At 40.5% G+C, this 67374-nt stretch overlaps 2 protein-coding genes and 1 long non-coding RNA gene across 9 annotated transcripts in view; 2 read left to right on the plus strand and 1 right to left on the minus strand.

Annotated features, from left to right (window-relative positions):
* The window catches only part of Trdmt1 (tRNA aspartic acid methyltransferase 1), a 39919-nt gene extending 26040 nt beyond the window's left edge, over positions 1 to 13879 (minus strand). The window contains exons 1-2 of one of the 7 annotated variants that reach the window (XR_003950434.1): positions 13651 to 13868; positions 2466 to 2575 (exon numbers count right to left, since the gene is read on the minus strand). Coding sequence is in view for 1 of the 7 variants with exons in the window: in NM_010067.4 (NP_034197.3) it covers positions 2466 to 2575; positions 13651 to 13714 (174 nt within the window). In the remaining 6 variants the exon portion in view is untranslated. Of the gene's footprint in view, positions 1 to 2465; positions 2576 to 4126; positions 4335 to 13650 lie in introns of those variants that run through there. The other 6 variants (XM_006497325.4, XM_006497324.4, NM_010067.4 and 3 more) reach the window with 6 other exon arrangements.
* A 14105-nt stretch (positions 13880 to 27984) lies between these two features.
* Gm9875 lies at positions 27985 to 40605 on the plus strand. Its single transcript, XR_865978.3, has 4 exons — positions 27985 to 28167; positions 28946 to 29143; positions 39163 to 39259; positions 39534 to 40605. It is a non-coding gene; the product is annotated as a predicted gene 9875 (long non-coding RNA).
* A 2787-nt stretch (positions 40606 to 43392) lies between these two features.
* Positions 43393 to 51908, plus strand: Vim (vimentin). The gene is made up of 9 exons (NM_011701.4): positions 43393 to 44076; positions 44623 to 44683; positions 47495 to 47590; positions 47671 to 47832; positions 48503 to 48628; positions 49100 to 49320; positions 49722 to 49765; positions 50695 to 50780; positions 51555 to 51908. The coding sequence occupies exons 1-9, from the start codon at positions 43514 to 43516 to the stop codon at positions 51594 to 51596; spliced, it is 1401 nt and encodes a 466-aa protein (NP_035831.2). The 5' UTR covers positions 43393 to 43513; the 3' UTR covers positions 51597 to 51908.
* Positions 51909 to 67374: the final 15466 nt, after the last annotated feature.

The following is a 67374-nucleotide window of genomic DNA, read 5'->3' on the forward strand; positions in this document are numbered from 1 at the left end:
TCTCTGGGAATCAGTCTGTGCACACAGCAGTCAAAATATCAAAAGATGGAGCGATAAGCAAGTGCCAGGGAAAGCACAATTGCTGAGAAGATGCAATTTCACACTTTTCACAAGGTCAGGATCACTTGGTACCAAGCAGAGGGACCTATGTACGTATGGTGATAATCCAACAGGGAATTTATAGTGTCTGAATTCAGTATGTATTAAAAACTCTAACTATCAGGCCGGGCGTGGTGGCGCACTCCTTTAATCCCAGCACTCGGGAGGCAGAGGCAGGAGGATTTCTGATTTCGAGGCCAGCCTGGTCTACAAAGTGAGTTCCAGGACAGCCAGGGATATACAGAGAAGCCCTGTCTCGAAAAACCAAACCAAAATCAAAACCAAACAAACAAAAAAAAACCTCTAACTATCAAAGAGACATATTGTTGATGTGAGAACTGACTTTTGTATACCACTGAGAAAAGAGCCCAGAAATACACCCATGAATACGCGATCTATTTCTTGTAACATTCCAAGGAAACTGAGTAGGAGAATACTGTCTTAGTGAATAATCAACTTTACGTTCCCTTGAGAGGAAAAGGGGTTGGAACTCATTCGGCAGACTCTACACAATCAGTAACTCTGAATGGATCGTAGATTCAAATGGAAAAGTAAACCTACAAATTTAGAAAAACAAAAAACAAAAAACAAAAACCAGAAAAATTTGGAGAATGAAAGGGTTTCATACAGTACACTGAAAAATGTTCTCATGTCGGGGAGAAAAATCCTGTAATTTCTACACCTTGATGGAAACAGCTAAAGAAATACAAAGACAAGCTATAGAATTAGAGAAAACACTTGTTATGCATATTTCTGAGCAAATAAGTTTAATCCAGAAACCATACATAATTCACATAGCTAAGCAATACAAACTGCACACACTTGGCCTGAGTGCCACTTCATGGCATGTAACTTATGGCTTCACGAGGACTCTATGCAAAAATTTCACAATAAGAAAGTGAAGGGCCAGATGTAGTGGCGCATGCCTTTAATCCTAGCACTCAGGAGGCAGAGGCAGGTGGATTTCTGAGTTCGAGGCCAGCCTGGTCTACAAAGTGAGTTCCAGGACAGGATATACAGAGAAACCCTGTCTCGAAAAACCAAAAAAAAAAAAAAAAAAAAAGAAAAAAAAATGAAGGCCAATTTTCACAAGAAACATTGGTCTTTGATGTGTTTCCCTTTCCTTCCCTACGGATAAACAGCTAGGAATGGAATCACTGGACCACATAACACTTATCTTCAAAGCTGTGAGATGACAAGTGTTTCTTCCAAAATGTTTCTATTTCACATGACCTCCATCAATGTCTCTGAGAAAATTCCCATACCAGCCAACACTTGCTTCTGCTAGTATTCCACAATAATAACGTGGGTCACTTGTCCTTAAGCTTCAAGTTCAATCCTCAGAAGGCACAGGGAGGAAATAAGACAACTACAAACTGTCCTCTGACCTACATACCACACCACACCACACTATACCACACACACCACACATACACCACTGTATGCACAGTTTGTCGCTGTCTCACACACACATACACACACACACACACACACACCACATTACAAGAAACAGGGTGTTTATTTCATATTCTTTTTACTTATTTATTTTTATTGAAAATAATTTTTCATACAGTTTATTGTGATCATGGTTTTCTTTTCCTCATCTCATTTCGATCCTCCCAACCTTTCTACCCAGCCAAATCTATCTATCTATCTATCTATCTATCTATCTATCTATCTATCTATCTTCTTTCTCTTTAGGAAACAAACCAGGACAATGATAAAAGTTTTTTTAAAAAATGGATAAAACAGAACAGAGGAAAAAAAAAAAGAATGGAAAGAAAAAGCACAAGAAATACAGATACAGCACACATACAAACCCCATAAAAACAAAAGCTGGGAACTATGATATGTGAGCAAAAGACAAGTAAGGTTTCAAAAGAAGCCCAACCAAAGCAATATAGGACAAAATGTCAAAACTGTGACCGAGTTCATTTTGTATTGGCCATCTTTGCCCATAATCTTTGAAACGGGCCACGGTAGGTGCAGGGAGTCAACTCTGGCAAGTTTGCTAATGAGCATTCGAGAAGAAACAGCCATTGAGCCTTCCTTGCTGTTGCCAGCTGCTGTAAGTACTACATAACTACTGAGTGTGACCCACTGACGCTTACATCACCACAGAACCAAGCATCTAAGGGCAGCATGCTCCCAACTTGTCAATCTTTTCTTTCAGACCTTGCTCTTTAAGTGAAAAAAGTAAAGAACTGATTGTGTCTTCTGATAGAATGTAAAAGGTCAATTCTTCTTCTACACTTTCATCTGCATTATTTATTTTCCAGGTAAGCCATAAGAACTGGTATTTAGGAATTGTTAGAAATATGCATTTTCAACGCTTTAAATATATTAAAATAATAACATATACTTACTTCAATTGTCTTTGACAGTAAGTGAGTATGAGGAAAATTATGCTTGTATACTTCATTAGCAACAGTATTCACATCAATAGCAGCCACCACATGTGCAGGGATATGACTTTCTGTAATGACAGAAAATATCTTCAGAGGTCTTCAGTATCAGCCCATCATCAAAAAAAGCCAAAACAGCAGAATCCAGCAGTGTGCTGACTCCTCCTCAGCTGCCCAGCTGGATCTCAGAGCATAAGGACGACTGAGGCACACAGCAAAGGTTTTCAGTACTACTTCTAGTTCGTCTCTCTGGCAGCATTCCGAGTACTAAGAATAAGACTTTGACTTTCTTTTTCTTTTCTTTCTTTCTTTCTGTCCCCATTAATTAGTTTATTCACTTCACATAGCTCCTCTCCCATCCCCTTCCCCTTTTCCTCTGATAAAGGGAACCCTCCCCCACAACCCCATACCAACCTACCCTGGCACCTCAAATCACTGCAGGACCAGGCACATGTTCCCCCACTGAGGCTCAATAAGTCAGCCCAGTTAGTGGAACAGGATCCACAGGCAGGAAACAGAGTCAGGGACAGCCCTCACCCCAGGTGTTGGGGAACCTGCATGAAGACCAAGCCGCACATCTGCTACATATATGCGGAGAGGCTTAGGTCCAGTCCATGTATGTTCTTTGGTTGATGGTTCAGTTTCTGGGGGTCCCTAAGGGTCCATGCTAGTTGATTCTGTTGGTCTTCCTATGGGGTCCCTGTCCCCTCCAAGTACCTCAGTCCTTCCCTTAACTCTTCCATAAGACTCCCAAGTTCTGTCTAATGTCTCACTGTGGGTCTCTCCATCTGTTTCAGTCAGCTGCTGGGTGGAGCCTCTCAAAACTTCAACTTTTTTAAGTTGTCTTAGGAGATTGCTTTCCTTTCTTATTAAGTTACATGCTTAGGCCAAAAACAGTTTTCCAAATTAAATAAAAACCAAGAACACATAAAACACTCTAAAAGCCCTACTATTCAGAAGTTCATAAGTAAATTACAATGTGTTCTCACCTTCCTATGTTAAAAAAAGCTGGTTCAAAATACCACGGAAAATGTTACTATGTTTATTTTGTAGTAACAGTTTAATGAGATACAATTTACACACAAAAGAATCAGCCTGTCCAGAGTTCAATGTTTAAATGAAGTAAATGCATTAGTGTCCAAATATAAAAGGTTCAAAGTCTACAAACTTACATTTCTGACAGAGTTGAAGAGGACAGAGAGAAGAGGCGCATGTGAAGGTTCGCCTTGCTGCTAAGGAAACACGTTTTCAAAGAATCTTAACGTATTTTTGGTTGTAATAAAAGTTAGAACTCTGCAAATATGGCTGTTGCTGTACCTCATGACTACCAACCTGTTACCTCAAAATGTACAAAATCAGTTATGCACAGACACTGTTCAAACTCTGGAAGAAACATAGGGAATTTTAAACATAAAAACATCTGAAACTTAAGAAAATCACTGGTTAACACAAGATTACACAGTAGATCCCAAACAGCTCTCACTATAGTAGGCAATTGTTGATTAACAACCAGCTTTCCTTGGTCTAGACATTTAAAGAGAAGGAAAATCAGGGTCTAAGGAGCTAAACTCACAAAGCAGGCACCTGCACAGACCATAGGACAAAGGCAGAGAAAGACTTACATGCTCAGAAAGCCGCTGCTACCGTACACTAAGTCCTAGGAAAGATACGTTCATGAAAAAAGAGGGACTTAAATGTCTCCAAGTGAATATTCCCTGTCTGATAGCCCCGAGTCACTCAGCTATCCCCACAGGCACTTCCTGTCTGTGGAAAAGAACTGTCCTCTGTGCATTTCACGTGGGACTAGACTACTTAATACCACGTGGCTGCCTCTGGCTGAATTGAAACTTAATAACTAGTTTCTTGATTTAGAATATTTGAGGTTATAAATTATATCTTTGTTTAAAAAGCATGAAAGACCTCAAAACCTAAAACACAAAGACCTTTAAGCCAAAAGGTATACAAAGATTAATTTTTAAAAATCACAAAACGTATTAATTGAAGCCACTAGTCACTCTGAGAACTCAGAATTTGGCTTTGATAAATATGTAAACTGCAGTCTTTCTGGTACAGCCTGCTTGCTGCTCTCCACAGAGACAGGCAGGGTGCCCGGGAGTGCTTACTGTGACTTTCATCTTTTTTCAGGTTGACTGAAAATCTAATCAAGTGCTAAATCTAGATCATAATCAATAATTAATTTTATGTTCTTGTATTATATGCCTGGAGGACACAAAACCTGACAAAACACAATGGCCAAATGAGGGTTTCATCTGGGGATTCAAACCCTGATGAACTGATTCTCAGGGAGCAATGGAGCTTTAGAATCAATAAGTAAGTGCACTGTCCTCATGGACTGATGCACAGATTTACACTGTTATAAAGTTAGAACCTACTGCATTACCAGAAGAAGTCATTTCCATTAGGTAAACGCACGCACACACACACACACACACACACACACACACACACACACACACACATATATATATATATATATATATAGAGAGAGAGAGAGAGAGAGAGAGAGAGAGAAAGGTGAAATTCAGTGTTAAGCTGACATTTCACAGTTTGCTATTTGGATGAGGATGCTCACCCAGTACCAAAACATTACTAACTTCAACTTGATTTTCAAACAATGTTTAGGTATAGCTATGCTTCTAAGAGGAAATCAAACTCATAGATAACAGTGGGAAAAGCTTTGAATGGCAGAGACAAGTTTTTAAAATGTGAAGCTGAACATGTCAAGGTAGACAGAATGCACTAGAATTTTGCCCATGTGACCTCCTTCACCTGAGACACAAGAGTAATTCTCGAAGCAGCAAGAACCGGGAAAGGAACCTAGCAGGATTTTGGAAGTAGTAGGAGGGACGTGCTTTTTGGCCTCTGATCCAGTGCTGGGTCTGGATTTTACCTGCAATTTTTTCAGTCCATATTCTGGACCTCATATTTATTACCAGGAAACACTTCTGTTGTTTTTAAGAGGAGACAGTGAGGTCAGAGAAACACAATGCACACAGTTGCAAAGGCTGTCTGGCGGGGTCTACATGGAAATGAGAACTCCATGCTACCATTTCTGAGGACTAACGTCTACAAGGCAAGTTTACCTTTGAGCAGCAGTCATTTCCTTGCTTTTCTGCCCGCTGCTTATGAAGACACTACAGGGAAGAACTCAGCTGGCAGCAGAAGTTACAATTTCATTCTCTACCCAGCCTAATAAATAAACTTTTTATGCATAGTTACTAAGTAGGAGAAATACCAATAATTTTTTACGTAAAATGGCAAATTCATTCAAGCAGTTCATGGTGAAATAAACAGCTCTTAAAAACTTTTGTCTTTCTTTTTTTATTAGATATTTTCTTCATTTACATTTCAAATGCTATCCCCTTTCCTAGTTTCCTCTCCAAAAGTCCCCTATACCCTCCCCCTGCCCTGCTCCCCAACCTACCCACTTCTTTATCATCTACTTTCTGAGCTGGCCCATATAAAGGCTGGGTAAATATTTGAATGACCTCATACTCACACCTGAGACATTTTACCAGGTAAGTATGTTAACAGTGACCTCTAGTTGTGAAACAGTAGATCAGTGAGTATATCAAAGGTCTATTCTTTCATTCAGAGTAACAGCCTAACTGGGAGTAAAAACACTAAATACAAGTGACCTGTAAAGATTTTTAATGTAAAATATTTGATAACTGGGACCACTGAGACAGGTAAAGGCATCTCTGCTAACTGAGCCTAACAATATACACTTGACCTCAGGGACCGCGCAGTGGGAAGAATTGACCCACCACTGGAACGAACATGAAGGATGTGGCACATGCACCCCCCAAATATGTACATACATACATATATATGTACATACATACATTCACACACATATGTGTATAAAATCACTTTTAAATGTTCCTATTCCTATTAGCAAGTATGCTTCCTGGCGTTTCTTAAAAGTTGTTTACATCTAGATATTGCTAAGAAATGATTTTGACACATAAAATGAAAACTTGCCTTCCACCCCTCAATGATCCATTTAGTGTCCTCTGAAAGTGTTGCAAGTTTAGCTAATAGTCAACCATGTTTACTTTGGGTCAAGACACTTGCCAGAGTACTGCTCCCAACACCCCACTTAGTACAGTAGGCTCTGCATGAGTATGCTGAGATCTGTGAACTGAGATCTAATTATTCCCTTGACACTTCATCTTAGAACTGAAACATTGTTTTCAACAAAATATAGAAAGACATAGCAGATGCAGAGAAGTGACACAAGAGAGAGATATGACAAGTTACTGAGTGAAAAGGAACTCATGAGGGAAGCATAAAAGGTAAAGTTGTCACATCAGGAAATACAGTTCAAAAAAGAACAGATGAATTTTGAAGGGGACTTCAGAAAGGAAATTGAGGCACAAGAACTGTTTTTCTAGGAAGAGTTGCCAGGAAGCAGCCACTACAGTGCCTTTCAATACAGCTGCCTTCAAGCAGCCTCCTGTCTGCTACAGCGCCCCCTACAGCGCCCCCTCTCCACACAGGGCTTCCTGTCTGCTCCTCAGTCTACACTCAAGCTTCCCTCAGATCAGCAGAGAAAGGCCATTTGAGAGTCACTTTTGCCAGGGCCACAGAGTGAGGCAGACATTACCCTTGGTCCTTAGACATAACCTGGAGGGTTAAGGAGTGTTGATTTCCCAGGGCAAGCACTGCCCTAAAAACTGTGTTTCTCAATAGAGGTGCTGAAATTAAGAACTAAGCTATAGCAGCTCCTCCGCGGATGGGGCTCCATGATGGCCAACAGCAGGGAGATTCCATATTTGCATGGTCTGACATGATACACTTAGCCTGTGGCCAGCACAACTGAGGAACTGAATTTCTAACTCCATCTTAATTTAAATCTAAATAGCTGCATGTGGCTGGTGGCATCTGTGCTGAGCTTATAGTCACCCGGCTCATCAATACAAGTCCCAGTCCCAGTCAGCACTGTACAGTGGGGAAACAGTGGAAGAGAACCTCATGTTGAAATCCTCACAAGCTACAGAGCATTGGGAAATGTACTCATCCTCGTGACTTCAACTTCCTCATTAATGAAATGGATATGTAAAATAGTTCCCATAAAGGGCTCCTATGAAAAATAAATGAAGTCAATAAAATATCTAGCAACAGGAGATACTCAGTAATTATTAAAATTTCCACTCACTACTTAGCATTTATCTGAAATACTGTAAGTTACAACAAAATGGTGATGGTGGTTTAACTTTTATCAATATTAAAGCTAGGAGATTAGACCAATGAGAAATTTCAGAAGTATTTTTTTAAAGTTTTAGAGTAGCAAAGGCAGGAAGCCTCAGAAGAGTAAGGAGAAGGCTTTAACCTCCATTAAAAACAGTAAGGAAACTGACTAAAATGTGACCTAAGAACAGACCAAGAAATGAAGGATTTTCCTGGCCTTGCTATCAGCCCACGGGGTGACAAGAGGGAACAGGGATGGGCGAGGCAATCCTGTCCCTCCCTCCCCAGTATGAATTGCGTGTCTGTCTAACTTGCAGAAAGGTAGTCCAAACAAAAAAACTTCTCAAGATACTTCCTGTCCCAGTACTTAATGAGTGTTTAGGTAAAGAGGGTGAATCTTCAGACCATCTTTCATGATCTGTCATCTTCGACCCAGACCTCAGTGTTAGTTTTTTGTTAGAAGCAGAAAACTACTGCAAGAGGAAGACTCCTTTACTTTGTTCTCTATTCGCTTTTTCTAACTGTATTGTTATCTACATGGTGGGGTGGGAGGGCTCAGGAGTGGTTTACTTGGTAACAGTGCGTGCTCTGAAGCCAGGAGGTCCTGAGTCCAAATCACTAGCTTTCACAGAAAAACCCAGGATGGCTGTGCATTCTCCCAATCCACAAGGAGTAAAACTGAGACCTACCCAAAAACAAAAACAAAAACAAAAACAAAAAAACAAAACAAAACAAAAAAAACAAAAAAACCACTAATTCCTGGTGACATGATGAATCAGTATTTTAAGTTCTACACAAAAATTTACAGGTAGCTTTAAATGAGTTTATATTTACAACTTTAATGCCAACCAGTCTGTGATGAGTTTTGTCATTTGCAGAAAACACTTCTACTAGTCAGTCAGGTGACTGCACACTAACACATCTTTGCTTCTATGAAGAAACGCATTTCAAACGTCAGCTTCAGAAGCAGACAATAGCAATGCAGCACCCTGAGTCATCAAGTGCTGCAAACAAAAAATATATCTAAATCAACATTCCGCAGGTGTCCTGAGGTAAGAAGGAAGGATTCCTCAACTCTGCATGCAGGAACACTTCTTACAGCGACTCTATTAACTACTCCTACACGCAGATCCTAAATACAGTAAACAGAGAGACGGCTGTTTGTAAATGGCATCCCCAGGATTTTTTATGAAACATGTAATATTTTCAGCTCTATGGTCTACAAATTTTCTGGTTATTAGGCCTAGTTATCTGGAAATGTGCACTAAAGAAAAATGTGGACAAGTGGGTAGATACACATGTAAACTACATGTGTGTATGGGAACAGATATATTTAAAAGACAATCCACATCTATTAGTACAAAGTAAAAACCATGCTGTTCTCTGACCAAGCTAATTACAAAAGATCTTGTTGAGTCATGCCCAACAGTTGCAAGTGTCTCTGTGTGGTTTACACAGACACCAGGGAAGACGGCATGTTGTCAAAGCTATCTTCATAATGAAATTTGGAGGAGATGCAAACTTTGCTTCTTTGCATTATTCAATTTCTTAAAGATAATAAGGGTGACCTGCTTCTTGGTTTGTCTGTCTGTCTGTCTGTCTGTCTGTTTTATTGGGTCTAATTGGTTTTGGAGACAGGGCACCACCATGAAGCCCACACTGCCTTACACTTCAGATCCTCCCAACTCAGATTCTAAGTTCTGGGATAACAGGCATGCCTCACCAGGACCCCAGAGAGTTACTACTTTTACAATCAGTACAAGTCAAACTTCAAATAACTTTTCTTGTATGTGAATAAAAGGATTCAATATTCTTTTTGTAATGAGACTGAGAAATAACAGGAAAATATCAAAGATGAATAACCAAGGATACTCCATAAACCACAACTGTTAGGCTGTGAGCACACATATGACTCAAAGAAAACAAAAACAAAATAAGAGTTAAAGTTCTTTACAGAAAGAAAAGCAATTAGCACATGCCCCAAAATGCAATGCTTACATGAAGAATTCAAGGGAAATGAACTATTTAAATAATGAATAAGTAATACAAACACATGATACAGCTGATTCTGTATGTGTCACTTGTAAATTTACTTTGTGGAAACAGAACTAGTTGGTAAATGTCCCACCATTATAAAATAGTTACAATGTTCTTTGCTGGTATTTCTCAATAATTAATAATTTTACAATGCTTGACATATTCAGGTAAAAGTCAGTGAAAACTATGAGAGGACAATTAACAGTATTCTAACTCTAGTTAATTATCAAAAACTATCACAAAAATTTAATTATAGGGGATGGAGAGATGGCTCAGTGGTTAAGACCACTTATTGCTCTTCCAGAAAAACCCCCAGTTCAGTTCCTAGCACCTATGTTGGGTGGCTCACAACTACCTGTAACTCCAGCTCCAGAGAATCTAACAGTCTTTTATGGTCTTGTCCAGTGCTTACACACAGACAAACATATACACATATATAGATACATATATAGTATGTGTTATATAATATATACATATATGATAATGTAATATATAATTACATAATGTGTATATATACATATACACATATGGCATAGATAATACATGGCATCATTCATAAAGATCTCCCAAACTAACATGAAAATCCTGTTTGAATGTGTCATTCTGAGTCCAGTTTGCTTAACAGTTCATTCTTTTTGGAAGCATATACCTTTCATTGATATTAACGTAGAATTTCAACCACTACACTATAAATGTTATAAAGTTAGCATAATTATTACCTGATTTTTAATCACTGAGAAAGATTAAAGTGAAACCAGTTAACTAGGAAAAAAAAAGAGGATATTACTTAATATAATTATACTTCCTTCATCTTTTTCTTAACTCTTACAATGCATGTCCATCTCACAGATAAGGCATGTACACTTAGAAATGCTAAATAACTTTCAAATTTTCACACAAGCATTATGAGTCAACCATCACTCATCTGACTTCAAAATAAAGGCAGGCTTTTATCTCTCAAAGAAACTGACAGCACTTGAAGGCCAGGCAGCTTCAAACATTTATCAATTTCTTCCAAAGGTTATTTTAAACAATATATAATAACTTTCTATAGCTTTACAATTTATAACAATAAGTGCATACATGTGTCCATGCACACAGAGACCACAACAGGATGCTGGGTGTCCTCCTCCATTACTCTCTGTGTTAATGCTTTGAGACAAGGTCCCCTAAAGAGGTAGACACCATTTCCATCTGAGCAGTGAGCTCTCAGAGTCTACCTCTACAATGCTATGGCTGCAGTACATGTAACTATGTCTAGAGTCTTACATGGGTGCTTGGGTTTAAACTGCAGTACATGTAACTATGCCTAGAGTCTTACATGGGTCCTTGGGTTTAAACTGCAGTACATGTAACTATGCCTAGAGTCTGACATGTGTGCTTGGGTTTAAATTCAGGTCCATGCCCTCTGACTTAAAGAACAAGTGCTCTGGCCCACTCCTGGACCTATAAATATTTTTTAATTTAATTTAATGCATACTCTTTTTTTGTTTCGTTTTTTTGAGACAGGGTTTCTCTGTGTAGCTCTGGCTGTCCTGGAACTCACTCTGTAGACCAGGCTGGCCTCGAACTCAGAAATCCGCCTGCCTCTGCCTCCCGAGTACTGGGATTAAAAGCTTGTGCCACCACCGCCCAGCTTTTTTTTGTTTGTTTGGTTTTGGTTTTTTTGTAATGCATACTCTTACCACTCCCTTTTGATATATTATTGTGTCCTCATTTTATAGAAGATAATGAAACAGAAAATGTTTGGAGTTTGACCATTTTTTATGATTTATTTTCTTACTTTATGTATATGAGTACACTATTACTGTTTTCAGACACACCAGAAGAGGGCATCAGATGCCATTACAGATGGTTGTGAGCCACCATGTGGTTGCTGGGAATTGAACTCAGGACTCTGGAAGAGCAGCCAGTGCTCCTTACAGCTGAGCCATCTCTGCACTCTCAGAGTTTGCCCATTCTTAAGCATATACCCAAGAGAATACAAAGCAAGAATCCAAACAGATACTTATAGGCCAATATTCAGAGAGAGATTATTCACAATAGCAAGCAGGTTGAAAATCTTTATCTAGTAACAATGAATAAATAGACAATACTGTTATCTATACAGCAATATATTATTCAGCCATAAAAAGGAATGAGGCATTGACACATTCTACAGCACAGATGAACTTTGTAAACATTGTGTAAATTGTTAAGCTAGACATCAAAGAACAGATTATTCTACTTATGAGGTACCTAGAAGAGATAAGACCAAAGTAGAATAGAGGCTTTAATATCTTCAGGAAGAGAGGCGCTAAAATATTTTTAAGTGGGTGCAATGCTTCTGTCTGTGATGATGAAAATGTTTGAAAACTAATAATGTTTACAATTGTATGACTTCGTAAGCACACTTGCTGTTGATTAACTGTACACTGAAACACAAAATGACACATTTTATAGTGTGTATATATGTGTATACACACATTTACAACAATAAAATATTCCATTGCAAATATTATCTAGAAGTGGACAAATTAGCAGCCAATATTCTTACTACTGCTCTTCATCTAAGTTAGTGAATGGGACCAATGGTAGTAACGAAGTGTGGCTAAGAGATCTGCTAGACAGATCTAGGTTAGGCTTCTGGCTCTACCACCAAGCTAGCTTATTACAGACTCAGAACAGGTCCTGACATGTAGATGCCCTTAATAAAAGGTAAAGCCAGCTGTCACTGTTATTAATCTTTATTAGCTGCATAAATAAAGAAAAACACCAGGATGTACTACTTCCTTACAGATAAATTTAAAACCAAAGTTTATCTAACATACAAACACTAAAAAAGATTAATAATTAAATATTAATTGTTATTAATTAATATGATTAAGACCTCTTCTATAAGCAAACCTCAAACCGAAGATGTAGGGAGCTTTCGGTAACCAGAAAGTTACTTTGGATAACAGGGAAAGTATTTCTTAACAGGTCATATATTAACTAACATAAGGCAGGTTAAAAAAAAAAAAAAAGCTATCGTAGAAAAGTTTGAATTTGCAATCTCTGAGAGGCAACAGAAGCAAAAGTAAAAGTAAAGGCTAGAACTTAGGGACTTTCAAGAGTGAAGGAATACAAAAATCTTGCTCCACTTAGCTTCTTGTTACTCTAGTTAATAAAAAGAGAAGCAAAGTTTCCTTTTTGCATTTGTCTTAGTCTTAGCAACTTCAGGACAGACGTGCTTGCACATGTGCACAGACACACACACACACACACAAACACGCGCCCGCACACCCACTGTCACTTCATATCCCAAGTGCCTAAAATACAGTACTGGTCAATGGAGTTCACCAAGTAAATATTTCTGAGTTATCACAAAAGTGGGTAGAGACCAAAGAAATTACGAAGCTTCCAAACCTAAGTGACAGCAAACTAATTTCTAAGCTGCTACAGTGTGTCAAGCACATTACTGTTTTTAATTCTCCCCCTTCACACTAATACTTGTACATTTCTATCTTGAACTGCAGTTATCCCCCTGCTCCAACCCACCCCCGCCCGCTTTCGTGACTTCCTCCAAGCCCAGTGACAGCCAGTCTAGAATTTGGATCTTGGCTTTGGGCAAAGGGCTCGCCCTTGCCTTAACTTTGTCTGAAGCAACTTAGGTTCATTTGGCTGCACACGAATGCAGCCTCACAAACAGTACCATGGGGAGCCGGCCTGCTTAGGCTCCAAGGATTGGGGCCAGAGTAGGGGAGTCTCAGCCTGGAGGGGCGGACCAGGGAGGCTCACTAAAGTGGTTTCCAGGGCAACCGAGGTCGACCGCACCAGGTCCCGCCCCACCGCCCCGCCGCCCCGCCCCTCCGCGGCGCGAGAGCCGGAACCTGCGGCCCCAAGTGAATCCAAGAGAAGCTGTCTGTCCGCTCACCTCGCAGCGCGTGGTGCATGCCACCAATGCCACTGTACAGCTCCAGGACACGCAGAGGTTCCATCCTCTCGCAACCGCGACCGCGGCCTGGAAACTAGGCCTACCGGTTCTCTGCGTCTCTTACTCCCCCATGTCCGCTCCGTTCCCTTCGCTTCTGGTTCCGCGGCTTTTCAGTTCCCCCAACCCCCTGTTCCTCTAGCTGCAGATTAAGATCACAGTTTGGAGCCCGGGGGCTAGCAGGGCTAGGAAGGGGACAAAGGACAGACAAACTATTAATAAGGCCTCCCAAGTGAGAGACTGCCGCTCCTTAGCCTGATTTGTGCTTTTTCCTCCTTGTTTTGTGTTTTCTGAGGCCTTGAGTAGAGAGCTGAAACCACCCTTGGCTTTGAAGTAAATTACTGATTAGAACACAGTCTTTTTGTTTGTTTGGTTTTGGTTTTTTTGTTTGTTTGTTTTTAACTGCAGGTTCCTTTTGTTCTTTTAAAGTCTGACCTGATCAAGCAATTCTTTGAGGAATCTTGGGCACATATCTATATGCTCTCTGGTGTGCCTGTGCGAGAGTAAGAAGTTAAGTCCTACCAGGCTCTTTCCTAAAGAAAGCTCCAGAATTACAAGTACTTAAAGCCGATCCCTCTGAGCCCATTCATAATAGGGAGGATGCCTGCTATAAATGAAAATAGGACTCATCCTATTTACCCCGACACATGCTGTTTCTTTTTATTGAAAACAGATTTTCTTCTTCACATAATATATCCTGATTGCAATTCCTCCTCCTTTACTGAAGTACCCCTAGCTCCTCCCCACCCCATCAAGATCCACCCAGTTTCTGTCTCTCATTAGAAAACAAATGGGCTTCTATAACAATGAAATAAAACAAGACAACAAAAACTAACACATCGGTATTGAGCAAAGCAAACGGGGGGGGGGGGGCGGGGGGGGGCGACGGGAGACAAGAAAAGGCCCAAGAAATGGAAAACCCATTTGCACACTCATAAAAACACTTAACTGGAAACCATAATAATAAATGCAAAGAGCAGTAGGGTAAAAAGAGAGAAGAAAATATATAAATAAAATAAAATAAAATAAAATAAAATAAAATAAAATAAAATAAAACATAAGTTAAAAATTGAAGGAGGAGGAGCCCTGGCACAACATTATAAGACAAAGACTCTCCAATGATGCTATTGAGTTCATTTCCTGTTGGCCATCAACTGCTGGGCCCACGGCCTACTCTTAAGAGTAGTTTGTTTCCCCAGTGAGATTCCCTTGGAGGAAAACAAATCTTCATTTGCAGGAGGTTATCAACCAGATATTGTTCTGAATTAGGGATGGGATGTGCCCAGTTCTCCTTGCAGCTCTAGGGCCCCACACGGTGCAGGCCTGTGCATGCTGCCTCAGTCTTTTTGAGTTCAATATGTGTTGATCACATTGATTTAAAGGGCCTTCGTTTCTTGGTTGTCCTCCATTCCCTCTGGCTCTTACACTCTTCCCATCTCCTCCTCCATGGGGTTCCCTGAGCCCTTAGGGAAGGGATTTGATGGAGACATACCATTTATGACTGAGCATTCCAGTGCTCTCTACAGAATGTCTGGCTCTGTGTCGCTGTTTTTATTCCCATCTGCTACAGGTGAAAGCTTTCTCTGAGGATGACTGAACAAGTCACTGACTCTCAAACTCTCAAACAACCCAAGCTGTTGCTAAAACTATAAGTTGCTCTCCACAAACCAACAGCAAGTCCGAATTGCTGAAGACAATACCTGCACAACTCATTGAACATGAAGAAGTTAAGTTGGTTCCTACATAAAGCCTCAGCATGCTAACCTCTTTGGTCTAGGAAGTTACTCTGCATGCTAGCTACCAAAGGAGAAATGTAAACACCATCCTAGTCACAGACCCTTTGATATACACTGCTGTTCTCTCTGAAAGTTATGTTAGTACAATGGTGGCCTAAACCCTGTGAAAATAGCCAACCAATATCAATTGGACTTAAGGCCCAATTTTTTAAAGGCCAATATACATTGTCCTTTATGTTTTCTGCACTCGTTAGTCACTTATTTTGGTAAGAAAGGATGTTGTATGGTAGAAGGACGGTTCAAAACTAGAATTTAGCCTTTAGTAACTGGTTGTGTGACTTTGAGATAACCTGTTTTCCTCGTCATGAAGAGGAAGAGGGAAGAAATGGTTACTGAGTGTTTCGCAGTCCCAACAAACCATCCTTGGGTTAGTATTTGATAGAGTAGTCTCTGATTTAGCCCCACATTCGAACTGAAACGTCTAGACAGAAAACTTTATATATATATATTATTAGATATTTTCTATACATTTCAAATGCTATCCCAAAAGTTCCCTATACCCTCCCTCCGCCCTGCTCCCCTACCCACCCACTCCTGATTCTTGGCCCTGGCATTTCCCTGTACTGGGGCATATAAAGTTTGCAATACCAAGGGGCCTCTCTTCCCAGTGATGGCCGACTAGGCCATCTTCTGCTACATATGCAGCTAGAGATACAAGCTCTGGGGGTACTGTTTAGTTCATGTTATTGTTCCACCTATAGGGTTGCAGACCCCTTCAGCTCCTTGGGTGCTTTCTCTAGCTTCTCCATTGGGGACGCTGTGTTCCATCTTATAGATGACTGTTATCATCCACTTCTGTATTTGCCAGGCACTGGCATAGCCTCATTCAAGACAGCTATAACAGGGTCCCTTCAGCAAAATCTGACAGAAAGCTTTTTAAATGTCTTAGGAAAATAGAATATTTAGCCAACCCAGCTTATAGAAACTACATACACACTAATATATTTAATGAAAAGTTTTTCTAGCACTAATTATGCAATATTAATATTATCAATATATATTCATAGTAAAATGTAAAACTATAAATAGGAAACTACACAGTCTCAGATATTTGTATATATACTCAACAATCAATATATTAAATAAATCTAGAACAGTGGTCCTCTACCTTCCTAATGCTGGGACGCTGTAATACAGTATCTCATGTTGTAGTTACCCCCAACCATAAAATTAGTTTCTTGCTACTTCATCACTGTGATTTTACTATTGTTGTGAATTGTGATGTAAATATCTGCTATACAACCCCCCAAAGGAGTCCTGATCTGCAGGCTGAGAATTGCTGATCTAGAATTTGTTCAGCTATAAATTGAAGTAATTATGACCAAAGATCTTACTCCATAGGGAAGTCAATACATACACAAATGGCAGAGTTAAGATAATAGCTTCCTGGGGGGCGGGGGTGGGGGGAGCGGGAAAGACCAGACCTCACACAGGTTGGTGACATTCTGATGGCAGAAAGGTTTAAGTGTCTTCACACTGTGGCCTCAATATCCTCTTCTTTCTTCATTATATTTTCTTTTCTCCTTGATCTCTGCTATAATACCTCTTGCCATTCCCCATACATCCCGTCTCTTCTCTGCATATATTGTTTGCTGTGTTCTTTGCCTTGCCTAGAAATTCTGTGGAACCTTCTTAATGGACTCCTAGGATAAAAATTCAGCTCATTTCCATTACTCATGTTGAAATGGAGATCTTCTTGTTTCTAGAACTACACTCTTTCTATTTTCTGTGGCCCAGTTTTCAGCTCACAGAAAACATGTCTTTTCTTTAACGTAATATTTCCTGTCTAAAGTTAACCACACATGATGGTTACTTCAAAGATGGAAACTAGGGCTAGAGACATGGCTCATGGTTACCCCATGATTACTTCTGCCACTAAGCTTGATGATCTGAGTTTAGTGCCCAGGCCCCACATGGTAGAAGGAGAGAAGAGGACCCCTTGAGCTGTCCCCTTTATGTGCATACTATGACACTCATGCTCACACACTGATTCATGGATACCATGCACTTTCGTACATTTCAGCAAAGAAACTTTACAATGATAATTTACAATGAGTAACACTTGTAGATGTTAAGGCCTTCTAGAATCCAGTTGATGGTACTGACTGTGTTCTTTGAGAACAATAAGGAGGCTTGGACAGTGGTGGCACAGTGGGAAACCACTGACTCAGACTGTCACATTAGTAGATAGAGAGAAAAAATGGAAAATAGAAACAAATACCAAAACTTGTCATTTGTAGTGAATTTTCTCTCAAAAAGGAAAATCAATTTCTAAATCAATGTACATGAACACCATGAAAGTAAAGGTACATATGTAAAATATATCAGAAATAGTTGACACAATATAATACCAAGGAATACATTAAAATAATAATAGCACACTTTTGATCATTGAGGGGTTTCATTGAATGTCTTGGAATCTAAACACGTGTCCTTCTTTCTCTCTTGCCTGCCACTAATAACTTCCAAAACTCAGCGAAGTCTGCCAAATGCTTAAAATATTCTTGGCAGGCATCTTTGAGTTTCTTTTATCCAAGTGAGTCTTTATTCACAAGTGAAATGTGATGTGGATTCCTACATAGGCTCAAATCTGAAGAGACAATACCTAGCTTATGCCAGCTTCTGAAATGAACGAGCAGAATGTTGGCTTACATAGAAAAAGAATGGCTCTTATAAATTGCAGAGGAAATGAAACAGTAATCATTTAGAATAAATTAACAATAAATGTCCTCAGGAGAAAAATTATATTCAGAAGAAATGTTCAGAGTTACTTTTAGAGTATGTCTCTGCACTGACTTTGAAGAAATGGTTCTATAATGAATTGTGTCATGGATAAAATGCAATCTCAAGTGCCAGAATATAGATGGAGTTACGGGCCTGAATTTCCAGCCAGTCTGGTCTGAGGAAAGTCATTTAACCTCTGAGACTTATTATTTTTAAGAGGTAGCAATAATAGAAAGCATGGCTCTAAAGATTAAGTGAGGATTAAAAATATTTAGCCTAAAGTTATAGTTTAGAAATAAAATGCCCCCTAATGTCATGTGTAGAAGACTTGCGTGTTGATATTATTGAGAAGTGATGTGAACATGAGGGTGCTAATTTTGTCAATAGACTGATCATAGGTGAATGGACTGTTGGGTTGTGAGGACTAAGTGGGAGAAAATAGGTCACTGGGTTTCTTCATTTGATGTGCACATCTCATTCCTGTCTTTCCTATCTTTCCTCTTTCTATCTTTCCTCTGGTTCCTCAACACCATAAAACAAACAGCTTCCTCATAACCCTTACTTCCACGATGTTGCATCTTACCTCAGAGTCAAAGCAACAGATCTAAGTCAGCTTTGGTCTGAAATTGTGAAACTAAATCATATTTCCTATTCAAACCATTAGTTAATAGTTGAACACTGATTGTCAGCTGAACACTTAGCTGTCAACTGGACATAGTCTAGAATCACCTGAAAAGGAGTCTCAATTGAGGAATTGCCTAGATAAGACTTGACTGCGGGTCTTTCTATGGCAGGACTGTTTTGATTATTTGTTGATGTAGGAGGGTCTAGCCCACTGTGGACTGCTCCATGCCCTAGGCAGGCAGCTCTAATTTATATTTAAAAGTCAGCTAAGCATGAGTCTGACAGCAAGCCAGCAAGCAGAGTTTGCACATGGTTAATACTTCCAGCCTCTGCTGATTTTCCTGGATAATTGACTGTGAACTGAAACTGTATTATATTATATCCTCTCTTCCCCTAAGATACTCTAAGGCAGCGTTTTCACACAGCAACAGAAAAGAAGCTAAATATTGAATTAAAATAGAGTTCTCAAAAAATTCCTTTTATGGAGGAAAAGAAATTCACAAGCAAAAATTTTAGACAAACATTCCATCTCCTTTCCAGTGTCCAGTCACCTTGGTGATAGATTGTCACCTAGGAAAAGAAACAGGGAAGGAAATGTGTTCTCTCTGGAACAGGATAAGCTATCAAGAGAAAAAGACCAGATGGAAAATGAACTTCCTGGCAACTTTAAAGAGAAGTAATTTCCTGTTGAAAAGTATATTCTACAACATACAGCTGTACATATTATTATCTTCAGGTTACTACCAAAAGAAAAGTGATACATTTTAAAAGGCAGAATCCAAAGGAAACTTACAGTTTCTCTAAAAATGTAGAAGCTATGAGCTGGCTTAATTATGTCAGTTATAGGTAATAACACTGATTTTCTTCTTTTGGCACATGCCTTTAATCCCAGCACTCGGGAGGCAGAGACAGGCAGATTTCTGAGTTCAAGGCCAGTCTGGTCTACAAGTGAGTTCCCGGACAGCCAGGGCTATAACAGAGAAACCCTGTCTCGAAAAACCAAAAAAAAAAAAAAAAAAAAAAAAAGTTTTGGGAAAAAACTTCAAGATTGTGTTTTAGTTAAAGATAATAGGATTCTGTCTTTGAAATATCTTTTATGGTCTTATAGACAGTTTGAGCTAGAAGGAACCTTAACAATTATTTGCCCAGTGATTTTCATACTACTCTTTGGAGATAGAGCATTTTTTCCAAATACCTTTTATTTAGAATCGGTGTAGAGAGATACGGTAAAACAGAGCACATGTACACAAGGAGACATACACTCACACATACATACACGTATACACACAGAGATGCCCACACAGAAGCATACATGTGTGCCACACACAGATACACATGTCCTTGGGCACACATGCACACAGATACACAAATGCACATAGACACATGCACACAAGTGCATACACAAGCACACACACAGATACACATGCACATATATGTACATAGATACACACAGAGAAACAATGTACACAAACACACACACACACACACACACACACACACACACAAACACCTCTACCCTGCTGTTGAAGCACAGATACTAGCAGACTAACAAAACCACCTGCTCATCTCTTCTACCCCATCCATCCTGTGGCTACCTCCAAATGACTTCATGGAGCCTGGATTTTAAAATGCTGATTTGTGGAGACTTAGAAATCTTGTGAATCTTTGCCTAATGCTGCAGCTTTGTACAGAACTGGAAGTCCAGCTCATGATGCTTTTTCTATACCCATTTTTTAAATTTATACTTATTTACATATTTGTGTGTGAATGTGGATATATGTGAATGTATATATTTGGGTACTCACACATGTGGCAATAAGATGACAACCAGGAAGAGTTAATTCTCTCCTCCCATTATGTGGGCTTCTGGATTGGAACTCAGGATATCGGGCTTGGAAGCAAGCTCCTTGCAGGTCCTCTTTGCACTTTACAAAAAACGTTGTCATACCACGTGATTTAGCACATTCTTTCCTAATAATACTATACCAGATTCCCAAAAGGGTATATTATGTTCTGAGAGCACAGTTCAGTGATAGAGTAAGAGCTTGTCTAGTATATATAAGGACCTGAGTTCAGTTCCCAGCATGTACTTGTGAGCACATGCATACACATGCACACACATGCATACACACACACTGCTCCAAAGAGTGTATCACCAAGAGGTCAACCTGTAAATTCCTTAAGAGGTCAATCTGTGAGCTACTTAACAAGACATCATTCCTTATTGTTTCCTACTCCAGCCTTTATTCTTCCAAGTGGAAAAAGTATGGCAAATGTTGGAACTAGAGGAAACAGTGTTTAATGGCACCAAGAGCTGTTACCTCTTTGCTCTAGTAAATTCACTTGAGAATTTAGAACTCACTAGAGGTAACTAACATACAAGCAGACCAAGGGATATGCAGAAAAAGAAGCATGTGTGCACACAGACTCCATAAAAGCCTTCTATTCTTCTCAGTCAGTTTTGATGGTTAAATCATCAAAATCAATAAACTATAACTCGAAGAAAGAGCCTATACAAGAATTGCCTATTTTACGCTTGGTTTTTTAGGTATTAGTTTGGATATACACCAGTGTTATTTGCTTATTTGCCACCATTTGCATATACCCCAAGAGTTATATCAAAACAATTGAAATGCAATAGTGCTTCTTTAGACCCAGCTTCAGTACATATGTCTATTCTATATAAGAAAAGCTGCATGTGTTCTAATTTGTTAAGAATAATGTGTTCATCTTTCCAAGTAACTTATATGAGTCTAAAACAAACACACCTTTTCCGCAAAACTCTCTTTCACTGTTGCTACAGAGAGACCATCAACTCTTATTGCACAGAATAGACTTTCTCCTGCAGATGGACTCTGAGTGTCTCCCTTCCATCTAAGGTAATCAGTACTAAGCTAAAATACCTAAATTCCCCAAAGACTTGTACTGTGTTTGGTTAGTCAAAAATACCAAGTGGCTAAAAGCGGCTACATTTTTATGGATGGCAAAGGAATGTTCTACTAAGATGATATTAAGTCAGGCAATCTTGACTAATCTATTTCAAGAAGGGTGGAGATGTTTAAAATGTTTATAAACAACTGTCGATCTTTATAACTTTTATAAATATGTGGGCTTTAAAAAGAAAAAAAGGCTGCACGTTAGTGTGAAGCCTGCCATCCCAGCAATCTGCCAGCTCAGGCCATGAGGCATAGGCAGTCTAGCAAGGTCAACGTCAACCTAGGCTATGAGACTCTGCCTCAAAGAGGAATAATAACTAGAGACTCATCCCATGGGCAAGCACCAATAGTTGACACTATTAATGATACTCCATTATACATGCAGACAGGAGTCTAGCATGGCTGTCCTCTGAAAGGCTCCATCAAGCAGCCTACTCAGACGGATGCAGACACTCACAGGCAAACAGTGAATGGAGCTTCGGGACTGTTATGGAGGAAATAGGAAGGAGATTTGCAGGCCCCACAGGGGATAGGAACTCCACAGGAAGACCAACAGAGTCAACTATCCTGGACTCTTCGGGGCTCTCAGAGACTGGATCACCAACTAAAGAGCATACATGGGGTGGACCTGGGTCTCCCTGCACATATGTGGATATTGAAGCTTGGTCTTCATGTGAGTCCAGAACAATTGGAGGCAGGGGTGGGGTGGAGTATGCTATCCCAAAGCTGTTGCCTGTACATGGGATATGTTCTTCTAGCTAGGCAGCCTTGTCTGGTCTCAGTGGGAGAGGATGTGCCTAGTCTCACAGAGACTTGATGTGCCAGGGTAGGGGAAGACCAAGGGGGGAATCCCTACCCACTCAAAGGAGAAAGAGAGGGGGAAAGGAGAAAGAGTTGTGAAAGGGAATGATGGGACGTGGGCAGTATGTGGGATGTAAAATGAATAAGTAAAAAATAATTAAATTTTAAAAATTAAAAAGGAGTAATAACAGTAATAGTAGTAACAACAGTAAATACACATAAAAATATAAAAGAATGATATTTGGTATGGTTGTGTGATACAGTGCTTGTGTGTGTGATACAGTACTTGTGTAGTCTATGCAAGGCCATAGGTTTGATCAAGAGAACCTCAAGAGAACAAAAAGGAATAAGAGAAGAAAGAAATAAGAAAGGAATAAGAGAAGAAGAAGAGTGTTGGCTCAGGGTCATAACAGTTGACGGTCACCAGGTGAAAAGACTTATTTGCAAATCACATGGTTAGATTTTTAAAGAAGGAAGGTGATAAAATAGCACTAGTTTTGAAAAAATATGAAAGTCATCCAGTAACAAGAGAGGAGGAGGTAGCTGTATTTTGAGGAAGAATTTCACACTAGGAGTTAAAAATGATTCTGGTTAGGAAGGAATGTCAGGAATCTGCAGGGCACAGCTCTCTTCACCCCTTTCATTCAAGAACTGAATGCTAGAACAGGGTGGGGAAAGAATGAAACATAGAACAATGCCTATATGTCCTTGCAAAGTTGAGGGTTTTGAAAATGCAAACAGGTAATATCCCGTTAACCTGATCCATGCTTTTTAAAATTCTCCTAAAGGAAAGGGGATGATAAACAAGCATCGGAAATGCCCAGAGTGTGGGAAGCTCCTGTCTGAATGACAGCCTCCCTTCTGCCCAGTCTTTCTCCCCTTATGTAGCGATAAAGCACTCATGCCAATGTGCATAGTTTAGAACACAAAGACATAAATATAAAAACAAAAGTAGAGGTGAGAAGGCCATGACTGACATCTGGATGTTGCTTCTTAGTTTTTACTAATTATCTTTTACCCCACTCAGAGTCGTGGGCATAATAACACACACACACATCTCAGTCTCTTCACATTTTATCATTATCAGCTCTGCACTTCATTAGACACGATGACTTTTTTAAACGGCATCTTTCCTACCTGTCATGAGATAAAACAACACAAGTGTATAAATCAAAGGACATCTGCTAAACCGGTACTATGTCCCGTCTGTCCCCTCACATACCAATTTCACACACTCTGGGCATGTTTTTCATCTTCTTTCTATGGCCTATAAACAACAAAAAATGTATTTTCCTATTTTCTTTGTTTTAAATACTTAGAAAATGCCTCAGTACAAAAGTCAATATAAATGAACATTCCTGCCTATTAACATTTAAAGCTTTCTGATAGTTTCATTAGAGACTCTAAACTTGGGGTGACTGTTTAAAAGTTACATAATTATTTCCTAAACTTTTGATCAAACCTGATTTCTAGAAAGGGAAGAACCCCGAATCCTACCAGCAATGCCGGGGCCTGTTGTCTTCTGCATCCCTCACAGTAAACAAATGCTTTCCTTTACAGGCTAAAGGGTGAAAAGCCTTATTTTCCTTGCCGTGTGTTGTATTGCTATCAAGGATGGTTATTCTTTTACTAGCCATGTGAAATTATTTTGTCAATTACTTGTGATATTTGTAATTTCTTTGCTGAAATAAAATGTACTTCTTATTAAATCATCCCATTTTATTTTCATTTGTTCACACTGTTCTTTTTTTTATATTATAAACAATCCCCATTCTATCATTCTTTCCCTTAGGTTTGCTATGCTTCATAAAGCACAAAATATTTCAGTCTCTGAGTCAAGTAGATGTATGTCCTGTTTCTTGGCTGGCTACTTCTCTGCTGACCCAGCACAGGAGACCCTCAGGAAGATGAGCACAGTCATATCTACTTCACAGTTCATGTCTCCTTCTTGCTTAACGAAATGTGCAAAAAAAGTAATAAAATGAAACAAACTTTTTAATAAATATCTACTTTTCTCTTCCATATTGGTTTACGATAGGCTTTTTGTTTTCTGAGAATCTTACATTCTTAATCAGATAGCCTAAAGGAGACTTGTTCTTTTCTTCTAATGTGTCAGGAATATTTGTATCTGTATTTCCCTTTGAACTCCACTCCTGTGTCTTCTGATTTGGTTTGAAATCCATCTTAAGCCCCTGAGTTCACCCTGAAAGAATAGATGGCATATTTCCCACTTGAAACAATACAAATTTCAGGCTCTCTGTATTTAATGAAACAAATGTGGATCTTCCCCATTTCATGAGAAAATTGAAACATTCCATCAAAGCTGAATTAGTATACAAATAAACACAGATAATCCCTGTAATCATGAAATCTGCTGATCTACTCTCAACTCCTGGGTGATGTCATTATGTCAACATTCATGAACCCTCTTCAACCCACACATCAAATAACAAAGATCCCAGGGATGATGCCTAAAAATGGTAATGTCTGCATTTTAAAAACTCTGGATGGGGAGGGGGGAGTGGGGGGAGGGACAGGGAGAAGAGGAGGAAGGGAAAACAGCGGTGAGATGTATGAATAAATAAAATTTAAAAACTGCCGTCTCAACTTAGCTAATTTTATTTTTACAATAATTCCGTGCATATCTTTCACTAGTGTTATTTTGAGAGAGAAATGAAAGTTAGAAGTTCATAGAATTATGTTAAAAATTTTAAATAACACATGACCAAATAAAACCCAAAAGTCATATAGATGACAGGGAAATTAGAATAAGCAGGTATTTTTTTCTGTCAAATTCTAACTACTCCCTCAGCAACAGTGTCTATTTGAATCATTCTTGATCCTTATGGCTTTCATTTCTTGTTATTCACAACACTTCACAGTGTCTCACACACACTGAAGCCCTTGTCACATTCCAATGGGAGAAGTCATGCAGAATGGCAGTGCATATGGTCTTCAGATGTAGATGCTGGGGTCTCAGGAGACAGATGCAGTTGGCTAAGTCAGTGGAATATAAGAATAGCATATGAATTTATAAAGCTGGGTTGAATTTCTGTCTTAATATGGAAAGGAATGTATTCTCTTAATAGAACAATTACTCTAGAAATTTAGAAGCATGTCATAGTGTATGTTATAATAACCACTCATCTTGATTGCCCTTCTTGGAGATTGGTGAAAGCAATTAGTCTACAAATTAAAGTCCAGACTTTTATTACATGTTTTCTATTTTTAAGTCAAGTACTAATGCTTTCTAAAATACATGTTACATTTTTGAGATAGGGCTTTGGAGCTGAGGGACTGTCACTGACAGTGTTTGCCCTGCAAGCCTGAAGACCTGACTTTAGATATCTAAAATCGGGTATTGCTGTGTTCACTGGAGGTGAAACGCCTAAGACGGGGAGATGCTTGGTGCTTACTGATCAGCCTGTCTAGCTGAGTCAGTGGGTTTCAGTCAATGAAAGAATCTCTCCTACAAAACCTAAGGTGGAACGTCATTGAGGAAGATACCTGACAGACATCCTGATCCTCACATGTATGTGTGTGTGCGTGAGAGCGCGCGCGCGCACACACGCACACTCACACACTCACACACACACACACACACACACACACACACACACACTCACACACTCACACATATGCAGGCACACCAGAGGGAAGGTGCTGTCTAATATAGTCCAAGCTGACCTTTAATTCACTATGTCGTGAAGACTGTCTTTGAATTCCTGAATCTCTTGTCTTTAGCTCTCAAGTGCCGAGATTACAGACAAGCACTATGACAGTCAGTTAAAGTCTGCTTCTTAAAAAGTAATTTCCTCCTTTCTTAACCTCAATCTCCAACCACTGCATGATTCATATGCTACATGCCCACAAGCACGACTGACTGATTCACTACAATCAAAGTTCTGGAAATCACTCTTATTCTTCTTAAAACACAGATTACTGCCCCACCCAGGCTTGCTGACTGACAGGATACCACTCTTGAGAACCACTCTACTGGCATCTCCTCGGGGTACCATTTTTTTGAGAACCACTGTACTAGCATCCCCCACCCCCTAAGCGTGCTTTCGTAGCTCTCTCCAGAAAGTGCTTCAGATGGCAAGACTCAGGCACGTATCAACCATATGACTTGGCTTCTCACTGGACTCTTCTATCTGGAAGAAAAAGAGAAATATTTATCGTGACTCATAGCCTCTTTCAAAACTTTCCAGTCACCAAATTAGAAGCAGAAAAGAGTTACAGGGAAATCACAATGATGCTGAGAACACTGTCAAGTTCTCAGGACCTTATGCTTGGGTTCTCAAACCAGCTCTACTAGGTTTCAGCAGTCCAAGTCACACTAGAGGTGGTACCACGATGTTCCTAGCAAAGCCAGAGCCTAAGCTGGAGGATTCTTGGCAGGGAGCTCAGAAGCCAGCTCATTTCCTTGGTTTTGGCTTCTCAGGGCTGTCATTGGTAAGATCTTTTCTCCCTTGCAATTATACAGATACATTATTGGAGAGCCATTCTTTTTTTATTGGTTATTTACATTTCAAATGTTGTTCCCCTTCCCAGTTTTCCCTCCACAACCCCCCCCCCGCCTCTATGAGGGTACTCCCCCATCCTATCCCCCCCAGCCTCTATGAGGGCACTCCCCCATCCACCCATTCTTTTAAGCAATACCTTTCCTATAACTTCTTCTTTTCCACAGAAAAGTATCAATTGTCAATAAGCAACATCTGTGAAATCAAGTAGGTTAATCTTGAAGAGACTGGCGAGGTTCTTGCCTTAGTTTCTTTACATAAGCATCACCTCTCAACATGACCCAGGAGAGTTTCTTAATTCCATTTTTATCTCTATGGAGGAAAATGAGGCATTTTATGCTATGCTATAAAACAATTCTGTGTCCATATCATAATTTTAAATAGCATATAGCATTCAGTAAATGATTGGTGAGAAGCATTTATCTCATTTTATTTCTTGTTAGGAAATAAGCTGCTAGCAACACCATTAACACAATCACATACAGCACGGCGGGAGCCACTGACCTTTTATTCTGAACATGATGAGCCCATTGCATTATAATGCATGGGTCAGCCAATGAATACCATACCATACAAATGTAGGCTTTTTTCTGCCTGAGTCTTAAGAGTAGAAGACAGAAGCAGAATGTCACAGATACTGTATGTAAGTCACTCTGTGTGAGGATGAGTCACAAGTACTTCCTTAGTGATAAAGTTGTCTGAGTAACAGAGATGCTTCACTGAGTGAACGGGACAGTATGTTGGTTTCAAACCCACAGTCATTTCCTTTACTTAATTGCTAGCTGCACTTCCCTGGCTACAGTGTAGGGCTTGTGTTTGAGCTGGTAACCCAGCAACGAAGACTCACACTGCCGCTTGCAAAGGAGAACAAAACAGTAAAGTTCATATTTCCATGGATTTTGGGGGAGTAAAAGTCAATGTTGTTTCCCCAGGGCCTCTGACCTCATGAAGAAATTCACTTGGATCTCAGGGCAGCCACATCATTATGCAAGCCTTGGAGAAGTAGGAGACCCAGCCTCTCAGTGCTCTGAGCCCCCAGCAGGGAGCTTGGACCATGTAAGTCCTTAAAATGCATCAGCAGGGACGGTTCCTGGTTCTCTCGGAGCAACCCCATCAGTTAGGAATCATGCAGTTACTGCTTTAGAATTTCAAGGGCATTTTAATGTATGAGTTTTAATATACAAGCCTGTGCTTTTCCTTTTATTTACACCCTGGTACTGCTGTAGGTGCTGCTGCTGTGTGCCCTGTCCCCTCCCCATGCTCAATACTCTAAGCATGCTCTAGTTTTTAAATGAAGAAAATATTGATAAGCATCCCTTAGGAAAAAATATGATATGAAACTGGCTACGAAAAATTGGAAGACTTAATTATCAGTAGCGCTTTGGCTTGTCCTTGAACACTCCAGATTGCCTTGGCCTTGAACACTCCAGATTGCCTTTGGACTTCAAGCTTCCTATCACTTCCTGCAGCTCTTGCATTATTCGTAGATTGCACAATGTTTCGTCCAGAAGGACTGAAATGCTAAAACTCTTCCCTTCCATTCAAGCTAACAGAAAGTGCACAAGCAACAGGAGTTGCTCTTGCTTGTAGAAGGGATACACTGTCAAACTCTACTCCCTTTATCCGATTTCCACCAGCAAAGAGAGGGTAGCATTTTTATTCACTGAATTATTTGGAAGGGTCAGGTGGCATCACTATCAACTCATGTTGACAGTCAAGTCAGAAGTAGAGAATAAGTTTTACACAGAAAACCCCTAAAATGTTCGCAATCCTGTGATGATTCAGTAAGGCCACAACATTCTCTGAATTAAAATTAGGCCCCTTGCTTTCTCAGAACAGAGGGAAATGCAGAGACAGACACTCTACTAAGAATGCTAAAGGGACTCCAGCATCACCGCCCGTCCCCTTGCCGATGATGAGCATACATCCTACCACAAAGGGGATGTGTAGGCTGGGGGAGGGGGAACTCATCAACAGTCTCACCAAGCTACAGAAAACGTGAATACCACTCTACTGCTCCAACAAACAAGATGTAAGTACTGGTATGGTAGTGGCACTACTATGGTAGACAATTAACAACATTGTGACTAGATAGGAGTCCTTCCAAATGCAAAGGAATTCACACCTGATATTATAAACCTGTGCAAATGTCTGTACCTGAAGATCCTATAGGCTAAAGGGTGTGGTAAGACTTTTGTAGCCATAAAAGGATGTACTGTCAAACTGTCTTCTAAATATGCTTGTAGCCATAGACTTGTGTCCCTCTGAATCTGGAGCAGAAAAGCTCCATTAGGCAAAAAAAAAAAAAAAAAAAAAAAATGACAGTGACTGCAGAAACTATAGACAAAGTGCTGAAATTAAGCAACTGTTGAATGCACAGTCCCAAATGGGACATTCATATCATCTGTATCACCTAAGGCCCAGGGACATCACAGAACAGGAAACTGAAAGAATTAACAGCTAGGAGATGGAGAACTCCATGAAGTGCTGTCACTCAGATATGATATTGTGACCATGAATACCAGGCAGCTATGGTTACCTGAATGAGATTGGGCCCTTCCACATTTCATCATGGATGAAGGTGCCAGTGAGGTCCCATCTCTTTCTAAGAAACTATTGACTTGTCACCGAAGGAGAGGGTATGTTTTTCTTTCATGTTGTAGCCACATGAAGGGGTTCAGATGGAAAGGAAGGCGTGATAACAGAGGGTAGTGAGGGTGTTGATATAATCACAGTACAGTGCATACTTGTATGAGATTTTCAATACTAAAGAAAAGTAACAAGAATGTTTTCAGCTCTGTAAAACAAAATGGTGCTTCAATTTTTTTGTTTGATTATTACTTGATCTCTCACGTAAGTAATTGCAGGAAAAATAATAGTAACTTCCCACCACCTGGGAACTACACGACCTCTGCAAATGAGCAGTTTCCCAGAATACCAATGTATTTGGCAAATTTGGCAAATTTTCTAAAGCTACAGGACCTTTTTCCCCAATCTTTAAAAAGTAATAAAAACAACATTATAAGCCACTGGACACATGTGTATTAGTTTTGTTAATTCTATCAAAAACTGTTTTTACTTCCCAAAGTTGAAAGACATCTCTACAAGAACATCTTGGAGTTCATTTGTTGCCTATTCTTTTAAGAATAGCATAGAGATACTGAAAACAACCAAGATTTTATCATATTCATAGAAACCAAACACACTGAAAGCCAATAGCAGGAAGTAACAGACAACCATCAGGAGCTATCCCTGTGAGTAGTCTGGATAAGTAACTGTACTGCAACAATTTCTCATAGGACTCTGGTAAATGGCACCTCAATTTCCTAAGTAGACTGGCAGGGATTTTTGCTCCCCTATCTTCTTTCTCTTCTACTTCCCCACCCCCTCTCAGGAAGTGAACTGGGGGAAATCCAAAGAGTGCAGCTTCACTTCTCCATGTAACATTTGCTGGAGTTGTTTTGGTGTCTACACAAGGATTCCCTTCTGCACATTAGTTAATGGTTTAGTTCTTTATACCCACTTCTTACTTTCTTTCTCTATTTCGTATCACAAGACCATTAAGAAGTTAGACTTTATGTATAATTCTATCAAAAACTGTTTTTTCCTTCCGAAAGTTGAAAGACATCTCTAACAGAACATTATGAAGTTTATTTATCTCCTATTCTTTTCAGAATACCATAGAGATACTGAAGACACCCAAGATTCTTTTTTGCTTTTGAATTTTTATTAGATATTTTCTTTATTTACATTTCAAATATTATCCCCTTTAATCGTCTCCCCTCTGAAAATCCCCTATCCTCCCCCACTTTCCCTGATCCTCAACCCACCCACTCCCTCTTCCCAGCCCAGGAATTCCCCTATACTGGGGCATAGAACCTTCACAGGACCAAGGACCTCTTCTCCCATTGATGACCAACTAGGACATCCTCTGCTACATATGCAGCTAGGGCCATGAGTCCCTCCCTGTGTTTTCTTTGGTTGGTGGTTTAGTCCAAGTGAGCTCTGGGGTTACTGGATAGTTCATATTGTTGTTCCTCCTAGGAGGCTGCAAACCCCTTCAGTTCCTTGGGTACAGTTCATTGAGGACCCTGTGCTCCGTCTAATGGATGGTTGTGAGCATCCACTTCTGTATTAGTCAGGTTCTGGCAGAGCCTCCCAGGAGACAGCTATATCAGGCTCCTGTCAGCAAGCTCTTTTTGGCATCTGCCATAGTGTCTGAGTTTATTGGTTGTTTATGGGATGGATCCTCAGCTGGGGCAGTCTCTGGATGGTCATTCCTTCCGTCTCTGCTTGGAGCATTGTCTCGGTAACTCCATCCATGGGTATTTTGTTCCCTCTTCTAAGAAGAATAAAAGTATCCACACTTTAGTCTTCCTTCTTCTTGAGTTTCATGTGTTTTGCAAATTGTATCTTGGGTATTCTGAGCTTCTCGGCTAATATCCATTTATCAGTGAGTGCCTATCATGTGTGTTCTTTTATGATTTGATTACCTCACTCAGGATGATATCCTCCAGATCCATCCATTTATCTAAGAATTTTTTTTTTTTGGCTCTGTACTCCACTTTTTAAAAAAATCTTTTATTAGGTATTTTCTTCATTTACATTTCCAATGCTATCCCAAAAGTCCCCCATATCCTCCCCCCCAGTCCCCTACTCACCGACTCTCACTTCTTGGCCCTGGCGTTCCCCTGTACTGAGGCATATAAAGTTTGTAAGACCAATGGGCCTCTCTTTCCACTGATGACCAACTAGGCTATCTTCTGATACATATGTAGCTAGAGACATGAGCTCTGGGGGTACTGGTTAGTTCATATTGTTGTTCCACCTATAGGGTTGCAGATCCCTTTAGCTCCTTGGGTACATTCTCTACCTCCTTCATTGGGGGCCCTGTAATCCATCCAATAGCTGACTGTGAGCATCCACTTCTGTGTTTGCTAGGCCCTGGCATAGCCTCACAAGAGACAGCTATATCAGGGTCCTTTCAGCAAAATCTTGCTAGTGTATACAATGGTGTCAGCATTTGGAGGCTGATTATGGGATGGATCCCCGGGTGTGGCAGTCTCTAGATGGTCCATTCTTTCGTCTCAGCTCCAAATTTTGTCTCTGTAACTCCTTCCATGAGTGTTTTGTTCCCAATTCTAAGGAGGGGCAAAATTTCTACACTTTGGTCTTCGTTCTTCTTGAGTTTCATGTGTTTTGCAAATTGTATCTTATATCTTGGGTATTTTAAGTTTCCGGGCTAATATCCACTTATCAGTGAGTACATATCATGTGAGTTCTTTTGTGATTGGGTTACCTCACTCAGGATGATGCCCTCCAGGTCCATCCATTTGCCTGGAAATTTCATAAATTCATTGTTTTTAATAGCTGAGTAGTACTCCATTGTGTAAATGTACCACATTTTCTGTATCCATTCCTCTGTTGAGGGACATCTGGGTTCTTTCCAGCTTCTGGCTATTATAAATAAGGCTGCTATGAACATAGTGGAGCATGTGTCCTTATTACAAGTTGGAGCATTTTCTGGTTATATGCCAAGAAGTGGTATTGCTGGATCTTCTGGTAGAACTATGTCCAATTTTCTGAGGAACTGTCGAACTGATTTCCAGAGTGGTTGTACAAGCTTGCAATCCCACCAGCAATGGAGGAGTGTTCCTCTTTCTCCACATCCTCACCAACATCTGCTGTCACCTGAGTTTTTGACCTTAGCCATTCTCACTGGTGTAAGGTGGAATCTCAGGGTTGTTTTGAATTGCATTTCACTGATGACTAAGGATGTTGAACATTTTTTAGGTGTTTCCCAGCCATTCAGTGTTCCTCACTTGAGAATTCTTTGTTTGGCTCTTTACCCCATTTTAAAATAGGGTTATTTGGTTTTCGGGAGTCCACCTTCTTGAGTTCTTTATATATATTTAATATTAGCCCCCTATCAGATATAGGATTGGTAAAGATCTTTTCCAATCTGTTGGTTGCCATTTTGTCTTATTGACAGTGTCCTTTGCTGTACAGAGATTTGCAATTTTACGAGGTCTCATTTGTCAATCCTTGATCTTACAGCACAAGCCATTGGTGTTCTATTCAGGAATTTTTCCCCTGTGCCCATATGTTCCAGGTTCTTCCCCACTTTTTCCTCTATAAATTTCAGTCTATCTGGTTTTATGTGGAGTTCCTTGATCTACTTAGACTTGAGTTTTGTAAAAGAAGATAAAAATGGATCAATTCACATTCCTCTACATGATAACCACTAGTTGAGCCAGCACCATTTGTTGAAAATGCAGGCTTCTTTCCACTGGATAGTTTTAGCTCCTTTGTCAAAGATCAAGTGAGCATACATGTGTGGTTTCATTTCTGGGTCTTCAATTCTATTCCATTGATTGACCTGTCTATCACTGTACCAATATCCTGCATTTTTAATCACAATTGCTCTCTAGTACAGCTTGATGTCAGGGATGGTGATTCCACCAGAGGTTCTTTTATTGTTGAGAATAGTTATTGCTATCTTAGGTTTTTTGTTATTCCAGATGAATTTGCAAATTGTCCTTTCTGACTCTGTGAAGAATTGAATTGGAATTTTGATGGGGATTGCATTGATCTGTAGTTGCTTTCGGCAAGGTGACCATTTTTAAAATATTAATCCTTCCAGTCCATGAGCATGGGAGATTTTTCCATCTTCTGAGATGTTCTTCAATTTCTTTCTTCAGAGACTTGAAGTTCTTATCATACAGATCTTTCACTTCCTTAGTTAGAGTCACACCAAGGTGTTTTATATTATTTGTGGCTATTTTGAAGGGTGTTGTTTTTTAAATTTCTTTCTCTGCCTGTTTATTCTTTGTTTAGAAAAAAAGCCATTGATTTGTTTGAGTTAATTTTATATCCACCTACTTCATTGAAGTCGTTTATCAGGTTTAGGAGTTCTCTGGTGGAATTTTTGGGGTCACTTATATATACTATCATATCATCTGCAAGTAGTGATATTTTGACTTCTTCCTTTCCAATTTGTCTCCCTTTGACCTCCTTTTGTTAACTAATTGCTTTGTCTAGGACTTCAAGTACTACATTGAATAGGTATGGAGAGAGTGGGAAACCTTGTCTAGTCCCTGATTTTAATGGGATTGCTTCAAGTTTCTCTCCATTTAGTTTGATGTTGGCTACTGGTTTGCTGTATATTGCTTTTATTATGTTTAGGTATGTGCCTTGAATTCCTGATCTTTCTAATACTTTCATCATGAAGGGGTGTTGGGTTTTGTCAAATGCTTTCTCAGCATCTAATGAGATGATCATGTGGTTTTTGTCTTTGAGTTTGTTTATATAGTGGATTACATTGATGGATTTCCATATGTTGAACCATCCCTGCATCCCTGGGATGAAGCCTACTGGATCATGATGAATGATTGTTTTGGTGTGTTCTTGGATTCAGTTTGCAAGAATTTTGTTGAGCATTTTTGCATTGATATTCATAAAGGAAATTGGTCTGAAGTTCTCTTTCTTTGTTGGGTCTTTGTGTGGTTTAGATATCAGAGTAATTGTGACTTCATAGAAGGATTTGGTTAGAGTATCTTCTGTTTGTATTTTGTGGAATAGTTTGAGGAGTATTGGAATTAGGTCCTCTTTGAAGGTCTGATAGAACTCTGCATTAAACCCATCTATCTGTTCCTGGGCTTTTTTTTTTTTTTTTTTTCCTGGCTGGGAAACTATTAATGGCTTTTTCTATTTCTTTAGGGGATATGGGACTGTTTAGATCGTTGATCTGATCCTGATTTAACTTTGGTACATGGTATCTGTCTAGAAAATTGTCCATTTCATCCAGGTTTTCCAGTGTTGTTAAGTATAGTCTTTTGTAGTAGGATCTGATGATGTTTTGGATTTCCTCAGATTCTGTTGTTATGTCTCCCTTTTCATTTCTGATTTTGTCAATTAGGATACTGTCCCTGTGACCTCTAGTTAGTCTGGCTAAGTGTTTATCTATCTTGTTGATTTTCTCAAAGAACCAGTTCCTGGTTGGGTTGATTATTTGAATAGTTCTTTTTATTTCTATTTGGTTGATTTCAGCCCTGAGTTTGATTATTTCCTGTCATCTACTCCTCTGGGGTGAATTTGCTTCCTTTTCTTCTAGAGCTTTCAGGTGTCCTGTCAATTCGCTAGTGTATGCTCACCCCAGATTCTTTTTGGAGGCACTCAGAGCTATGACTGTTCCTCTTAGTACTGCTTTTATTGTGTCTCATCAGTTTGGGTATGTTGTGGCTTCATTTTTCATTAACCTCTAAAAAGTCTTTAACTTCTTTATTTCTTCCTTCCTTGAATAAGTTATCATTGAGTAGAGTGTTGTTCAGCTATCACGTGTATGTGGGCTTTCTATTATTTATGTTCTTATTGAAGATCAGCCTTAATCTGTGTTGATCTGAGAGGATGCATGGGATTATTTCAATATTTTGTATATGTTGAGGCCTGTTTGGTGACAGATTATATGGTCAGTTTTGGAGAAGATACTATGAGGTTCTGAAAAAAAGGTATATCCTTTTGTTTTAAGATAAAATGTTCTATAGATATCTGTTAAACCCATTTATTTCATAACTTCTGCTACTTTCACTGTGTCTCTGTTCAGTTTCTGTTTCCAGTGTTTGTCCATTGATGAGGGTGGGGTGTTGAAGTCTCACACTATTATTTTGTGCAGTGCTATGTGTGCTTTGAGCTTTACTAAAGTTTCTTTAATGAATGTGGATGCCCTTGCATTTGGAGCATAGATGTTCAGAACTGAGAATTCACGTTGGTAAATTTTACCTTTTATGAGTATGAAGTGTCCCTCCTTATCTTTTTTGATAATTTTAGTTTGAAAGTCAATTTTATTCCATATTAGAATGGCTACTCCAGCTTGTTTCTTGGGACCATTTGCTTGGAAAATTGTTTTCCAGCCTTTTACTCTGAGGTAGTGTGTGACTTTGTCCCTGAGGTGGGTTTCCTGTAAGCAGCAAGATGTTGGGTCCTGTTTATGTAACCAGTCTGTTAGTCTATGTCTTTTCGTTGGTGAAATGAGTCCATTGATATTAAGAGATATTAAGGAAAAGTCATTATTGCTTCCTGTTATTTTTGTTGTTAGAGTTGGAATTTTGTTCATGTGGCTATCTCCTTCTAGGTTTGTTGAATTATTTACTTTCTTGCTTTTTCTAGGGGGTAGTTTCCTTCCTTGTGTTGGAGTTTCCCCTTTATTATCCTTTAAAGGGCTGGATTCGTTGAAAGATATTGTGTGAATTTGGTTTTGCCATGAAATACTTTGGTTTCTCCATCTATGATAATTGAGAGTTTTGCTGGGTATAGTAGCCTGGGCTGGCATTTGTGGTCTCTTAGGGTCTATATGACATCTGCCCATGATGTTCTGGCTTTTATAGTCTTGGGGTGGGGGGCAGAAGTCAGGTTTAATTCCGATAGGTCTGCCTTTATATTCTACTTGACCTTTATCCCTTACTGCTTTTAATATTCTTTGTTTTGTGCATTTGGTGTTTTGATTATTATGTGACAGGAGGAATTTCTTTTCTGGTCCAGTCTATTTGCAGTTCTGTAGTCTTCTTGTATGTTCATTGGCATCTCTTTCTTTAGGTTGGGGAAGTTTTCTTCTATAATTTTGTTGAAGATAGTTACTGGCCCTTTAAGTTGGAAATCTTCCTTCTCTTCTATACCTATTATCCTTAGGTTTGGTCTTCTCATTGTGTCCTGAATTTCCTGGATATTTTGGATTATGATCTTTTTGCATTTCACATTTGCTTTGATTGTGTGGCAATGGTTTCTATGGTATCTGCATCTGAGATTCTCTCTTCTAACTCTTATATTCTGTTGGTTGTGCTTGCACCTATAGCTCCTGACTTCTCTAGGTTTTTTATTTCCAGAGTGGCCTCCCTTTGTGATTCCTTTATTGTTTCTACTTCCATTTTTAGATCCTGGATGGTTTTGTTCAATTCTTACACCTGTTTGGATCTGTTCTCCTGTATTTCTTTAAGGGAGTTATTTATATCCTTCTTATAGTCCTCCATCATCATCATAAGAAGTGACTTTAGATCCATATCTTGCTTTTCTGGTGTGATGGTGTATCCAGGACTTGCTATGAAGGGAGAGTTGGGTTCTGATGATGCCTATTAACCTTGGTTTCTATTGCTTCCGTTCTTATGCTTGCCTCCTGCCATTTGTTTATCTCAATTGCTCCCTGCCCTTGATATTTCTGATTGGATCCTGTCCTTCCTGTAATCTTAGTTGAGTCAGAACTTCTCAGAGTCCAGCTTTCTTTGTGAACCTATGATTCTAGGATCCTGTGATGCTGAGATTCTGGGTATGTCAGAGTTCTTGGCAGTCAAGCTTCCTCTGAGACCCTGAGATCCTGGTGTGGCCAAGCTTCTTGGATCCTGGGATCCTGAGATCCTAAGATCTTCCGAATGTTAGAGCTCCTGGAAGTGGTACCTCCTCTGGGAACCATGGGGCTGTCCTCTGCGTAGGAAACCAAGGTAGAGCAGAGCTGATTGGAAGGAACCTGAGCCACTGGTCAGGTGGGGTTCCTGTTTCCCTGCTCCTGCTGGCCCCAGGCACTCCTAGTTCTGTTGTAACAGATGTTGTGTTCCACTTACCAGTGATCCTAAGATCCTAGGCATGCTAGAGTTCTTGGGGTGTGTGTGTTGGGGGGGGGGAGAGTCCTCTGGGGACCATGGGACTGTCTGCAGAGTTTGTGCCCAAGGTGGCCCAGGCACTCAACACCAAGATTTATTGTATCCATAGGAACCAACACACTGAAAACAGATAGCAGGAAGTAATAGACAACCAGCAGGAATGAGCTATCCTGGTGAGTGGTGTTGAGCATGCATACAGCTCTGCCTCACCTCTATGAGATGTTAATCTGCATTAAGGAGAGCAGTAAACAGCCAGCTTGGTGGGTGACCTTAATAAAGAATGGTTTGCCACAAATTAATTTCCCACCTAAATTGTTCTGCCTAGAATATGCTAATTTTAAATGGCTCTGTCTGGAAAGCCCCAAGGCATGTTATCTTCTGTCTTTCCTCTAACTTCAGCCTCTAAGAAACACCTTCCCTTCAGTTTCCTTTAATCTCCTACAAACAGTTGTCAAGCCTGTCTCTCCAGTTCATCCTGGAAAACATGTAGCAACAAGTGCTCCTTTCTCCTCAGAAACCACAGTGAATTCCCTCTGCCCACTGCATCAATTACCAACTCCTCTCCCTGGCATTTGGTCTTCCAACGCATGGTCCCATGTTGGCTTCCATTTCCCTTCCCCCATCCCTGCTTCAGCATCTAGCAACTCTGAGATTCTTGGTATTCCTTAAAAGTTCCCAGCACTCTTCTATCTGAGCAATCTTTGCTTATACTGATTGGTCAGTCTAGGAAATCCTTTCTCTGCCATGACCTATTGTAGTATTCTTCAAACATCTCTTCTACACAATTCTTCAAACATTTCTTACTACATACATTTTCTGATCTCCATCCTATTGATATAATTTCTCCATCTAAACCTTCCAGCATTTTATGCATATCCCATGATTCTCAGGCTAACCTTGAACTTGCTGTGTAACCTAATGACTCCATTATTCAAGTGCTGGAATTATTAGCATGAGCCACCAGACCTGACTTCTCACCAGCTTCTTAAGTCCTTCCTACAGGTAGGAAAAGTGTCTGACTTTCTTCACTCTACTAAGATGTGTGGAACACAATGGAGAAAATGAATACAAATTATCTTTTTTTTAAATCTATGGGCAACATGGTCTTAATTACAACTTAAAATTTTGTTGAGTACTGTCTCTCTTGTACCATATGTACATTCACACAGACTCAATATAATTTTGCAAGACAACATGGGGTACACCTGCCATCTCCAGTTTGTGGCAGTATGCATAGCACTGGCTAAATACTCAATGAATATATTCTGAATAAACTAATAAAAAATATTGATCATGACATGCCATAAAGTTTGAATTCTATCACATCAGATGTGGCAAGCATAGTGTACAAACATGAAAAATGACACTTGAATATTAGCCTCATTCCCTTTCCTTTCATTTGCAGACTCTGCAGACATTCTTCTCTTGCCACTGGAAAAATAATAGTGAAAAAAGGAGTGAAAAACTTTCATCTCTTGGAGCTCCCATGTCCTGGCAAAGAGGTGAATGATCTTCTCTAGACCAGTTTGGAGTTTCAAAAGCAAAATCTTTAAGAAAAGGGGGTTGTGACCCGAGATAGGTGCTTTGGTAGAAATACTGAACATCTGGATGAAGGGGAAATCCAGCTGTGGTACCACAGGAAGGAGGTAAAAAGGAACTTCCGAACTTGAACAGATGTGTGGCTATGGATATCAGTGGGACACTGTCCCTGCTGGAACTAAGAGATGCCAAGTAAGGGGGTAGTGATGCTTAAAGTGTCCAATCCTGTTTCCTCAGGGTGGTGCCCCAACAAGAAAAGTTGAGGAAAATGCTGTGGATGTGAGGTGAGCTATGTCTGATTTTGCTTAGAAGACTACTTAAGAAACATGGCAAAGTTTAGGTGGAAATGTTTAACTCCTAAGTAAAGGTACGCCTATAGAGTAAAGGTGAAAACATCCCTATCATTATTGACTATGTTCAGTGACATAAAGTACCTACTCTATGACTGGGCCAAATGTCTCTAGGGATATGGCACCTACAAGCAAGATATTGAATGATTACCCTGCCTGTTTGGTTTCTAGGACATTGTAAATGTCTAGATGCTAGCCATGAATTGGATGGTTGTATGCTAACTATCACCATGCAATCAAACAAAAGAGACACTATCTTCCTGAAATTGATGGTCAAGCACAGCTTGATGGATGCTATGGCAATATTAAGTTAAATTCGATGTACATAAAGTACCTATGATCCCATAAGAACAAAGATAAAGCACTTGTATTACTACCTTCATTCTCATGACTTAGGGTTTGCCTTGATTTTAGCCTCTTTGATTTTAATGTGGATACATTAAACTTACATGTGTTTGTAGGATGCTACATGATATTTATGTGTCTGTGGGTATTTTGTTTGTTTGGATGGAAAACAGGGTCCCAGGGATCCTTGGCTGTCCTTGAAATAGCTATGTAGAAAAAATTGGCCTCAAACTTCTGATCTTCCTGGCTCCAGTTTCCAAGTAGTAGGATTACAGGTTTGCATCACGTTGTCTGTTTTACCCACCATCTCAGTTCTAATATTCAAGCAGAAGGGTCTGCTACCTGCAGTACTCTTGACATGACTTCCTGTAGGCAGCTCTTCCAAAACTCGATAGGCCACTAAGCTCCTGTCCACACGGCTGGCTGCCCTGTCAGCTCAAGTCACCATGTTAAACTGACATGGCCAGAGCTTGCAAATTCCAAAATCACTCTGTTAAGTACTCTGATAGTATTTGTGCCTGACCTACAAATCATATGACCATTCACTTACTTATATACAAACTTGCATCACAAATAAGTCCAGATTTAAAAATACTTCTGAGATAGGTTTTCATTGCAATCAAAAATAAATATGAAAACTAAGAAAGCTATGCTCATAGACTGTTTTTTTTTCTTCAAAAATAAGCACACAGTGAATGATCGCAAGAATACACACTCCAATATACTGATTTCTCTTTTCTGTGAATATCATATAGTAGAGAAAGCGTGCTGTGAGAGAGAGAGAGAGAGAGAGAGAGAGAGAGAGAGAGAGAGAGAGAGAAAGAGAGAGAGAGAGAGGAGTGTGTGTGGTATAAGTATGTGTGTGCAAGTGTACATGTGTGCATGTATGTAGGCATGTGTGCATATGTGTGTGATGAAGCAAACTTTTTTCCAAGTCTAATGACTTCTCCTCTTCTCCATGAATGACTAAAAATATTTTTGTAGCAGTTTTTACGTCTCTACCCTCTAAAAACTTTTTAAAAGGAAGAATAACGTGAAGATAAACAAACCGGTTCATCCATTACCATATCAGCAATAAAAGGAGAATATTCATCAATGTCCCTGAAGCTAAAAAAAAAAAAAAAAAAAGGCCAGGAAGGGACCCCCTTCAGGTGATGAAGAGGAGCAGAGCCTACTGAAGAAGTCATCACAACCTGAGGAATTTGCTGTGGTGCCCACATGGCATACTGCCACACCGTACCACAACCCATTCCTCTTTTTCCACAGTGACTCATTAAGCAAGAGTTCCCTGACAAAGCCACTGCACTGCCCTGGGATCTACAAACTATGTAGGAGGAAGGCTAGCCTCCCTCCTCCCCACAGGGAAATCACTTTCCTCATCCTGAGCCATTCCGAGCAATCTCACAATGGTGACATTTGCTGAACCATGGCTTGAATAAAAGGCTCTCAGTGTGCAGAATGGTAACGTGAGGCACAGGCTAACCCTGGCAGTGCTCTCTGGAAAGGACCCACAGCCTCTCTTTGAAAGGAGAATAAAGAAAGGCACAGCAGGAGAGCTGGGTCCCAGAGAGTCCTGCAGGCAACCTTGACCGCAGCATTCCCAGAACTGACTGAGATGAGGTGCACAAAGGGTTGCTTCAAAGAGTCTTGTACAAAAAAGCTAGCATAAATCCTGCACGTGTCTCTAAACGGCCTTTCTTAATTGCCAGGTAAGCTGGGAACACTCTGTGCTCCAAAGAAAAACAAAAGCAAAAACAAAATACAAGCTCCTTTTCCTTCCCTATTCACTAATGGACCCATCTCCCAGTTTGTTTGTTTTTGTTTCAGTACTCCACAAATCCCAAACCAAAAGAAACTGTAATTTTTCTATCCGTGCTTAATCACAAAGGGCCTAACTTCCCTTTCTTGAAAAGTCCTTTTCCCTTGGAGAACGGAGACCCCTTAGTCTTGCCTAGAAGCAAACGTGAAGCAATAGCCTTGAGCTGGTCATTTTCCCTTTGAAAAGGTGACAGTCGCTGCATCTCAACACTCTGAACCTTTTGTTTTGTGGACAGTTGTCGCCATTTCAAGTTAGATTTCATGATTTTTCTTTGTGGAAAATAGGATCTGTGGCGTTGCCCAGACAAGTCACTAGAATCTTCTCCCCTGCATCGCTGCTCTAAAATCTACAGAAATCTGTTTCTTCAGTTTATCACTTGAGCTACATAACTGCCTTTCTTCCGAACTCATTCACCGAATTGGATTTTTTAGCAAAACCCAATGGTTTCTTGTCCGACTTGCTTATCTTCTAATGCAGTCCACTTTCAGAAAGGCCGAGATCACTGGGCTTGCTTTTGAAATTACCAAAGTAGTTTCCTCTTTCACCCAGAACTTAGGGTGTGGTTTCATGCAGGAAAGAGAGAGAGAGAAAGAAAGAGAGAAAGGGGGAGGGAGGGAAGGAGGGAGGGAGGGAGCTTTTGTCGTCAGGGGTGGGGATGGGGGTAGGGGTGTGTGGATGTGTTTTGTGGCTCTCCCGGGTCTGCAAGAGTTTCTTTCTAAGGAGAACTCTCCACACTTCCCCAACAATCACAAGAACGGTTATTCTCAAAGTTGGTTTAAAACTTCGGACAATGAATGAGCTTAGCGCTCTTGGAGTCTGGAGTCAATCTCAACTAACGGTTTTCCTGAACCGCTAGACGATCTCACCCTCAGGGCTCCATGAGTCATATCCACTGACTCAGCGACCCCACCCCGTCCCCTGGGCTTTACTCCAGAGGCAGTGGCTCCTAATCCTCTCTAGTTGAACTGAGTCCGTTAGATCAGGGGATATGACCACGTCAAACAAGCCCTCTGCAAAGGTCTTGAGCCAGATATCTTGGGCTGTGTGCTTCTCCACCCCCAATCTCGGGCCCTCTTTGTTTCTCTCTCCCCGGCTTCCGATCTGCAGGACTGCTTTTGCAGGCTCTTCCTGCTCCTCCGCTCTCGGATCTCCCCACCCACCCAGTCCCAGAAGACCGCAGATCTGCGACTGCGACCACGCCCCTCCTACCAGCGCGCCTAGTCCCACGCCCCTTTGGCCCAGTGCCAGGGATCGCTTTACTCAACTTTCCAGAGCCCCCCTTCCTTCCCCCATGAATCCTTCCCGCGATCCCTTCTTTCTCAGCACCCAAGGGTGAGTAGAGAGTTCGGGTGATCACCAGGAAAGCCCCTGAAAGGCCTAGCACTTCCAATTAGTAACAGGACTGTGCTTGATACCCTACAGCCCTGGAGGAAGGCTCGAGGGGAGCTCCCTCCCCCACCCCCCTTCCTCACTTCTTTCCGGGTCCCCATTGGCTGGCTCGCTCGGCGGCTAGGATGGCAGTGGGAGGGGACCCTCTTTCCTAACAGTGTTATAAAAGCAGCGCCCTTGGCGTTGTCCAGTCCTCTGCCACTCTTGCTCCGGGACCCCAGAGACCCCAGCGCTCCTACGATTCACAGCCACCGCGCCCTCATTCCCTTGTTGCAGTTTTTCCAGCCGCAGCAAGCCAGCCCACCTTCGAAGCCATGTCTACCAGGTCTGTGTCCTCGTCCTCCTACCGCAGGATGTTCGGTGGCTCCGGCACATCGAGCCGGCCCAGCTCCAACCGGAGCTATGTGACCACGTCCACACGCACCTACAGTCTGGGCAGCGCACTGCGCCCCAGCACTAGCCGCAGCCTCTATTCCTCATCCCCCGGTGGCGCCTATGTGACCCGGTCCTCGGCAGTGCGCCTGCGGAGCAGCGTGCCGGGCGTGCGGCTGCTTCAAGACTCGGTGGACTTCTCGCTGGCCGACGCCATCAACACTGAGTTCAAGAACACCCGCACCAACGAGAAGGTAGAACTGCAGGAGCTGAATGACCGCTTTGCCAACTACATCGACAAGGTGCGCTTCCTCGAGCAGCAGAACAAAATCCTGCTGGCTGAGCTCGAGCAGCTCAAGGGCCAGGGCAAGTCGCGCCTGGGCGACCTGTACGAGGAGGAGATGCGGGAGCTGCGCCGGCAGGTGGATCAGCTCACCAACGACAAGGCCCGTGTCGAGGTGGAGCGGGACAACCTGGCCGAGGACATCATGCGGCTGCGAGAGAAGTAAGGCCTGACCTACGCGAGTGGTGGGGTGTGGGAGGGAGGGGAGTCCTGGGCCTTGCACTGGGGCTGCCACGCCCTTGGGGATGTGGCTGGGGTGGCGGTTGTCTGGAGGATAGCAGAGGAAGCGGGCCCCACCCTGAACCTAAACTTTGCAGTGAACATTTCTCTTTTCGCCTCACTCAAGCACTTCCATTGAACTTTTTAGAAAGTTTCTTAGGTCCTTCTTCTGGGCTTACAGTTACCAGACAGGAGGAAAGAATGGGTGTGAAGGGTTCCAGACAAAGAGATGGCAAAGGCATCTGGGATATTGGGACAGGGGATTGGCTGTAATTGTAAGGGAAGGGCAGTGATTGTCTTTTCCAGTGTGCCCCAACTCCAGCTAACACCTGCAGAGAGCTGCCACCTCGACAAGTTGCAGTAACTACTGTGGGTGGAGGTGTCACAGCAGCTCTGGACTCAAGGCTTGGCGGCATTTGTGGTTGGGTGTGGCCGCCCCGCCCCTGGCGGTTTTCCAGTTCCCCTTTGATTAATGTGCTGCTGCTTCAGATTGCAGGAGGAGATGCTCCAGAGAGAGGAAGCCGAAAGCACCCTGCAGTCATTCAGACAGGTTTGTAGACTTCTTTTTCACATGCAGCCAGCAGCCCAATGGAGCCAACCCGCGAGCGGTTCTAAAAGTTACTTCCCTTAGGTTTTAAAAGGTGCAGAACTTCACGTCTGCTTGTAAAGCCCCCTGGCGGCGGAAAGCGCACAGATTGAAAAACTCCACTATTTAGGGCAGTCTTTGGAACATGAAGGCTTTATTTTCTGCTTCGTTTCCAGATTTTTCTGATCCCCCACACCCCCGAAACATTTCTCCTTTCGTTTTTTGAAACATATCGACATTCGGATATTGAATGGTTACAATTTGATTACATTGTGGATTGTGAAGGTGAAATTGGCTAACTTTCACAAGGTCATAAAAACCACAGTTGCTTCCTCCAGTTGGAAATGTAGAATACTCTGGAGGATGAGAAAGTTTAACTGGAATTAAGCCAAGTTCCCTTTCTTCCTTCGAAGTTCGGCACTGCGTGAAAGTTAGCAGAAGAGTCATTGCACAACCATTTTTGAAATCTAACAAGGGTGAAAAGAAGCCATCTGTTCCCGTAGCTCAAGGGTGTTAAAGGTTTCTATGGGCTTCACTATGGAATGTAGATAGGGACGTTCTGGCAAATGCGGTGGCTCTGGACAGAAAGAATAGGGGCCTTTGTGTTCCCAGAGCAGCTTTGCAACAGGCTACATTCTTATTGAATATGTAATGATGTAACCACAGTTCCAATTGGACACAAGTATTTGCTAACATCCATTATCTTGTGTCTGGGCCAGGCTTGTGAGGTATGCCGTGTACAAAGTTCTTAAAGCTAAAGTCCTCCCTCACATTTGGAAAGGCCCCCTTTTAGGGGGGTTTGTAGACTCATTAGCACCCTCCACAAACAAAATTAAACCCTAAACTGAAGAATGGAGTATTTTATGGAGGGAGGATTTGTTTGTTTGTGTTTGTTCCAGGGTTAGGCATTACCTTAGCATCCCGAAGTGGACAGATGGCCAGTTCAGTCTTGTTTGGAACACTTGTTAGGATCAACAGCCAAACTCTCCAGATGAATGTTCTAAGGTAGCATTCTGAAGGCATTTGCATCCTTAATGGCAGTAGACGAATATGCAGCCCCTTTCAGTCACTGGGCATTTTCAGTCATCACCAAAGGAATGTTTTCTACAAAGCACTGAGTTAATACACACCATCTCTTATTTGTGGACTAAAAATTGTTTCATTCATTCATTTAAATGAAATGACACATTTAGCTGAACTTTTTCGAGAAGGTTAGTCCAATATCATTTATATATTTTTTGATGGCTTAGCAGAAGTCAGAAATGAATGATACTACTATTTAAGTTCTTATATTCTTTTTTAAATTAGTATTTTCTTTGGGACTGATAGAGTAACTCAACATTATAGTTATAAACTATACTGCAAATACAGTTGCTTACAAGGGAAGTTTCCAAACATTTCCTTGAAAGGAAACAACATTTCACATGCAAGATTGAACAGTCTGTCTTAAAATAGATCACTTTATAAAAACTCTGCAGAGAAGTTTAAGTATAGTTTCATTGTAAGTGTTTTGATCTGTCATCCTAAAACAGACAAAGTCATTGAAATAACACTGTGACAGCTGGGACAGGCAGAAATACCCTATAGGCTGAGCCAGGGTGTTTTACACATTAAAAAAATTAGAGAAGGCAAAACAATATAGTTCAGGATTATATTTCTTTTCCTTCTTGCCCGAGGAGCATATCTCTGCAAATGCAAGACCTGGATTTTGAACAATGAATTACTACTTGATACGAGGCTAGCCTGGGAACCTGGATGCCAGATAACTGAGTGCTTATTCTAAATTCCAAAGATAAGCATCTGAAGGTTTGAATACAGGAAACAAAAAAGAGCATGCATATATGTTAACCCTTCTGAGCTCAATTTTAAATGATTTTTAAAAAATATGTAATGTGTTTGTGTCTGTGTGAGTGTATAGGACATTTCTGCAGGCTTGCATGAGGCCAGAAGAGGGCACCTGATGCCCTGGAGTTGGAATCATAAACCTTCATGAACTGCTCCATGTGGGTGCTGGGAACCAAACTAAAATCCTCTGAAAGAACAGCATTCTTTACTACTAAGCCTCACTTTAGAAAACATTTTAATTTTATTTTTGAAGCTCTCATTTTTATATTACGTGTACTCAAGCAAACATGAAGTTGGACAATCTCATCAACTACTATCATCACAAAATTACAGACTTATTAAATGTGACAGAGGTTTAAAACTGAAAATGAATTTTTCCATATAGTTCACCATACCATGTCATTGTGCATATACATGTGTTTATTTTTAACTTGTCTACTAGTTAGCTTCAATACAACCAAATGGTTTCCTATTCATTTTTAAAGCTAAGAATGAATATTGGAATGTGACCCTAAATGATTTATAAATTTATCAAGGGTCATGAAATTTTCAGCACCTTTTCTACAATAAGGAGAATGGGTTTACATGGTTAATTTTTGAACAAATAAATAAATAAATAAATAAATAAATAAATAAATAAATAAGGGGCTGTAGAGACAGGTCAATGGTTAAAAGCACTGGCTACTCTTTTAGGGCACCTGGAATTCAATTTGCAGAACCCACAGGGCTGCCCACACTCTTCTCCAGTTCCAGGGCATCTTTTGCTCTCTTATTGCTTTTGTGGATACCACATGCTCGTGGCATACTTATATACATGCAGGCAAAACACCTTTATACACAACATAAAGTGAAAAAGGGATTAATATAAATAAGTTAGATAAAGGACAGACTTTATCACCCTCCACATCATCTTTTCTCTTTTCGAAATAGGATGTTGACAATGCTTCTCTGGCACGTCTTGACCTTGAACGGAAAGTGGAATCCTTGCAGGAAGAAATTGCCTTTTTGAAGAAACTGCACGATGAAGTAAGTGACACCAATTTCTGTGGGTGAACAAAGCTGCGACCGTGTAGTCTACGACCTCTCTGTGTCTGTTCTTTCTCCAGGAGATCCAGGAGCTGCAGGCCCAGATTCAGGAACAGCATGTCCAGATCGATGTGGACGTTTCCAAGCCTGACCTCACTGCTGCCCTGCGTGATGTGCGCCAGCAGTATGAAAGCGTGGCTGCCAAGAACCTCCAGGAGGCCGAGGAATGGTACAAGTCCAAGGTATGAAATGAGCCAGAGTGGCAAGAACCTCTAGCTCTCAGACACGTGCCTCTAATTCCATTAGTAACCTCCAGCTCTACTCAGAAGCTGGCTTAAAGCTTGGACCGCCATTGTTGTTTCACAGCACCCCTTCCCCCTCATCTCCATTCACAGTTTCCTTTAGTATGGCAGACTCCCTTTCCACTCATTGTCTTCCCTGACTTCAAAGAATACCTTACTCTCATGCTCTTGACTGCCACCACTTGGAAAGCATTGCAGTAGAGCAAATACTGTTTGAAAACGCAATGCTGGTGTTCTGCTTCTCTTTCCCTGGTTTTCCAAAAGACGTTCAGACAAATTCTAGGAAACACACAGGCAGGATGAAGATGCCTCTTTGTTCTAAGTGAGTGAAAACTCATGGAAGTGAACAATCTCTACTTCTTTTCTTTTCTTTTCTTTTCTTTTCTTTTCTTTTCTTTTCTTTTCTTTTCTTTTCTTTCTCCTCCTCCTCCTCCTTCTCCTCCTCCTCCTCCTCCTCCTCTTCTTCTTCTTCTACTTCTTCTTCTTCTTCTTCTTCTTCTTCTTCTTCTTCTTCTTCTTCTTCTTCTTCTTCTTCTTCTTCTTCTTCTTCTTCTTCTTCGACTAAGCTCACAACCAAAAACAACCTCTATTTCTGATTCCTTCTTGACAGTTTGCTGACCTCTCTGAGGCTGCCAACCGGAACAACGATGCCCTGCGCCAGGCCAAGCAGGAGTCAAACGAGTACCGGAGACAGGTGCAGTCACTCACCTGTGAAGTGGATGCCCTTAAAGGCACTGTGAGTACTACAGCAGCAAAGGGGGGGAAATACCGTGCTCAGTACTATTCTGCTGACTAGGTTAACAATGAGACCTGTACAAATAAATTAAACACACACGGACACACACACACACACTTATCCAAAGAGAATGAATTATCAAGATAGTTTTAAGGATTATTTAATGAGTACCTTGAAAGTCTTAGTTTACATATGTTATTGATTGTAATAAGAGGGGTTTTAGAGGTTACTCCTGTAACCTCATCACTCTGGAGAATGAGGCAGGGGGATTATAAATTCACAGTTAAGCTAGGCTGCATGTAAAAGTGTTATTTCATCAAAGCAAAACATGGAACTGGGTGCTTGTGTTCTCTGTTCAAAGCTAGTGGGCACCTACCATTAAAAGAATTACTGTACCTTATTTATGAATATTTTGGGGGACAGCCGGGTTTTCTGGGAAATCACATGAGAAGCCATTTTTGCTTTCTGCAGAACGAGTCCCTGGAGCGCCAGATGCGTGAGATGGAAGAGAATTTTGCCCTTGAAGCTGCTAACTACCAGGACACTATTGGCCGCCTGCAGGATGAGATCCAAAACATGAAGGAAGAGATGGCTCGTCACCTTCGTGAATACCAAGATCTGCTCAATGTTAAGATGGCCCTGGACATTGAGATCGCCACCTACAGGAAGCTGCTGGAAGGCGAGGAGAGCAGGTATAGAAGGCAAACGTGCATGTGTGAACTAACTCACAGTCGTCTTTCTAGGAAGATCTCATTTAACCCAGACACCATATATATGAGGAACTTAACGTTGCAGAGAGTAACTTGCTGTGGTCAGAGATAATTAATAGCAGAGTAGATTTGAACTCACAGCCATGCAAAAGACAATACGTTCTCCCTCTATAAATTCTTCTGGTTCATGTTTCTGTGTGGAAAAAAATATCTTCCGAAATTTAAATGGGCCAATGAGACCAAGCATGGGTAGAAAGTTCTTAAACAAGTCACTAACAGCAATAGATTTTCATTTGGTGGAAACAAGAACTGCGAAAACTTGTTCCTGCTTCTTGAAGTGCTTTGTTCTCAAGTTTTTTGTGTGTTTCTTTCTCTTTTTATAGGATTTCTCTGCCTCTGCCAACCTTTTCTTCCCTGAACCTGAGAGGTAAGTACATTGTTTCATCTTATGGGAAAAAAATGTCACAAGGCTGTCACCAGTCACTCTGCCTGTAGCATAGCTTCCACATTTTTAAAAATATTTTTTATTACGTATTTTCCTCAATTACATTTCCAATGCTATCCCAAAAGTCCCCCATACCCTCCCCCCCACTCCTCTACCCACCCACTCCCACAGTAATTCTTGATTGAACTGTGCTTTTCCAAAGAAAATTCAATGAAACATGATTTCTCTTTTATAAATACATGTGTATAGCCATTTTATTTTCTGAATATTTCTTTTGGGCTTCTGAGGTTCTGATAGAGTTAAGTCACTTTCTCGCTTCCGTTTCTTCTCTCGAAACCTTCCATGTACTGCCCCCTGACATATATGGCTGTCTTTTCAGTTCATGGCTTCCTTTTGTTTAAATGCTGTTACACACACACACACACACACACACACACACACACACACACACACTGTGTATTCTTACATACATGAGTACAATGGCTCATTCTGTATAATATTACTTACATGTATGCTTTCAGGCTCGACCATCTGGTCCCTTTTTTATTATAGTTCTCATGACTGCTGGAGACCAAACCCAGGGCAATCAGCTAAGCTAAACCCACAGAGCTCCACCCCTAGCCTGATACCCTCAGTTTCAAACTCGAGTACATTCTTGCCTTTGCTACCCTGTTAAGTATAGACTCAGTCTACTTCCTGCTAATGGCAAAGTCAGTGAACTACTACCTCAGCCTGAATGAAGGAGCCCTTAGGTGCTGTGTACTCAAATGGATAGTGCTATGTAGGATTATGTATGAGTAGCACTTTAAATAACCATAAAAATAAAGTCATGATGCTTTGGGTAAAATGGTAATGTTTTAAACTTTTTCTTATGTTACTGCCTTTTTTTTTTTTTTTTTTTTTTAATTCAGAAACTAACCTGGAGTCACTTCCTCTGGTTGACACCCACTCAAAAAGAACACTCCTGATTAAGACGGTTGAGACCAGAGATGGACAGGTCAGTATTTTTTAGTTAAAATATGGGAAAGTTTAAAAGAAGGAATGATGAATAAACTATACAACCACTTTAAATATGTGTTGGTCCCCTTTAAGTCAGCAAGCAGATATATCAGATATGGCAGCTAACTTAAGGAGTCCCCGTGGATACTGGATGAATAGCCCCCAATTCCACCAATGCAAGAACCAACAGTCTATTTGGTCTTGATTAGGACAGTAAACTTCCTGCACACCATAGTCTGTGCACTAAACAGGAGTAAAACACCCTTAAGGCATCTCTTACATTGGCTGCATTAAAGTGTGTCACTTAATGACATCCGTGATATCAGGGATAGTTTGACATTGGACATACAGTTCTCTCTCAGTGATTGTCACCTGCTTATATAGTACGAGGACCCATATGTGGTCAATCACTTTCTTGTTGCCACTCCATGCCAGGGAAGACATAGTTACAATGAGTTATAATTATAAAAGCTCAGCCTTGCATGAGGATATAAAATACATTTGCCATACCTCTACATATGCCTTAGTTGCTTTTAAGCTTTGTTTGGAATTGCAAAGGCCAACTTCCTAAACACAGTTTCAAAGTATTCTTTTGTCACACCTTTCCACTGGATACTTGTATTGTCTGCAGGAAGAGGCCACCCTGCCTATGCTTCTCCTTAGGGCCTCGTTCTGCAGAGTCAGCATAAACTCCCAGTCTGCTCAACCAATTCTGTCTGATTAGGGCCATATCTCCTTACCATGAGTTGATTTTTGTTTCTTTTTTGAGCAGGTGATCAATGAGACTTCTCAGCATCACGATGACCTTGAATAAAAATTGCACACACTTGGTGCAACAGTGCAGTACCAGCAAGAAGGAAAAAAAAATCGTATCTTAGGAAAACAGCTTTCAAGTGCCTTTACTGCAGTTTTTCAGGAGCGCAAGATAGATTTGGAATAGAAAGAAGCTCAGCACTTAACAACTGACACCCCAAAAGACGTAGAAAAGGTTTACAAAATAATCTAGTTTACGAAGAAATCTTGTGCTAGAATACTTTTTAAAGTATTTTTGAATACCATTAAAACTGCTTTTTTCCAGTAAATATCTGACCAACTTGTTACTGCTTCAATAAATCTTCAAAAATACTGTTTTGGTGTGTTATTTTATAATATCTAAACAACTCTCTTTACTTCTATTGGTTAATTTGCAAAAATCATGTTTAGATTTTTGAGTTCAATTTATTTATGCTTGCGATATAGTTTTCACGTTAGCCTTTTAAGAGGGAGATCACTTCTTTTTCAATTGTTTATTGTTTTAATTTGATGTGGGTATATGACTTAGAGGCATGCTTACACACACAGGCCCTGGGTTCAACCTTTAGTAAATGAATACATGCATCTGCACATGCTTATGCACACACATGTGCACACCCACACAAAACTGATATAAAACTATGTGGTATTGGGGAAATGGCTCACTTGATAAAATGCTGCTTGTAAAATTATGAGGATTTGAGTTTGGACTCCTGAAATTCATGCAAAAAGAACATGGTGTTCACCTGCAATTCCAGCCCTGGGGAAGAAAAGAAACCAGGACCCCTGGGACTTACTGACCAGCCTGTTTAGACCATTTTCGAACTCTAGGAACAGTGAGAGACCCCCTTTTTTTATTAGATAATTTCTTTATTTACATTTAAAATGTTATCCCGTTTTTATTTACATTTAAATGTTAACCCGTTCCGGGTTTTCTCTCCAAAACTTCCGAACACCTCTCATTCCCCCTGCTCCCCAATCCACCCACCCCCACTTCCTGGCCCTGGCATTCCCCTACACTGGGGTATATAACTTTCACAGGACCAAGGGCCTCTCCTCCCAGTGATGACCAACTAGGCTATCCTCTGCTACATATGCAGCTAGAGCCGTGTGTCCCACCATGTGTTTTCTTTGGTTGATGGTTTAGACCCTGGGAGCTCTGGGGTTACTGGTTAGTTCATATTGTTGTTCCTCCTAGGGAGCTGCAAACCCCTTCAGTTCCTTGGGTACTTTCTCTAGCTCCTTCATTGGGGACCTTGTGCTCAGTCCAATGGATGGCTGTGAGCATCCACTTCTGTACTTGTGAGGCACTGGCAAAGACTCTCAGGAGACAACTATATCAGGCTCCTGTCAGCAAGAACTTGTTGGCATCCACAATAGTGTCTGGGTTTGGTGGTTGTGTATGGGATGAATCACCAGGTGGGGCAGTTTTTGGATGTTCCTTCCTTCATTTTCTGCTCCACACTTTGTCTCTGTAACTCTTGAGTTTTTGATCTTAGCCATTCTCACTGGTGTGAGCTAGAATCTCAGGGTTGTTTTGATTGGCATTTCCCTGATGACTAAGGATGTTGAACATTTTTTAGATGCTTCTCAGCCATTCAATATTCCTCAGTTGAGAATTCTTTGTAAAGCTCTTTACCCCATTTTTAAGTAGGGTTATTTGGTTCTCTGGAGTCTAACTTCTTGAGTTCTTTGTATATATTGGATATTAGCCCTCTATCGGATTTAGGATTGGTAAAGATCTTTTTCCAATCTTTTAGTTGCCTTTTTGTCTTATTGACAATGTCCTTTGCCTTACAGAATCTTTGCAATTTTATGAGGTCTCATTTGTCGACCCTTGATCTTACAGCACAAGCCATTGCTGTTCTGTTCAGGAATTTTTCCCCGGTGCCCATATCTTCGAGGCTTTTCCTCACTTTCTCCTCTATAAGTTTCAGTGTCTCTGGTTTTATGTGGAGTTCCTTGATTCACTTGGACTTGAGCTTTGTTCAAGGAGATAAGAATGGATCAATATGCATTCTTCTACCTGATACCTGCCAATTGAGCCAGCACCATTTGTTTAAAATGCTGTCTTCTTTCCATTGGATGCTTTTAGCTCCTTTGTCAAAGATCAAGTGACCATAGGTGTGTGGGTTTATTTCTGGGTCTTCAGTTCTATCCCATTGATCTACCTGTCTGTCACTGTACCAGTACCATGCAGTTTTGTTTGTTTGTTTGTTTGTTTTGTTTTTTCACAATTGCTCTGTAGTACAGCTTGATGATGTACTACATCAGGGATGTACACAATCAGGGATGGTGATTCCACCAGAGGTTCTTTTATTGTTAAGAATAGTTTTTGCTATCTTAGGTTTTTTGTTATTCCAGATGAATTTGCAAATTGCCCTTTCTAACTCAGTGAAGAATTGAGTTGGAATTTTGATGGAGATTGCATTGATCTGAAGATTGTTTTCAGCAAGATAGCCATTTTTGCTATAGTAATCCTGCCAATCCATGAGCATAGAAGATCTTTCATTCTTCTGAAATCTTCTTCGATTTCTTTCTTCAGAGACTTGAAGTTCTTATCATACAGATCTTCACTTCCTTAGTTAGAGTCATACCAAGGTATTTTATATTATTTGTGGTTATTTTGAAGGGTGTTGTTTTTAAAATTTCTTTCCCAGCCTTTGAGTTGAATATCCTTTGAGTAGAGGTAGGCCATTGATTTATTTGAGTTAATTTTGTAACCAATTTGCTGAAGTTGCTTATCAGGCTTAGGAGTTCTCTGGTGGATTTTTTTTTTAGTCACATGATATGATACTATCATATCATCTGTAAATAGTGATATTTTGACTTCTTCTTTTCCAATTTGTATCCCTTTGAACTCCTTTTGTTGTGTTCTTGCTCTGGCCAGAACTTTGAGTACTATATTGTACAGATAGGGAGAGAGTGGATAGCCTTGTCTAGTCCCTGATTTTAATGGGATTGCTTCAAGTTTCTCTCCATTTAGTTTGATGTTGGTACTGGTTTGCTGTATATTGCTTTTACTATGTTTAGGTATGGGCCTTGAATTCCTGATCTTTCCAATACTTTTATCATGAAGGGGTGTTGGATTTTGTCAAATGCTTTCTCAGCATCTAATGAGTTGATCATGTGGTTTTTGTCTTTGAGTTTGTTTATATATTGGATTATGTGGATGGATTTCCATATGTTGAACCATCCCTGCATCCCTGGGATGAAGCCTACTGGATCATGATGAATGATCGTTTTGATGTGTTCTTGGATTCAGTTTGCAAGAATTTTATTGAGTATTTTTGCATTGATATTCATAAAAGAAATTGGTCTGAAGTTCTCTTTCTTTGTTGTGTCTTTATATGGTTTAGGTATCAGAGTAATTGTTGCTTCATAGAACGAATTGGGTAGAGTGCCTTCTATTTCTATTTTGAGGAGTGTTGGAATTAGGTCTTCTTTGAAGGTCTGCTAGAACTCTGCACTAAACCCATCTGGTCCTGGGCTTTTTTTTTTTGGTTGGGAGACTATTAATGACTGTTTCCATTTCTTTAGAGGACATGGAGTGTTTATATTGTTAATTTGATCCTGGTTTAACTTTCGTACCTGGTATCTGTTTAGAAAACTGTTCATTTCATCCAGGTTTTCTAGTTTTGTTGAGTATAGGCTTTTGCAGTAGGATCTGATGGTTTCTTTGGATTTCCTCAGATTCTGTTGTTATGTCTTCTGAGAGCCCATTTCAAAAAGTGTAGTATGAGATCCTGGTCTCCATATACACATGTGCACATATGCATGTGCATATACACACACCTGACCACATATACTCCAGGCACAATAAAATCAACAGATACCATATAAATGATTCTCAGTTTATGACGGATCATCTTCCAACTGCTGACTTCACTGTGTGTCAGGATGATGGGTATCAGTAGAAGCTGTGCTTTGCTGAATGGTCTCTTTCTGGCATAGATCACAATGACACAGGAGATGTTGCCATGACTCCTACACAGCCACACAGCCACACAGCTACATACCCACATAGGGAGCCAACCAGTACTCTATACTGTACTGGTAGCTTAGCTAAGTAGGTCTGATTTTTAAATGCACTCTCTTCTTATGTTTTGATTACATGATGTATGGACATATCAAAATAACCCCATTGCAAGGAGAAGGACTGTTGATAGGTCTCTTGAAAATCAGCTAAGCAGGATTTGGGCCCAGATCAGACTTCAGTTGCAACAAATAAGTTTCCTACTAAAGAAGAAAGATGTAAAAGTAATGCAAAGTAAAGCCCAAGCTCATCTCACACGTTTCACTCTGAAAGTGGACAACGGAAGGAATCACTTGCCTGTTAGCATGCTGTTGTTTGTCAACTGAAATGCTGAAGAAATTCTGCTTTCTTTGCAAAACTCAAGGTTTCCTGGTTGACTGAGCACATGAGGTGAGCTGATGGTCTTAGTTCAGAATGATCTGACTGTGTGAACTTACAGTCTGTGTGCTGCTGGGAAAGTGTGATAGCTCCTAGAGTTCTGTGTATGACCCGTGGGCTCTCGTTAGTTACCGGACTCTTAAAACTGGTATTGTGACATTACAACAATATTTTGTGCCAATTTTATAAACCTTTACAGTGCAATATGTGTTACTTTTCTGAGGCAAACCAAAGGTATATTTCTCAAGGTTCTGCTGCCATCAGCAGCATTTGATGGAGGATTTTTTATACAAAGAAAGATGAAACATATTTATACAACGAAGATGAAACAGATTGCAGTTTGTTTTTTTGTTATCATTTTTTTTATTGTAAACCATGTTCCATGTTTCTGGTCAAGATTGTGTAGGATAAGTTAAACATAATTGCATTCTATTAACCATTATGAATGTATTTCTTATGCATATAGTTACATTGAAATAAAGTTCTAAAAACTATCAAAGTAAAAAAAAGGAAAGCTGTATTTTAGCCCTGCCACATATACATAGCAGAAACTCCAGCATATGAGTTAGAATTTCACAAAATGGCTGAGATGTAAATCCAGTCTTTCTGTAGTGAGACACAGATGAGCCACTAGATGTGGGTGCACACCTGCAATCCCAGCTCCTGTAAGGTGGAGGTGGGAGGACCAGGAGCTCAAGTCTCTACAACATCCTGCGTTCAAGTCCATCATCAACTACACAAGTCACTGTTTTATAGAACAATAGGAAAGATGTAAAGGAATAGAGTTCACCAAGTTTAATTTATAAAACTGGAATATTTTATGTATGTGTGTGTGTTTGTGTATGCATGCATATGTATGTATGTATGTATGTATGTGTATGTATGTATGTACTTTTTACAGCCCAGCTTAATTGTTATTCAAGATAGATTCTCTGATAAATAGACATGCTGCTGTGAATACATTTTCATTTAACAAAATGAAACCTTTATCTTTTCTTCTGAGGAGTTGAGATTATTGTGTGGGAGTCATATGTTAAGCTGTGCTAACTCAAAGTACATATGGTTTCAAACTCCGGGGTCGTAGAAAAGTAGTCCAAACTCAAAAGGCTGCCTCTTGGTCATGCTAGGAGAACAGGCCTTTGGAGGGTGGGTAGACTGAGGTAGAAAGAAGATGGAAGGTATTGTCTGCAGGGAGATGAGCTGTCAACAACGTGTGTTCTAGAGTAGAAGACCTCCTAAACTTCTGTTAAGTTTCAAATTACTGTAATTCTATGATTATCCACTCTCTCTTTGACTAATAAGTAGGCACTAGAAGTGATTTTTTCTTTGTATCTATCTGTATTTAAAGTCAAGGGAATTCTCTCAAACCCTTTTCCATAGGCTGTGATATGAGCTGTGATTTATGTCATGTCATAGTTACAGACACTGCAAAGGCAGAGAAAGCATAGGTCACTGAAGTCATAGTTTTTGTCTGTTGTAATACCACAATTTGTGTGTCTGTATGTGTTTGTGTGAATGTATGAGTCTCTGTGTGTTTCTGTATGTATATCTCTGAGTGTGTCTGTATGAATGTTTCTGTGGGTGTATGTGTGTTTGTATGTATCTGCATGTGTGTTTGTGTGTGTCTCTAGGTGTATCTCTGTATATATTATGTATATGTATATTTTATGTGTTTGCCTGTGTGTATGTTTTGTGTGTGTGTGCATGTGTCTCTGTGTGTTTGTGTATAACTGCATGTATCTCTGTATGAGTGCATGTGTTTGTGTATGTCTATGTAACTCTGTATATATTATTTGTTCACTGTGTATATGTGTATATATTATGTTTGCTTGTAGATGTATGTATCTCCGTGTTTGTCTCTGTGTGTACACCTATGTACCTTTGCCTTTCCAACACTAGAATTACAAGCGAGCCACCCCATTCAGGATTTTTTTTCCTAGACAGGGTTGCATTATGTAGACAAGGCTTGCCTGAAACTTGCTATGTCTTGAATGCACTGCTGTGATCTGCCTGCTTCTGCTTCCTGAGTATTAAGATAAAAGCCATGAACCACCACACTAAAACGCTTGGCTTTATGTGTCAATGAAACTCAGGTGTTCATGCTCACAAGGCAAGCACTTTTCCACCTGAACTATGTCCTGCCCTCAGTGTGACTATTAATAGTACTTCTTTTCTAACTCACATGCCTTCTATCTTCGATATGGATGATATCTGGTCATCTTGTCTCTAGAATAATCTAGGAGGAAAGAGACCATGAATGTGCTTCGCTCTTCAACACCCCGTGTTACAACTACTGTATCAAATGCTAATTGCAATGGCTGGTGGAAGCCCTAGGGTACTTTTGTCTGAATGGTGCTTCATGTCCATAATCCCAGCACTTGGAGGCAGATCCAGGAAGATTGCTGCAACGTTGAAGCCAGCTTCAGCAAAAAGTAAAAACGAACTCTGTGAGTATCCCAGATCCACCTCAGAATTGTAAGTCATAACATAATATAATGCATGGCGATAATAATTCTTTGTCAATGGGCTCATAGTGAATCGAGTACATAAACAGCATTGGAAACACAAATAAGCATCATCTCTAAGCAACCTTTTCTGCCCTTTATCCACTTTGCAATGTTCTCTGAGCCGTAATCCTACCCTTTCCATCTCGTCTCTCCTTTCTAACTAACACTTGCCTTGTGAGACTTACGAGCCTGGGGCTCCCTCGGCTGCAGATTCACTTTCTTCATATAGGTCTAGCACTCAGTACCATTTAAAGTCACATTTCTTCACAGATGGTGAGGTAAGAAGGACCAAGATAATAAGGAGTGCTGCCAATACCCATTGAGAGTAATAGCTCCAAGCCTGCAAAGTCCCTGACAACTGTGTTAAAAATCACATCCCAGGAATTGAGGGTCTGGACATGAGATTCATCTCCTTTATCTGTGACTGTCAGAAATGAGACTTAATGGAAAGCCTCCTAGGAGAACATCTCATAGGAATTCAAATCTCACTAAGTCTTCTTTTATTTTTATCTTTAATTACACTGTTAGCATTTTCCTTATCTTCCACTTTGGAAAACTAATAAACGGAGCCTACATTTTCCCCACCTAGGGTGAAAGCAGAGATTAATGTTTGGTTCTTTTATGTATAACATTAATCCAAGATTAAAGGACATTATTATTTTTTTTAACTAGGGGATGGGGAGAAAGAATGATGACATAAAGTGTAAGTCTAAACAATTTACCAAGAGGATTGTAGAAGCCAGGAGAGTATACAACTGTGAGCCCTCCTCTCCCAGGCCAGTGACAGACAGAAGAGACTTCTGGCCAAGCAAGTGCATTTATCCTATAATGCACAGCAGTCAGCTGCCTTCCCTTGATGAGCCCTTAACACAGACACCAAGGATCCACAGCCTCTTTTCTATGGCTACAGACGGACATGAGAAGTGGAGAGGGGCATAAGCTTCTACTCTAGCTGTTTACCTGAATGCTTACACAGCCCAATACATAGGGTGAAGCCTTCTTCCCAGCGTGACTAATATGCAGAAAGTCTGCCTTTGGGAGCTAGCTTAGCCCTCATTGGTAGAATGTGAGTGCTTACTTAACAGGCCTGGAGAATTTATTTGCCACTCTGTCTGGCAGGCCACAGTAAGAAGAAATCACCATCTACAACATAAAAACAGTAGAAACAGTTTTTCACCAGACACAGAGTCTGTTGGCACCTTAATCATGAACTTTTATCCCATGGAACAGCAACTGTGGGGTCAGAGCTGTATCAAATCCTACCCACACAATTCAGGGAATGTTTTCTTTTTGACAAGCTGCTTCTATCTGATGTAAAATATAAAACTGGACAATGATGCCCCCCCCACACACACACAAGAATTGTGAGGATGAAAAGATACAGTGTATGTGAAGTGCTGTCATTTGTAGAGTGGTCCCTATCCAAACTCATTAAAGTGTAATTACCATTGCAACAGTGTTGCTGTGAGACATTTAAGAAAGGTGTATGACATGAAGCTTCCCCACTCTCAATGAGATCAGTGTTGCTATAGGGGCTTCTTGTGCCCCCGTTGCCCTTTCTTTCTCCATTATGAGATGACAAGGCAAAAAGTCCGTCACCTGGTACTAAATGTTCAATTCTGGTCTTTCTATTAACCATACACAACTATAAAACACATCTGTGTTACACACACACACACACACACACACACACAAGCCTAAGACTTTAGAGCCTAGATTCTGCTTCCAAAATGGTGACTTGTCATTGTATCTTCAGGAGGGAACAGAAGTCATGTCCTCAGATGGTACAGGGGGTAGATAGAGTGAAAAGGGATGAGCTCTTCCAGATTCCCTTTGTGCAAGTGGGGACCTCGTGGCACACTTCTCTTCTGAAACCCACACTTCCTAATGCTACGTGTTGGGATGTTTTTGTCAACATGAATTGTGGAGAGATCAGAAGCCTAACTTCAAACACCAAATTAGGACACAGTGGGAAATGTACATTGTAATCCAATTTTATACATTGATACAGAAGCACATATTATAATGAAAAATCAACCATCCAAGTTGTGCTGACCAAGGTCCTGCCAAAGGCAAGTGGTGGGTTAGACAGGACAGGTGCTTTATTCGAAGGATGAATGGAAGAGCGGAGTAGACAGGTGACTTGAGTTCCAGGCATGTATCCCAGGTAGGTCTGACAACAGAAAAAGGAAGGAAGAAAAGACAGAACAAGAGTTGTTGCAGAGAGCAGAAGAGAGAGGTTTCAGGCAAGCCAATGAGGATCCTCGGATCACTTGCACAGCAAAGCGGCCTTGCAGCCATGGTTCAGACCAGTGTCTTCACTGTATGCATGCAGTGGTTGGGGATAGCAGAAGATCCTGAACTATACACATGGTGGCAGGTGCAAATGTCAATTCATTATGTTCCTGAAGCAGTTATTAATCTATTTTCCTGCCACTAGACACATTTGATGATAGAATGCTTTAAATATTTGTATGTACTTCAAAGATGCTAAATTATTTGTATGCTATGCATGTCTTAGACATTTAAGATTAATTTAAGATTAATCAGAGGCTAACATTTAACAGGCTGAAGGGAAATGAAAACCATATGATCAGATTCACAAATGGAAACACTCTGCTTAACTGATCATTTAATCATTATATATACTGTTAGAATGAAAATATAAGAACTTTTCTTAACTTTTTGTCGGGAACCTATACACAATCAAGAGCAAGACCAGGTACAGTGGTACATGCCTGGACCCAGAACTTGGGAGCCCAAGACAGAGAGATTGTGATTGGGGGCCAGCTTGGACTAATTGTTCCTACAAGACCAAACAGAACAAGCAAGAATAGTTACTATCTTCTCTTCAAACCATACTACACTATAGTAAAAAACTTAAGCCAAAATAAGGAAGAGATTTAAAAATCTTGAATTATAAATGACATTATTGATGATTTGGTAAACCCAAAACAGCTCTGTATGAAGCAGAAGGTTAAGAGGAGATGTGTCATTCAGGACAAGATAAAGTGAGATGAGATGAGATGCTAATACTTAGGTAAGAGACCATGTCCTGCTAAGGGGCATTACACTAGAATGATTTGAGCATCAAAGCCATAGAGCACCCCCAGATCCACATATATAAAAACTATTTCTGATGGCTTGTGGTAACAGAGCCCTATTTTTTCTGACTACTTTTACCCCAAACTTGAAGCAATAGGCAGCACGACATAACAGTGATGTGGTTCTAACATCCATTTCTAACTTTCCAAGCTTTTAATAACACATAACTTTCATATCTAAGTGCTCATTTTTAACAAACTTTATTTTATATCAATAGTCTAAAGCTAATTTGGGGAATTTTGTAACAGTAGGTAATTAATCCACAACAGCATTCTGCCTTAAAATTATTTCTTTTTCCATTCACTGACTTTTCCCTTGCCACAATCCAGTCCATGTTTCAATTAAATATGGGTACAGAATCTCCAGTTATGTAATCGAATGTGTTTAGGGTCATGAGTCCAATTAGATAATTGAACATTCTCTGCACCACCTCCAGATAAATTCTCATGCCCTCTGTGATTCATCGATCATGAGTTAGTTTACTGTGAGAATAAAGGCATGGATTGGTTGGAGCTGTCCACGGGTGGTAGATAGGATGAACTGCCTGTGAAACAATGTAATCAGCTCTCGGCAGAATTCATTTCAAAATGTCTCTCCCCTTGGGCTGTGACAGAATCAGGCAGTTTTTGTTCCAACTGCCATGAGCTTCAGCAAATCATTCTTCATGTTCTCCATTGTCATGTTCTCCACTGTCACCTTTAAGCCCAAGTCACATTCACCTGCTTTTGCTTTCAGACCGGCAGAGCCCAAGGGAAGCAAGAGGTCATCCATATAGTTCTAGTGTGTTCTAGAAAGAACTGGATACAGTCAAATAATCGGGAAGAATTACAGCATATCTATGTATATGCATGCATGAATCTGTATCCACACATGTATGAAGACGATGTCATGAAAGTGATCACTCTGTATGCTCAACTAAGCTAAATAGTAAAGGAAAAAAAAAAAAAGAATTGGGTGTGGTTAAGTCTGTGCCTGGCCTTCAGGCCATGGGATCATGACATTCTTCAGTTTGACTGTAAGTGCTCTTGACAATACTATAGTGATGAGATTTTACTTTCTCTGCCAAAGTCAACAGCAGACAGGAAATGTTCGAGGTAAACAAAATTTCATAGAAAGAACGCTTTATGAGGAAGACTAAGAGGTGAGTTACATCAAAGCTACTCAAAAGACCTTGATGAATGGCCCTTCATTTAATAGGTCATGTGATACATATGATCCAAAAGTAACTAATCTGAGGGTCATAAACAGAGACTCTTCTTAATCATTCTCTCTTTGCAAAACGTTAAACACCCACTGTGGTCCTATGTAGTCCCCTGTCTGTTCCTCTGCAGCTCTTTTCTCTGTCATTGGCACTTTATCTAATAAGTGTTTCCTTTATTAATTAAGGTTGTTATGTAACAGTTCCATGCATGTATAGAATTCTATTCACTCTCTTCTATATACCTTGTGTTGATTCTCTCACATTTCAATCAATCTCTCTTTCTTCGTCTTGATCAATCTCTTTCCCAGAATCATGACTTTTTGGGTTTGTTTTGCTTTCTTTTCGAGTCTTTGCCCCATTTAGTTAATCAGGGCTACTTGTGTGCCCACTGGCTTGGAACCGTTCACTGGAGGAGTCATCATGGAAGACAATGCCTCCTCCTCTCCCCAACTCTATCAGTAGCAAATAACTTAGCAGTGAGGGGTGATGTCCCCTGAGCCTCACTCCCAGTCATACCTAGGTAATCTTTCATACAACAAATAGAATTTTTAATTTTCCTTAGAAGACCTGAGAAGCCACCACTAAAGCAGTAGTGGAGGTAGACAGCTGAGGTCTGCAGGCCAAAGCTGATGGTGGTAAGGCAGGCATAGAGTAGACGTTGTTTCCTAGCCTGAGGCTGGGGCCATCTGCTATCTCTTAACTGTTAGAATCCAGGGAGCCACCATGATCATAATAACTGCAGGGCTGGAAGGACATTTAAAGCCACTGACTCACAGGAAGCTGGGGATGTCAGTTATATACCCTGACTTCTTTAGGAAAGAAATATACTCAGCCATCAAGAGTGCTTCTTAACTCCTACAAGCAGAGGCAGGAGTGGAAGAGGCAAAAAAGGCTGGTAGCAATTTGGTCACACGAAGTTGCTTACCCTTTGATGAGTTCTCACCCTTGAGCTGATTTTCAGGTTCAGAACCCAGCAGGTAGTGTCCAGGAAAAGGCTTAAACTGTCACAACCCTAGGTCCTGGGTTCTAATACCTTCTGCCAAGGTGACTCAGTGATGGAAACCATTTCCTGAAATAACTGTGTGGAAGCCCAAATCTTCTGAAGATTCTTGGACACCAGGTCTTTCAGTTATTTTCACTTTTCAGACTGTGCCTCCAGAAAGAAAAAATCCTTTATCTTTTAGTTCTTCTGATGGCCTCTCTCTTCATTTCTCAACACCCCAAAGTTTCAAAATCGTCATTGTCTTTTAAAGTTATTTTTAACTTAAGTAAAATATAATACTATTAGTTCTCCCATCTCTCCTGTGTCCTACCTGTCTGTGTCGATCTCTGTCCCTCTCAACCTCACAGGCTTCCTCTTCTTGAACCATTATTGATAAATTATCTTTTTCTTTTAATGCTTCCTCATACAAGTAACTGTTCTTGACCTCATTACTATCTGTCCCTTTGCTCCATCTTTCTTTTTCTCAAAACGACATTTGCTGTAACACACTCATTTCAACCTGCTATTGCAACCTTATGTATTGGGTCACTTGACAGTTTTTGTGGCCTCCCTAGAATGTAATTGCCTGAGTTCAGGAGTCCCCTTTGTTTGTTCATTGGTCTGTCCCCAGAATCTGCAAATACTGCTTGATCAGTATCAAATAAGAAACTCCATTCAAAGGCAGGCCATACATTCATGCTCTAAAGGAAGTTCCTGAAATTGAAAATGGGCATAGAAAAAAAGCTACCCTATGACCCACACAATCCTCAATCAGTCAAGCATTTGTAATCCCCACTTCATAGATAGGAAAACTGAGGTTTACAGATGGCAATAATTAAGCAATATTGACAAGGCCATCCAGATAGCAAATCAGGAAATAGAGATATAAGTCCACTTCCAAAGTGTGGACTGTAGAAGCCTAATGAAAAGGAAAACAGAAATTAATAATAATAGTAGTAATAATAATAATAATAATAATAATAATAATAATAAAAACCCTCTACCTTGTAATGGGTTGAAGCTCTGAGGGAACATTAAACTATCCAATTTCTAGACATTTTGAGCATAACAACTCTTGCCATCAATCTTCATATTTTCTAAATTATAAACTAGGCCTTGGGAGTAGCCCTCAGTCTTCCAGCCTTCCGTGGGTCCTACCATCTTTTGCCTTGTGTTGCTAATCAGGCCTCAGAAGTGCAGAAACATTCCTCACAGGGTCAGAGAAGTCTGGAGAAGCATTAAGTCATTACCAGTGCCAAGTGGAGTGCTACAGTGTGTTTTTCTGGTATTTGAACCCATCTAGTGTCTAATGACTCAGAAAATGTTTCTCTTATTTAATCCCTCTCAGGACGTTTCCCTTATTTAGAAGCTTCTAATGACCTCCCTCGTCAGAGAAGTGAGTCTCTTCAGATACCTGTCAAATGATTTTATGTGCTTAATATAAAGCAAAGGTTGGGGGTGGGTGGGTGGGTGGAGGGGGTGGCTCAGGGAGAGCAAAGTCATTCTGGAAAGCAAACAAGGAAAAGCACTCAGTGGGGAAGAATTAAATTGTTACTCGTGGAAATAGTGCCAGCAGAGCCATGAAAAAGCCACACAAATCAAAGACCACTATCTAAATCAAATGCATGCCAATTTAAATCCTAGTCCTTGGTGAACCCGATTCAGCCTCCTTATACACTGAATAACGAATAATGCTCTGAATCAGGACCTAGAATACATTGCATGTAAAACACCATTTGAAAAAATAAATACAGCCTTTGGAGAAAGCATAGTGAAGCCCAGGTAACTGAATTTCCTCAAAGCTGCCAGTTCATGCTCTGTGGATTAGTGATTCACCTCAAACAGCCCTTCCTTTTAATAGGCATTTAGCACTGTGGGGTTGTTAAAACCTGTGATAGTGGAGTCTGGTTTATCCACCAAAGAGTGTTACCCATGTCTTTTGCCAACATCTTTATAAAAATATTTTCATAGGAGAAAATCATCTTTTACATAAAAAAATGAAGGGGATGGGGCAGAAACGGTGTAAAGATGAGGCAGAAAGAAAGGCAAAAGACTGGAGAAAAAACAAGGAGACAGAGAGAGGGGGAGGGAGGGAGGAGTGGAGAGGGAGGAAAGGAGGGAAGGGGAGGGAGGGAGAAAGAGAGGAAGGGAGAGAGAGAGAAAGAGGAGGGAGGGAGAGAGAGAGAGAGAGAGAGAGAGAGAGAGAGAGAGAGAGAGAGAGAGAGAGAGGAGAGAGAGATTGAGAGAGAGAGAGAGAGAAGATTGGACAAAGACTTGTTCTTTAGGGCTGGGATGTAGCTCAGTAGTAGAATGTTCTGGGTTCTATCCTTATCTCTTTACCATACACACCCCTCCATAAGAAGGATTTCTTCAGGTTCTCTAATGCCATTGAAGATGTTTGTCTGAGAAGATGGTTCTAAATAAAAAAAAAGTATCTAAGAAACCACTATGACACTTGCCCTTATGACAAAGAATGGCAAGACCATTGTAGTGTTCAAAGAAATACTGACATCTACTGGCACATACAAAACTCACATGCCCTTTCTAAGGGCCATTGTTAATTTCTGGGAATTGGGATTAAAATACAATGGGTATAACTCAACCTTCCTGGGGACTTGAGGTGAAAAATATCCATTAATATTTTCTATGGTTATCTATTGCAGATATACAGCTGTAAACTCAGTTACTAAAATAGTTAGCAAGAGCAGCAACCACCCCAGGAAGAGCAGCAGCCACCCCAGGAAGAGCAGCAGCCACCCCAGGAAGAGCAGCAGCAGCAGCAGCAGCAGCAGCAGCAGCAGAAGTTTCCATTTGCTTCCTGAACTCAGAACAGACTTTGTTGAAATTAACACTTCAAAACACACATGAGTAAGAAGCAACACTTCTCATTCAGAAGATAGACATGTCCCTGTGAACTGAAAGCTGCAGAATAAAAAGCCACATTCATGTCGAAGACCCTACAAAGTTGATGAACAGGTTAGACCTCCATGATTTTGGTGACTTGGAACGTTAAAAAATCTAGAACCATCCTGGGCTATGTGTAGTCCTCCTCATTACCATTCATTGGTCACCTCCCAGTCTCACCTAACATCTTGGTGACCATCACACAGAAACCTTCAGAATGTACTAACTTAGCAGAGCACTAGTTTTTCCACTAGACCCAAAGCTAGGAAGGTCATTATGTAAAAAATATAACAGAGTCCTCTCCACTTTACTCACCCTACCCAAGGTCACCACCGACCAAAGTCTTTACCTATGACTTTGGGGTTTTGTTCTCCTAAATATTGGTGTAATAAGTCCATTTGCAGCACGTCATTCTGGGCAACTGAGGCCCTGCTCACTCATTTTGGCTTAGAATGAAGTCTCCTGTTCCCTTTGAAGTGAGAACTGTGATTTACTGGATTTGTCAATTCTGCCAAATTACTTCATTTCTCTGATGCTGAGTCTTTTTTATCTGAAAGGTGGAATTAGAGATAGCTGCCCTGGCTGAGTCCACTGACAATTAGCAGTGGTTAACAGAATACCTTGTTCACATCAAACGCTCAACAGTGGGAGCAGTTTTTACATTTAAAGAATAGAGACACCCTGGAA

Source organism: Mus musculus, chromosome 2, assembly GCF_000001635.26.
Source record: "Mus musculus strain C57BL/6J chromosome 2, GRCm38.p6 C57BL/6J".
Classification (NCBI taxonomy): domain Eukaryota; kingdom Metazoa; phylum Chordata; class Mammalia; order Rodentia; family Muridae; genus Mus; species Mus musculus.

What these genes read in the sequence shown, in the direction of transcription:
- Vim (NM_011701.4), top strand. Translation starts at nt 43,514, where the DNA reads ATGTCTACCAGGTCTGTGTCCTCGTCCTCCTACCGCAGGATGTTCGGT. An exon ending in TGGATGCCCTTAAAGGCACT is followed by an intron (nt 48,629 to 49,099) that starts GTGAGTACTACA and finishes TGCTTTCTGCAG; the next exon opens with AACGAGTCCCTGGAGCGCCA. An exon ending in TTGAGACCAGAGATGGACAG is followed by an intron (nt 50,781 to 51,554) that starts GTCAGTATTTTT and finishes TTTTTTGAGCAG; the next exon opens with GTGATCAATGAGACTTCTCA.